This window comes from Cajanus cajan, chromosome 2 (genome assembly GCF_000230855.2).
Source record: "Cajanus cajan strain Asha chromosome 2, NIPB_CcT2T_4, whole genome shotgun sequence".
Classification (NCBI taxonomy): Eukaryota; Viridiplantae; Streptophyta; class Magnoliopsida; order Fabales; family Fabaceae; genus Cajanus; species Cajanus cajan.
In genome coordinates, this window is record NC_138518.1 from 74,211,848 (window position 1) to 74,283,480 (window position 71,633).

General features: G+C 29.7%; 9 protein-coding genes across 16 annotated transcripts in view; 6 read left to right on the forward strand and 3 right to left on the reverse strand.

The window, feature by feature from the left end:
• LOC109804313 (auxin-responsive protein IAA27) overlaps positions 1-2,811 on the forward strand; it is a 2,988-nt gene extending 177 nt beyond the window's left edge. The window contains exons 1-5 of the mRNA XM_020366130.3: positions 1-357; positions 1,159-1,385; positions 1,740-1,881; positions 2,067-2,128; positions 2,428-2,811. The exon at positions 1-357 is cut by the window's left edge and continues 177 nt beyond it. Coding sequence (XP_020221719.1) covers positions 29-357; positions 1,159-1,385; positions 1,740-1,881; positions 2,067-2,128; positions 2,428-2,465 — 798 coding nt within the window. The 5' untranslated portion in view covers positions 1-28 and the 3' untranslated portion in view covers positions 2,466-2,811. The remainder of the gene's footprint in view (positions 358-1,158; positions 1,386-1,739; positions 1,882-2,066; positions 2,129-2,427) is intronic.
• Positions 2,812-20,571: 17,760 nt separating this feature from the next.
• LOC109803204 (protein SPEAR3) lies at positions 20,572-22,968 on the forward strand. Its single transcript, XM_020364670.3, has 5 exons — positions 20,572-20,930; positions 21,140-21,238; positions 21,943-22,010; positions 22,160-22,238; positions 22,353-22,968. The coding sequence occupies exons 1-5, from the start codon at positions 20,730-20,732 to the stop codon at positions 22,467-22,469; spliced, it is 564 nt and encodes a 187-aa protein (XP_020220259.1). The 5' UTR covers positions 20,572-20,729; the 3' UTR covers positions 22,470-22,968.
• A 3,910-nt stretch (positions 22,969-26,878) lies between these two features.
• LOC109804491 (aldehyde oxidase GLOX1) lies at positions 26,879-29,525 on the forward strand. Its single transcript, XM_020366327.3, has 4 exons — positions 26,879-27,635; positions 27,839-28,005; positions 28,085-28,528; positions 28,729-29,525. The coding sequence occupies exons 1-4, from the start codon at positions 27,069-27,071 to the stop codon at positions 29,447-29,449; spliced, it is 1,899 nt and encodes a 632-aa protein (XP_020221916.1). The 5' UTR covers positions 26,879-27,068; the 3' UTR covers positions 29,450-29,525.
• A 2,524-nt stretch (positions 29,526-32,049) lies between these two features.
• Positions 32,050-33,879, forward strand: LOC109804207 (putative xyloglucan endotransglucosylase/hydrolase protein 26). Its single transcript, XM_020365999.3, has 4 exons — positions 32,050-32,268; positions 32,624-32,724; positions 32,833-33,026; positions 33,116-33,879. The coding sequence occupies exons 1-4, from the start codon at positions 32,103-32,105 to the stop codon at positions 33,522-33,524; spliced, it is 870 nt and encodes a 289-aa protein (XP_020221588.1). The 5' UTR covers positions 32,050-32,102; the 3' UTR covers positions 33,525-33,879.
• Positions 32,774-34,398, reverse strand: LOC109804206 (uncharacterized). Its single transcript, XM_029272406.2, has one exon. The coding sequence runs from the start codon at positions 34,339-34,341 to the stop codon at positions 33,943-33,945; it is 399 nt and encodes a 132-aa protein (XP_029128239.1). The 5' UTR covers positions 34,342-34,398; the 3' UTR covers positions 32,774-33,942.
• Positions 34,399-36,282: 1,884 nt separating this feature from the next.
• Positions 36,283-41,303, forward strand: LOC109803405 (casein kinase 1-like protein 3). 4 transcript variants are annotated; one of them, XM_083069032.1, is made up of 15 exons: positions 36,283-36,531; positions 36,627-36,667; positions 36,897-36,966; positions 37,069-37,217; positions 37,561-37,656; positions 37,763-37,833; positions 38,901-38,962; positions 39,050-39,113; positions 39,229-39,313; positions 39,420-39,546; positions 39,948-40,030; positions 40,160-40,217; positions 40,344-40,474; positions 40,579-40,797; positions 40,885-41,303. In XM_083069032.1, exons 1-14 carry the CDS (start codon positions 36,456-36,458, stop codon positions 40,783-40,785), a joined length of 1,320 nt encoding a protein of 439 aa, XP_082925158.1. In that variant the 5' UTR covers positions 36,283-36,455; the 3' UTR covers positions 40,786-40,797; positions 40,885-41,303. The 4 variants fall into 4 exon arrangements, with proteins under 4 accessions (XP_082925158.1, XP_020220551.1, XP_082925159.1 ...); XM_020364962.3 differs by having other exon boundaries at positions 36,286-36,531; positions 40,362-40,474; XM_083069033.1 differs by having other exon boundaries at positions 36,287-36,531; positions 40,606-40,797.
• Positions 41,304-50,099: 8,796 nt separating this feature from the next.
• LOC109804059 (S-adenosyl-L-methionine-dependent methyltransferases superfamily protein) lies at positions 50,100-54,437 on the reverse strand. Of its 4 annotated transcripts, none has more exons than XM_020365812.3 (9): positions 54,252-54,437; positions 54,036-54,150; positions 53,604-53,651; positions 52,662-52,917; positions 51,876-51,963; positions 51,355-51,420; positions 50,650-50,718; positions 50,437-50,543; positions 50,100-50,238 (listed from the first exon to the last, which is right to left on the reverse strand). In XM_020365812.3, exons 1-8 carry the CDS (start codon positions 54,366-54,368, stop codon positions 50,454-50,456), a joined length of 849 nt encoding a protein of 282 aa, XP_020221401.1. In that variant the 5' UTR covers positions 54,369-54,437; the 3' UTR covers positions 50,100-50,238; positions 50,437-50,453. The 4 variants fall into 4 exon arrangements, with proteins under 4 accessions (XP_020221401.1, XP_020221400.1, XP_020221399.1 ...); XM_020365811.3 differs by having other exon boundaries at positions 50,100-50,366; XM_020365810.3 differs by having other exon boundaries at positions 50,100-50,543.
• Positions 54,438-57,946: 3,509 nt separating this feature from the next.
• LOC109803944 (putative lactoylglutathione lyase, chloroplastic) lies at positions 57,947-63,135 on the reverse strand. Its single transcript, XM_020365645.3, has 9 exons — positions 62,941-63,135; positions 62,649-62,850; positions 61,962-62,086; positions 61,726-61,790; positions 61,255-61,467; positions 61,112-61,159; positions 59,931-60,038; positions 59,350-59,493; positions 57,947-58,209 (listed from the first exon to the last, which is right to left on the reverse strand). The coding sequence occupies exons 1-9, from the start codon at positions 63,053-63,055 to the stop codon at positions 58,168-58,170; spliced, it is 1,062 nt and encodes a 353-aa protein (XP_020221234.2). The 5' UTR covers positions 63,056-63,135; the 3' UTR covers positions 57,947-58,167.
• A 6,497-nt stretch (positions 63,136-69,632) lies between these two features.
• Positions 69,633-71,633, forward strand: part of LOC109804151 (ninja-family protein mc410) — a 3,939-nt gene continuing 1,938 nt past the window's right edge. The window contains exons 1-2 of one of the 2 annotated variants that reach the window (XM_020365937.3): positions 69,633-70,106; positions 71,277-71,633. The exon at positions 71,277-71,633 is cut by the window's right edge and continues 941 nt beyond it. In XM_020365937.3, the coding sequence (XP_020221526.1) occupies positions 71,602-71,633 (32 nt within the window). In that variant the 5' untranslated portion in view covers positions 69,633-70,106; positions 71,277-71,601. The remainder of the gene's footprint in view (positions 70,107-71,276) is intronic. The other variant, XM_020365936.3, reaches the window with a different exon arrangement.

The following is a 71,633-nucleotide window of genomic DNA, read 5'->3' on the forward strand; positions in this document are numbered from 1 at the left end:
CTTGGTTTGTGTTGTGAAACAGTTAAAGATGCCTGAGGCATTGGAAGAGGGTGCTTCAATGAAAGGAGGGTTGAACCTGAAGGCTACTGAGCTGAGGCTTGGGTTGCCAGGGTGTGAGTCACCAGAGAGGGAGAGGGAGGGTGTGTTCAAGAGTGGAGCCAAGAGGGGTTTCTCTGATGCCATTGATGGGAACTGGAATGCTGGATCTGAAGTTGCTTTGGGTAAAGATGCTGCCTTGTTCTCTCTCACTGCTACAGACTGCACAAACAAACCAACTGCTGTTCTCAAGGAAACTCTTCCACACTCTCCAAAACCATTGCATGACAAGAAGCCCCAGATTTCTGCTCCAGCTGCTAAGTAAATACTTTCTTCTTGCTTCTTGCTATTATATGTGTCATCTTAAGTTTTTAAGTTGTTTCTTCTTGACTAGTCCTATATATCTTCATGCATGTTGATTTCATGATGTTCTGCCTTCATCAAAGTTATTTATTTATTTATTTGTTTTTATGTCTTGTTCCTATTTGGTGTTATATATATATATATATATATATATATATATATATATATATATATATATATATATATTATTTTTTTTGTGTTTTCATGAAGTTGGAAGCAAGATGTTTCTTTTGGTGTTGAGTAAGTGGGTTGGTGGATGGTTCAGAGGAAGAGGAGAGGAATTGTATTTTCTCTCTTTCTATTTTAGTTGGTTGGAATTTAACCAGAAATCAACTATTAACTATATTCTCATGTTATTTATTTTAAAATCATTTTAAAACTTGTGTTCTATGTAATTCAGAGGATATTCCTTCTATGTTAATAATCATAGTATATATAGTTACTTTGGCTGTTTCTTAATTTTTCTTCTGTGTCTTGGTTGACTAAGATTGGGATGGATTTGAACTCCTCCAATTATTGTTTTCTATACTTTCTAAAGGCAGAAAGATTTTCACCTCAGACATGAGGATACAAATCTCTATTTGCTATAGTCACAATATCGAGAACGAGATACTTGTAGCACGAGATTAGTCTCTGGTTCGGTGGGACATCTATTAGCAGGATTCCCCAGTTTTGAATTTAATCACTGGCTTTGAAAATTGAAACTTTTGTGAATTTAGGGCCTTGCATAGTGTAATTTATTGTTGTTATGTGAAGCAGGGCACAAGTTGTGGGATGGCCACCAATCCGTTCTTTCAGGAAGAACTCAATGGCTTCTCAGCCAACTCAAAAGAATGATGCTGATGCAGAAGCCAAGTCTGGATGTCTTTATGTAAAAGTCAGCATGGAAGGTGCCCCATATTTGAGGAAAGTGGATCTCAATAGTTTTGGCACTTACAAGGATCTCTCTTTGGCACTTGAAAAAATGTTTAGTTGTTTTACAATCAGTAAGTTCCTTTCTACTGTGTCTTGGCACGTGCTCTCAATCTCATGCATAACCACAAATATTAGTCATAATTGTTGTAACCATGAAGAGTTCAATGAATAGTTCAATCAATATTCTTTACTAAAGAAAATGGTCTTGATGATCAATTTCGTCTGGAGAGGAAAATATGATGAAATCAAATGTAATAAGTAAAAATAAATAGTTGGCTTAACATATGCATACATGCGCACATATTCTGCCCATGTTTAGAAAGGACAGATGTTGGTGGCGTGGATTTAATAACATGGGTCTATTTCTATGTTGTGTAGTGTTTTTATGTTACATATTGTGATGATGTTTCTATTGAGAAGTTCAGGTCAATGTGGCTCTTATGGGGTTTCTAGTCGGGAAAATCTAAGTGAGAGCAGATTGATGGATCTCCTTCATGGTTCAGAATATGTTCTTACTTATGAAGACAAGGATGGAGATTGGATGCTAGTTGGTGATGTTCCGTGGGAGTAAGTTCATTTTCTGATTTAAATTTCTAGGACAATGTTTTGGATTTTCACTAATTTCACGGGTAGACATTATTGTCTTTAAAATACCATGATCAATATAGGACGTATTCACAAGTACTATTTCATTCCTTTTAATTTTTTTCCCGCTCAAGGAAATATCTGAAATGGTTTTATTATTCTTTTAGGATGTTCATCGAGTCTTGCAAGCGGCTGAGGATAATGAAGAGTTCTGAAGCAATTGGGCTAGGTAGGTCTAACGTTAGTTGTAATTAATCTGTTATACTCTGCTTTACTATATACTAATAGTAATTTGATTCAAAGTTAATATTGATAGTTTAGGTTTTAGAAATTAGATCTTAGGATGGATTCTCGTCATATTTTCTCTATACATGGTCTTGTCTTATGTATTATTTGTTATATCCAAATAAATATTTCTATAAAAATTTTAAGATAGGTAGAGGGTATAAATAAAGCAGACCCATGTTCAGAATGGCTTTGTGATCTCAGTTTATTGTTACACTGATCTAAATTGTGTGATGATTGCAGCACCTAGAGCCATGGAGAAGTGCAAAAGTCGCAACTAGTGCAAATGCTGTATGCTTTTATCTTCTGAGCCGGGAAGGTGGAAGATGACATTTAAGCATATAATACGTTGTTTCTTATGTATAATTCTATATACGAGATTGGGGTGTCCTAAACCTTTTAGTGGGCAAGATATATTGATAACAAGATATTAGGTTTGTTGTAGCCGTCTATATCATTTTGATGCAGACGTTTAAGGTTTTAGGTTGTTCTCCCACACTTCAATTACAGTCATTAAGGTTTACTGTAGTATGTAAATTTTGCATTTCTTTTAGTAACTTTCCGCTCTCTCTGAGCGACCATTTTGTTGTCATGCCAAGTTAAGAAAAGAACATCATACTTTCTTTATGTCTCTCCACTCTTATATGCTAAAATTATGTTTAAATGTTTTTTTTAGTCTCTCCTATGAGGTAAATTTAAAATTAATGCAATTTTTTTTAAAAAAATATTTTAGTCCCCTGTTCAAATGTTCTTAGGAAATTTGTCACTAGCGGAAATATACAATCGACTCAATTTGTACTTATTGGACATGTTACATGTGGTCCTGCTCCTGCGGGTTTCAAAAATGATTTTCATTACGCATTGTAAGAGTAAGGTGTTATCTTAATTGCGACTCTCAAAAAATTGAGTTTGTATTTTGATCGAAGAACATAAATGACAAACTACTCAAATTAATAAATTTTTAAGTTAAAGTTTTAAACATTTGATATTTCTTGTTAAAAAAACATTTGATAGTTCTACTTTCTAATGTTCATAAGAAAAAATAAAATTGAATAAAAAATAACTGTAAGAGTCTTCTTTCGTTATAATTTAAATATCAAATACTGTGTACGGTAAGTTTATTATTTTTTATAATAATTATCTTAAGAATTATAACATGTGACCTTTTAAATGCACTATCATAAAACGTTTTAATCTTAGTTTTATTTAAAATTAATTTTTCATCTTAGTAATTATTAAATATGATGCACATTTTTAGATAAAAAAAGCAAGGCAAATTATGACATGTTTAGAATTATCTACGCTATAGTCATATTCTTAATTCTTTTACAAAAAATACATGGGTGATGGGTGTATGATGTATGTAAATTCTAGTCACATATATCACACGATGTAGATGTATGTATGTATGAAAAATAATAAACGAAGTGCAGAACATCTTAAAAGATCATTTTCTACGAAGCATTTGGAGTTTGAACACTGAATTTATAAATAGATTTGTCATACTTCACAAGTGAAGCTAACATTATGAATAGATTTACCATATCAATGTATTACAATTAAATTCAAAAGAATATTCATTTAATGTTGCGTATAGGTAAAGCGATTGATATTTTCACACATCAGTATTTTTGCAAATGTTATTTTGCTAAAGTATTCTTATGAACTTTCTGAAGTGAATTATGTATTTTAATGTGGGGGAATTAGAATAACCAACATTAGTATTTTTCTTTCATACAATGATGACAATAAAGATGAATTTAAGTTTTCATATACATCTATTATCTATATTATTCACACTAGAATGATTAGTAGCTTTTTTTATTTTTTTTTAATCAGAGATTTTAGTAGTTCATCATCAACATTAGTACTTGTTATTACTTTTTGCGACATGACAAAATGAATTATTTACACATAAGTACATAACATTATCTGGTTATATTGTGACTCATTTAAAGGAGGACAATTGACTGTAAAAAACTAAAAATTAACAATATGCATTTCTATAATATACACAAGCATACTTTATTTTAAGTATTTTCACTTAATTATTAACTTGTATTTATATCGGGTATACACTGGGTTTAATAGGCACGTATTATTATTTATCAATGTAAGTTTTTATATTGTTAAAATAATAAGAAATTTATTAATATAGTTATTATGAAATTTAATTACCTTATTATACATGGAGATTTGTTGTTAAATACTTAATAACAGTATAACAAATTTTTGTACTATATTCTTATACTTTTGAATAAGATTTTATCGTCACCCTTATTATTTTCGTATTTACACCACTATAAATACAAAGTAGAATTTCGTAAAATGTAAAATAATATCAATATATATATATATATATATATATATATATATTATATTTATAAAAAGATATATTATTTTTTATTACAAAACAGTTTTAAACTTTTTTAACACTATACTGCATATTTCAATAGCATGAATTGGGCCATATAATGAAAGCGGAACACATTCCCTAGACGGCCAGACCCAGACCCATTTGTATTTGATCCACACGTAAAATTTAGGCTATACACCTTTTTTTTTTTTTTTTTTAATAAATAAGTACACCTCTTTTTATTTTTTAAATATTTATAATTTTTTTATTATTTTAAATTTTTGTTTTTAGATCTCTAACTTTTAATTTACTATTTTTTTTTTCACACACTTTCTTTCTCTTTTCCAGTTTTCACATGTACAATCTTTTCTTTTTCTAATTCATCAACTATTTTAGTGGATAGTTTTAGTTCTCTCGATTTTTATATTATTCTCTTATTTTTTCATCTCTTTCACTTTTTCACATGTACCCAAATCATAGAACTGGTAGGCAACAACATTGTAGGTATGTGTAGCTTCCTCGATAGTTTCTATCAAACTAGACACATATTTTTTCTTTTAACACTTCCTTTTCTTTCACCCCTCCAAAAATCTTAAAATTAAGTTTAGTGTTATGAAAAAAATATTTTCACTATTCTAGAGTACTATGCAAATAGTGAAATTAGTGAGAAAACTGAAAGAGAAAGGTAAAAAGAATAATGTAAAACTAAAATAATTAAAATTACCTACCAAAATAAGTGGAGATGAAGAAAAATTAAAGAGATGCATGTGAAAATAAGGGAGAGAAGTATGTAAAAAAATGTTAAATTAAATGTTAAGAGTATAAAATTAAAAATTAAAATAATAAAAATTAAAAATATTTAAGAATTTATTTTTTTTAAATAAGAGGTGTACTGTATATATCATGATGCTAAAATTTATAAAGCAAAATTACGCATTTTCACATACCAGCCAGTTCAATTTAATCATGGACTCATTTTTTTTTTTTTTTTTTTAACTCAGCTTAACCTTTTGGCTGACAATGACATAGGCCACTATTTTTTAAAACATAAAAATTTAAAGATTAACATGATAAATTAATTGTAACATTTTTTGAATCATTGTAAACTAAAATAAAAATAAAATATGTTAATTGTAACAGTAACCATAAAGGAAATTAACAACACATGTAATATAGTTTATGATTTACTAATTATAAAAAATAAATTAGGTCAACAGGCAAACCCAACCAACACAGACTAACCCCCTTTTGAGCTGAAATAAATTTGGACCCTAATTTTGACAACCCTAAATGGATATAACGTCCCACATAAATAAAGACAAGTAAAAGTATAAGCATCGAGTCCTATCCTATGGGTTTGAATCTTTTTAATACATATCTCATGTTTGATAATTTATATAGCCTAGTCTTCTCTCTGTGTATCAAAGTTCAATGACCTAGCAATTTGTATTGATTTCACTAAAAAAAACAGAAGAAAAAAAAGAAAAAATATATGTGGCCTTTTAGGTAACTTAAAAACAAGCCCAACGTGAAAAACATTAAACAAGTCCAAATCACATCTTAACAAACAAAAAAAAATAGACTAACACACATTGGACGTAAAGTCCTACATATTGAACAAATAAAAACAAGTGTACACAAGTATAGATGTCGAATCCAACCTAATCCGCATCACACTCACCTCATATTGGGATTGTGCAAAATCTCAACAATCTTAAAGTAGACACTTTTATGAATTTGTAGAGATTTTTATTTTATTTTAAAATAAGTAACTGTTTGAGAAATAATTTGAACTAAATATGTGATTAGTTGTGCTTGGCAATAATAATACATTAGAACTATTTGAGATGATTTTATCTTTTTAACATTTTTTTTTGAAGAGGTCTTTTTCACCTTTTTTTTAATTTTTTTTATTTATAATAAAGGTGAACTATTTACGATTTGAGTATAATGGAAGGAATCGTCTTTCACAATTTTTAGGTATTCTTTAGAAGCATTCTCTTGGAACAGAAGAAATTAAGTCTACTAAAGTTTAGAAGATTAAAAGTGAAAGCAAAAGTTGTTCATAAGGCTTTAAGGAATTTGTTTGGTCTTGAAAAAGAATGTGAGACGTTTTTATTTTATTTTATTTTATCTTATCTTTATCAATCTTCTACAGAGACTTCATAATAAATATAATTAAAAATAATCTAAAAAGTTTGTCAATTATTTAATGGAGAAGTCGGTAAAACACTCAAATCGAAGATTTAGTTGATTTTTTTTAAATACATTGTATTTTATGTCTAATTCGAATGAGATAGCAAATCTGTTTGTTTGATTTTTTTTTATAGAAGTATTTTTAAATGAAATAAACACTTTTTTAATTTTTGATGTGTTTGTCTAAATTTTTTTTAATAAGTAATTTTATGTTATTTTTTATAAGCAACTCCTATATATTTCTTGAAAAATTATTTTTTTAAAATTAGAAATACTTATTTTTAAGTTTAAAACAAATAGATCCCGTCTGAATAAGTTTCGTGTAAGTTGTAAAATTTTTTCCCTACTAATTAACGTAATTAAAAGCTTATTTTTTCAAATTTTCTTTTATAGAAATAAGTAGCTTTATTTTCAGAACTGTTTATTGAAAGTTTTTGACCAGGCTTCTCTTTTTAATAAAGAAAATATAAGCTCAGAAAAGGGGAAAAAAAAATGGCCAAAGACGGTCGTAATTTCAATAGCAATTAAATTTAATTTGATTTAATTTATAGTTGGAGGGTCTTTTCCCTTTTATATAACATATGTTTGGTCTAATCTTGGCCTCTTAATTTCTAGTCCTTCACGTTACATTGCTGGCTATACTAGAACATAAAAATAAAAATAAAAGTTGTTAATTTCTTAAGTTATAAATACCATGTCAGAATTTACAATAAATAGATACAATATTATTTTAAAATTATCTATATGAAAGATAGATAGTAAGATTCAATTCAAACCAAAGTTTTGTATCATGGCTGATGTTCTGGATCTGGATGCTATCGATCGAGCCAACCATTGGTGTCATCTTCTTACACTATTGGTTCGGTTTTAATAGATTTACCTAATCCACTTAACTGGATTTAAGAAGCAATTAACAGTTTTCAATTATATATTTACATTCTCTTTCTATTTTACAAGTCTTTTTTTGACTCCCCCGAACACATTCTTAATAATCAGCCAGATAAAAAAGTATGCACTAAAAGAGATACGACATATTAAAGAATTGTAAGACAATTGAGAAGCTATAAATTTTAATTAATAGTGTGATCACATGCATGCATGGAACCAAATCTTTATGGGAAGTATGCATTGGCCTTGTTGGGTAAGGTAAATCTAAGGATTAACTCAACTAACTCATAATCAATAAAATAATGGATGAGCATGTGTGTGGAACTCTGATAGTAATTTAAAGATGGAGGGGAATGACATCATCGGTGTGCAAGAGATTGGCTTAAATTAATACTATAGACTAAGCATCAACTCTGTTCTTTAAACACTACTTTAAGGGCAGATACTCTCTTTTTATTCAAAAACAGCCAAGTTAATCTGAGAACAAATCTCAATGACACGTGAAAAGTAGAGGAATTATATGTCATCGACGATTCAATATTATGGCTGACTCTTGATGAGTCAAGTTACACATTCATTAACTAATTGCATGCAGCTACTTTAAAGTTCCTGCTTTTATTTGATTTAATGAAAAAGAAAGCGACCATATTAATATAATTTATTATTCAGATACATGTGTATAGCGAAGACGAATTGAAGAGTTAACAAATTTAAAATATTTATCAACAAAATCATTTTTTTTTCTACAAGAATTACAAAGACACAACAAATGAATTGAACTCTATTTGACTTGATAATATTTTTTTCAATTTGAAACTCAACTCAAGTTTGATATATAGACTTTTTTTCTAGTTCGAGACTATGTTCAAGTTCGTTAATATGTTGGTTCATCTTATTAGTTTGTATTTAATGAACTAAGTGTTAAATTTTTTTTTGAATCATATGCACTTCAAAATTTAAATTTATTAATAGGTTTTAAATAAAATATTTTTTAGTTTTTTTAAAAGTTAAAACATAACTTATTCTATTAGTTTATGTAAATTTATTAGTTGTGATCGTTAAAAGAAACATATTAATAACCAAAGTATATATAAATAAAAATCACTTCACCTTGCATAAAATAATATAAAACCTAATTTACAAAATCTTAAGGTGTTCATTTTTTTTATTAACTTATAATTAACTTTTGAATATTTTTTCAAACTTTAATATACTGAAAGTTAATTATATAAATTATATATTTATATGATGAGTTTATCTAAATGCAACTTAAATTCAACTCATGTATTTATTGAACTCATTTTTTAGTTTAAGTTTAACTTATTTAACTTATGAACAAAGTTCAACTCATTTAACTTTTAACAAATTAATTATTAATTTGTGTTTCAAAGTATTTTCAAGTTAGTTTGATTCATTATCACTTTTGTGCATTTGGGTTTAGGATTCTACGCACTAAACTTAATTAATTTAAGTAAAATTTAAGTAAAATTTTAGGTTCAAATTTTGTATATAAGAAAATTTGATTTAAAAGAAAAGTCTTACTAAAAATAATTAGTCAATTCTCCAACTAAGATTAAACATTCACAAATTCGAGAGATTAATCAGTTCCATAAATACCATACCAATATGTTATATAAAAAAATTAAAAAGATCTCGTTTATATAATAAATCTTCCTTTATATATCTTTCTAAACCAGTTAATTAGTATCTCTATTTGTAATTCAAAATTAACTGCAAGCTATCCAGTTTTGGAATAATCAATATGTTGAAAGCAGCACCACGTACATGTCTTAATTCACGTGTGTTTGATACAATGTTGGAACTAAAGATTTCTTTGAAAGACAAAAATTCAGTATGACATAGAAAAATTGATCGTATATATGATACCATAAACTTTCAAACTGTCATTGATAAGTGATAACAACAAAAGGAATACTATAATTCCACTGAAAGATTATGGCAATAACCAAAATACCTGTGCCATTGAATCTTTCCAGTATATATGAAACCAAAATTATATTAAAGTAAAAAAAAGGAATCTTATTCTGATGCCCTCCACTGGAAGGAAGGAAATATATATACCTCAAAGGCCCCTTTATCATATGATTGATCCATAAGAAGATACAAAGCAGACATAAGAAATGAAATTAAAGATGAGATACAATCATGTCTGATATGATCACAATCAATTGTATCAAAGCGTATCTAAGATAGATCATGAGAGCACTTGGGATGTTGGTTTCCTGAATATATTTATATACGGTTAGGAGACAAGGAGGACCAATCGCATTAATATTGCCATATTTCCAAGAAATGACTGGGACCTTATGAACTGAAAATCTTATAATAATTAGGGTTGCATATCCAAAGGCAAGCCCAAGTGTTGAATTTTGCAGTGTTCTCTCCATTTCCAAAGTCGCGTTACAGTTGTTTATTCATATGGTTCGTAGAGATCGACTTGTAGTTTTATATTGTAAGAAAATCTTCCATCTAAGCAACACATGTATTCCGTGGGAATCAAAATATTTCTTAAGAAATGGAGATCTAGGTCATGAGGTAGCCGCAAGTTTTTAACTGGACATAGATTAATAACGCCATTTTAGAAAAGTTCACGCTCAGGCTACTTCTTTATTAGAAGCTATAAAACTATAAACGCTTGTGACAGCAAACTCATCAGTTTTAGGTTTATAAAATATTTGTTCAGACTAGGCATGCATAAGATGAAATATATATTTTATACAAAGAAAGATATACGTCAATTAAGCAACTTTCTTGTCGACAAGAAATAATGAAGCATATTTGATGTAAGAAAAACAATTGTAAAACATATGCTTTAGTTCAAAGTTCATACATCTAACTAAAAGCAACTGATACTGACTTCTAATCAGGCAATTATTTTAATTAATTTCATTTAAGCCATTATTATGTTAACATTTTTTTTCTCTTTCTTATTATTTTACCTTCGCACATATATGATATATCTCTTGTATAATCAACTCGAGTTTTCATAATTCTTTTCATTGCGAGATACAAGCTTGATAAATTTTCATTAGTAGTGTCATGATTTCATTTTGCGATATTTTTCTTAACTTTCATGTCAATTTAAATCTTTTTTTTATTTAGTCATTTAATAAAAATTTTTTTACTATTTTTCTTAATTCCTATAACTAATTAATTGTTAAATCCCTTCAATCAGTTTAATAATTAATGAGATATATTTTAAAAAATATAGCATTAAAATAACATTCTATAAACTAAATTCATTTTTTGAGATGGTTCATCAAAGGCTCAATTTTTAATTAAAGAACATAAATTTTGAACTATTTATTATCGTGATGTTTTTTTTTAAAGCCCTTCGTCCCTTTTATTATCTCATAGAGATACAATTAATAAAAAATTGTTAGATTAATGCAAAAGATCTTTAGTAAAATGAATAATATTGTAATTTTGTTGTTGAATATCCAAAATTAAGTTTGTGACATAAGGGACATGTATTGTGTAAGCAATTAATAAACCTAACCTGGTGAAGGTGTACTCAAGTCCCCTTGTGTTGTAAATTGTAATGTATGAGAAAGAAATGATTAAAAAAAGAGAAAGCAATAATATGATTTGGGATTGTGTGTAGATCTGGGAGGGGCTTTTGTTTGGCTTCTCTTAAGTTTAGCGTTTAGTGTGGGATCGTTTTGCCTTGCGAATCGCGTCGAATAATGTATCCCTAACCTCTGCATGTGTCCACAAATCACTACTAGATACCCTAACGTCCTTTTCCACTTTCTTCTCTCCTCCATACATCAATTTACATATTCATTTTTTTTAAAATAAAAATTCTGAGATTTACAAATATATAATGTCTAACCTTAATTCAATATTAAAAGTTACTACTCGTCACAAAACCAAAAAGGTTGTGTTTATTCATCTTTTGTTTAAATATATTTTTGTTGTCTTAAAATATGTCAAAATTCGGTTTTTTAGTTTCTCAAATTAAAATGTCTCATATATATTGGTTCTTAATTTTGAAATTTTGTTATACATATGTAATTCATTTTGCTAACTCCATTAAATTCAAATGACATTATGCAGACGTTAATAACGTGGTTTAGTAGTTAAATGTCATATTTTTAGAGGAGTTAAAATCTTACTTTTACATATTTAAAAGGACCCAAAAATATATTTTATCTTATTAATTTGTACATGATATTTAACAATATTATTATCTTAATATATTTAATATCTCATTTTACATAATAATTTTACAATGTGAAGTAGATATATATCACCAGATCTGGTAAGTATATGTTTACAATCACCATATCGGTTAAAAAAATATTAATTAGTACAATCAAATTAGTTATCATATTAACTTTTACCAAGGAGTTAAATTACAATAAACCTTATTGATATTACGAAAATTTTCACAGAAATTTTAAAAATATTGATGAACATTTTAATTACTATCGTTAAAGACTAAGGTATGTTAAAAAAAATCTCACTTTATATGTTTGATGAAAATCGGTCACTATAACAATATCATGTTAAATAAAAGATTAATGACATTTAACATATAATTTTCTAATTTTCTGTATCTTATTACTAACATATTTAGCTAGTCAACTTCTATTAATTATTGAACTTGCATAGAGAATGATTGTTTCACAATTAATGAAATATATATATATATATATATATATATATATATATATATAAATAAAAGAAGAGATCTATCTATTAATTTATATTTTATATCAAATTTATATTATCTAATCGTTAAATTTAAAATCCTTAATGCATAGATTAAAATAAATTAAATTTGTAAATTTTTAAAAATTTTGAAAACTTTATGATATTTCGTTTCATCAATTCAAATCATCGTATAAAATAATTTTATGATTGTTAATTTGAATTAATAAAATAAAGTGTTCTTATCATAAGTCATTGTAATCGTTATGGCCACTGCATTCGAGGTATTGAATATTTATTTATAAACCATCCTTAACCTTGACTCCTAAGCGGTATGGGACTTTTAGACATACCAGAACACAAAGTATTAAATATTTTTTAATTTTTCTAAAATTTATAAACTTTATCTATGTATTAATAATTTTAAATTTAACAATTAAATTATTAAAAATTTATGTAAAATATGAATTATTAAAATATACTTATTTTTAAAATAAACAAATCCTTCTTATTTATTTATCTATATCTCTATATATATATATATATCAAATATTGGCAGCCACTAACTTTTTTTCATCAACATATGACCAATGTCGATCAAAAAAATTACTATATATACTGAAATTATTATGGATACTACCTCATGTGAATCTCGCACTTTTGTTTTCTCTTCAACTCTAGCATTATAAACAAGAGAAAAACTGTTGAAAAATGTGTTTCCCTCTTTTCTTCCTTCACATTTCCCCAAACAATACAAAAGATAATATATATATATATATATATATATATATATATATATATATATATATATATATATATATATATATATTAATTAATTAATTAAAAGAAAGACAATACTATCGTTACATTTTTTCTATAAGGAGGGCCAACTACCCTATCACCACGGATATTTTTATATTTCTACATGTTTATCATTTAATTACAGTTTTTGACACACATGAAACTCTATCTCTCACTTTTATAAATACATGTGCTTAATATATACGGTATATTCTAATATAACTATTCTTAAAAAAATTTAGGCTTCACGTAAATTTGTATTTTTTATTTTATTTTTCTTAAACTAATAAATTTGTATCTAACTCAATTTTATAAAATGGGTACATGTATCAATGGACGTAGAGACTTTGTTTTTCAATTGTTTTAATACACGTTATATGAAATATCGAGGCAGTTCATTAATTATGTTCAATGTCATATCGAGGCAGCTCATTAATTATGATAGCTAAGTGGTTTCTTTTTCTTATAATATAATACAATATATAATTCTTCAATGCCTTGCAATATAAGCAACGAGGAGAAGGACAACCAAGGCCCGAGGCCGCCAAACTAATTGATACGATGAATTACTTTATACATGGGTACCATACTTTTTCTTCATCTTAATAAAAATCTTTTTCTTTGTAAATGTAACATTGATGTTATAATTTAATTATATATACATATATATTAATTATAATTAAATATTGTTGTTTGGTTTTTTAGAGTTCTAGAAATCAAGCGACTATAAATAATCAAGGTATCTTTGATATAATTGAGTTAGAATTAAGTTAATTTGACTTTAGGAAGATATATAAAATTTCTCTTAAAATATAAACCTCATAAATTCAAGTTTTAAGAAAAATTAGAGAGAAATTTTTTTAGAGTATAATTTTTTTGTACTTTTACTAATGAAAATATTTTTTTTACCCTTTCTCATAGCTAATCTAAAGTGACAAAGTCAAAGATTCAAGACCCAAAGTTGAGAATTTGAATTGGTGAGAGTTATATGACGATCCAAAGTTCTTCCTTTTCACCCTCATTCTCTTGTGCTTGGAGTTGAGGTAATGAAAGCTTTGTGACTTGATTGAGGGTTTTGATCAAATGCTTACTACTATTATTTAAATTCATCTTTTGCATGACTAAATTAGTGAAGGTTGTAATTCAAAGGTGTTGTTAGAAGTGCTTTTAAAATGATGTTCTTAAGTAACTTGAATGATTTTGATTTATGAGTTAGGTAGGTAGAAACTCTCTATCTGATTGAGGTTGAATGTGGATTTTGCCACGCCATGCACAGGAAACTTGGATGTTCTCTACCTCATCCATGCTTGGTGTAAGAGTCTAGTGTTGTAAGTTAATGTGTCATGATAGACTCATATCCAAACTATTCTACCTTGACAGTTGCTCTAGACTTCCTAATTTAAGTGGTGCGGAACCTAGGAAATCAAATTTAACTTTTTGAATAAGCACTCGGAAAGGTCTAAAGTTGTATATACTTGACCTAGTTGCTATAAGTCAAACACTATGGTTCGATAAAGTCTAGCCATTTAAATTGTTCACCTCAGTTGTATGAAATTTCCATGGTTGATATATACGTGTGACAATGCATTAGTTGCTTATTATTGTCTATGTTGATTATGTTGTTATGTTAAATCTGCAAATTTTTAAAAATTTTAAAATTATTTGATACTTTGTTTTATTAATTTAAATCAATGTATAAAATAATTTTATGATTATCCGTCAATTTAAATTAATGAAATGAAGTATCAATTATTTTTTAAAATTTTAAAAAATTTACAAACTTAATCTATGCATTAAGAACTTTAAATTTAACGGTTGGATGATTGAAACTTGATATAGATTATGAGTTATTAAACGAAATAAATCTAATAGACTTACTCTTAAAATAAATGAATCCCTCATACATATATATATATATATATATATATATATATATATATATATATATATATATATATATATATATATATATATATGACAACTCATAGTAAAGAAAAACTTAATTTAACGCTTTCTATAATACCCTTCGTTTTAATATTCTAAATTTCATTCATTTGAATATAAAATAAATTAGTATTTAAAATAAGTTACTCAAATTTTTTTTTTAGGAATAGATAATCCAATTAATTACACCGACCCTAATGTCTAAAAGATTAAAAAAAGTTAAGTGAGAAAAATTCGAAAAAGTAGTGGAAAGATAATTATTAGAGTTGATTTAATAACGAAGAATCAGAATAATATTGTTATTATTATTTTTATAATAATTCTTATGAATAAAAAAAGTTAGAAATAGACAATAAAAAAAGAAAATAAAAATAAAATCTTAAAAAAAATAAAAGTAAATACCAAATTATATAAAGTAATAAATTGGAGATATTTAATTGCTACGTATAAAGAAATTTGTACGTGTAAATTATAATAGGTTTGATTTTAAAGGTAGTTATTATAAAAAGTTAAAAATTAAACACACATGACAAGGATACATTTGGTATATGAAAAAAATTAAATTCTTGAAGGCGAGAGTATTAGTTTTTCATATTAAAAATATTATTTAAAATAAAATTATTAAAAAAATAATATTTATGAACTTTTTAACTTACATGTTTTCATGAAATTGTTTTTATGAGAAGGTAAAATTCTAAAAAAAAAATAGTTAAAGAAAAGTTTTACTATGGTAAAAATATTATATTTTATTATCTTATATAATGTGATAAATAATTAAAGTTTATAGGAAAGTTTTATTCAAATTAAACATAAAAATATTTGATAAGAAAGTACATGTCTAAATATTTTTAATAATATTTATGATCGATTAAACAAATTTTAACCATTTTATAAATACTAAAAGAAAACGCAATGATTAGTGATAATGTAAAATCTCAGTATATATTTTGTGTAAATTATAGTATATTCTTTTTAACTGAAATACTTTATACGTTACGGTCTGTTTTCTGCTTAAGGAAGTAATGACATATTGGTGGAGATTAGTGGGGTTTCTTGTAATTTGAATGGGTTCACATGTCTGGCTAACAAATTGGAGTATTCTCACTTTCCACCACACAAACAACTCATAAAATATATATGACCCACAAATCATGCGTGAAACAGCTCATTTAGATTTGGTCTCTCACCACTTAACTATAACCACATTTATTATTATCATTATTATTATTATTATTAGTATTATTATTATTATAGTTTGAATTATCACAATCTCTAGGCCAATCCCTTTTTATATATTAAGCAAAATCATATTTACTACTTCTAGATCTACGAAGAACATAAACTTGTGAATCGAAGCTCCATAAAAAAATACTATAGTATTTAGTTTTTTTTTCCTGTAAATTAAAAGGAATTATGTATAGTTTTTTAAAAAAGCTTGTAAGAGGGTATAACAAAACAGATTTGAAACTACAATAAAGAAATGAATATGTGATTCAACTTAAACACCATATTTGGTCTGTAAATTAATATTATGAGCTATTAGTGTTTTAAATTATGTGTCACTACATTTATTTAACTTTTTTCTTTGTTATAATTGGCTGCTTATGGAATTTACAGCTGTGACTTCTCAGTTTAGTGTATTGTCAGCCGAGACAAATTGACCGTAATTAAACTTGGAAACCACTTGCCAAGTGGAACCCACTTGAAGCTTTGTCTACTTCGATTCAATTAGTGTAATTAAAATAATCATATATAAAGTACCTCAAGAAATTATCATATAGCCAATAATCAGATAAAATTAATCAATTTTTTATATCCTTAAAAAGGGTGTGAAATGGGACTAGAGTATAAAGATAAAGGGCAAAATAAAAAATAAGATTAAAAGAAGAAAGAAAGTATAAGAAAATACGAGTTGTTAATTAAATTACTTTGAATCAAGAGTGATAGGTGCAGATAGATAGATTCGGAAGCTATCATTCACTGCTAGATTTTAATCTTTTAGCAACATTTTTTTGTTTACATTTATTAAAATGTTACTATATATTAAATAAATATTATTTTGTAACACTTTTTTGAAAAATGTCATTATAGATAGAGTAACATTTTTTATTTCAATATTATTCTTTCTAATTGTTTTTAAAATCAAAGTCCCATATCGAGTAAAAAAAATTTACATAAGTTATTTTGCAACATTTTTTTGAAAAATGTTACTATAATTGCTTCTAAAATCAAAGTCCCACATCGAGTCAAAAAAAATATATTTCTCTTATATCTAATTGTAACTCATAATTAAAGTCTCATATCGAATAAATTAATGACTTATAAAGAGTATATATACTCATATAGTTATATTTAAGATAAATAAAATTTGATATTCTATATATAATTAGTGATGACTAACTAAAAATGTATTTCCATAAAAACTTAAAGAACTCTTAGAAGTTTAGGAAACATAAAAAATATAATAATTGATAGTAATATTTAAATTAAAATTAATTTTTATTTTATAAGATTAACAAAATATTGGTAACATCATTAAAATGTTACAAAAAATTATTAAAATGTTACAAAAATACTACTTTAGTAACATTTAAAAAATGTTACCTAATTATGCAAAAATGTTATTAAAAGTCTTTAGCAACATGGACTATATACAACATTTGATAATATGTTGCTAAAACAAATTAGCATAAGTAACATTTTTCAAATGTTGCTAAATACCATTTGTGTTGTAGTGATTCTTTTTTAAATAAAATAAAATCTCAAAAACAATTTTGATTGGTGATAATTAAAATCCTATACTTAACCATCATTACAATAAATGTTACATACAGTTACTTATAAAAAATGTCATTATAAATATAATATATGTAGGTATAACATTATTTGACATATTTTGTGTGTCACTATAGCTTATACTTACACTCTTTAATAATACACCAACATATATTGTATTTATTGTATAGATAAAAATAATTTTTAGTGATAATTTTTGTATCACTATAAAGTACATGTTACTATATAACAATTTTCTAGTAGTAATGAATTAGATTAATGAAGATTACATTATTTTATATATTACTAATTATTTAAGAATAAATGTAAGATGCAAGTGTACGTAAAGGAACATATCAAGTGAGAAATTCTAGGCATTGTAAAATAAATAAGAACATTTAACATTTAGATTAAAATTAAGTATTTAGATTATATATTTAGTTATAAATCCAACATGATATTTTAAAAATCTTACATCTTTAATTACAAATATTCTCATTTATTATAATAACTAATATTTCTCGCTTAGAGTTTGATAAACATTTTCAGTTAATTTCTATGACCTTTTCTGTTTGTTGAGAAAAGTTTAGTAAATCATATTATATTAGTAGTATTTGATAATTTTTTCTTCTTCTATATCTTATAGCATTTTATGAGACTTCAAGTAACAACTTAGTTCTCAAGTCTTTTATTCTATCATTTTAGGTTTACGAGTTACTTCAACAAATAATTTTATTAAACATTTATAACACAGTACACAATTGAATAACTATTTTTATATATTAAATTTTATTAATGCAATGACTAGATAATTTGATATTAACTTACCAATCACACTCAAAGTCACCCCGTTTAGTATACGACAAAAAAAAATGTTGTGTTGTATATAATCTTATATAACACAACATTATAGTTAGAGCATGTCTCGAAAATATTTCAGTTGTTTTGAAAGAAAGAAAAACTGTTTGCAAAAAAAAAAAAAAGAAGAAGAAGAAGTTGGATGTTTGAAACATCTAAAAAAAAATGTTTTTTTAATCTGAAAATTTAAAATTTTTTAAATTATTTTTGAGTTTTTTTCTTCGATAATTGAGTTATTACATAAAAATTATTTTTTTAGTTTTAAAACAAAATTAAATATTTTAAAATCATTTTTCAATAAATTTACCTAAATATAAATTTATTCCAATTGTAATTAATTACAGCAATAATCACTATTGAAATAATATAATTTTCACAACTTTTTCAAACATATTTTATGTATAACAAAAAATCATATTATTTTTTTTAAGATTATATCACTGTGTACACTAGTACATAATGTGTATTCTACGTCAATTATTTTAGGGTTTTTAGCAAAAAACTCCAACATTAAAGCGGGAGACGTAAATTTACGTCAGGCGTGATGATCGACATAAATTTACGTCGGAGATTCCCAAGAACCGACGTAAAATTGTGATGACACACATCTGGAACGGCCCGTTCTACAACCAGAACGACCCGTTTCTCTTGCAGTCGTTTGTGTATTTATTGTCTATTTGGAACGACCCATTCTAAACCAGAACGGCCCGTTCCAGATGGACAATTTACACACAAAGATTGCAAGAGGAACGAGCCGTTCTGGTTGCAGAACAGGTCGTTCCAGATGCAATAAAGCATGCCCAGTTTGACCTGCACAACGGTTCTAGATGCAATAAACCCAAACAAGAAAGAAGAAAGGCACATAGAGCTTGCATTAATTCAGAAACAAGAAAGAAAAAAGGCACATAGATTTTCAGGAAAAACCCTAAAGGTGAGATCCAAGCGGGTGGTTGGGGGTGAAGTCTGCGAGCGATACAGCCACCACATTTTCAAGTGAGTGAGTCCATCGCCACCGCCACTCCACCACTCCTTTGGTGCTTTCATTTTCGAGTGAGTGACTCCGCGAGCGAGATGAAGTGTTTGTGTGCAGAAGTGGTACTCTAAATAGACTTTCGTGCTTCTTTTATTACGTCGGACTTGGTAGGGTCTGACGTAAAATGTAAAATCTATGTTGGACACAACATTCATCCGACGTAAATTTTACATTTTATATCGGACTTTACCAGGTCTGACGTAAAAAAGTTCACGAAAATTATAAAAATACTACCGCGTCTTTTTTACGTCGTATTTTAGTGTGTCCGACGTTAAAGAAGTAACGTAATATACTAATTTTTCACTAGTGATAGTTATATATTCTTATAGGTAATATTTAGTGACATTTACAAACATTAATAACTTCTCTCCTTTATATATGTCTATATCCTATACATTAATTCTTATAGTTAATATTCTTGGTAATAAAGAAGATATAGTCATCTAGTCTCGAATTTTTAGACATTTTTTCCTTTTAACTCTTATAATCACTTTATAATTCTATTTGAACTTTCAATACCAGTTACATGGATTGTTAAACAAAGATCATACGCAACTGCATATACAATCAATAATTGAAAAGTATGGACAGATCTACATATCGAAGATTAACTTCTCTCGGTTGTCATTCTCCCACAGTACGTGTTGCTAAATATGAATATATATTTATATCTACAGCGTGCGAGTGCAGCCTCTACCTTATGGCGCGTGGCAACACATTATTTAACATATTGAATGGGAGACAATCGCTTCCAGAAATAGTCTCCAAGTCTATATAGAAGAATTAATAATTAAATGATGTAATGATTATTAATATACTAATGAAATTAGAGTTGTCAGAAAAAGAAGAATATCTTGAGCCAAGAGGATAGGAGAAGATTTAGGCGTATATAATCTCATCCAGCGATGCAATACTCATACTTCCTCCAGTTTAAAAGCACCATTTCAGATCTCTCTTTTCCCATCATCAACCACAAACTTATCTTCATTCCAACCCTCCCTCTCTGATCTCTCTCTCATGGGTAGCACTTACTTTGGAGAACCAATCTTTGGAAATGAAAAAGCAACTTCTTCTTCGTCAAGAAAAGGGAAGAAGAACAACAACTCAGACAAGCCAAAGCAACCACAGAGAGGACTTGGAGTTGCTCAATTGGAGAAAATCAGATTACATGGTCAAATGACCTACCACCCTTCTCTGCACCCATCTAATTTCAACAACGTAAAACCTCTCTATTCTCTTTTTTCATTCATTTTACTAATATATATTTTGTTAGAGATTTCATGTTATGCATAATTAAAATAAAATTACTTTATATTATTAGTTTTGTAAGATTGAATTACACGAAAATCTTATATTCTTACTATATATAAGATCGAATTCTTTTTCTTGAATTTGTTAAATTCAATGGTGTTTTGCTCCTCATTCAGGAAGATCCAAGAGTGCAAATAGCTTATTCATCAGTGCCATCATCTTCTTCTACATCATCATATGCAGCAGCTTCCTATGGCTTCCAACCCAACATCATGGTAGGTGTAATTTTGGCTCTTCTTAAATACCAATTGATTTTATACTTTCACTTAAATGATATATATAATTTTACTAATTAACTTTCATTCTTTATGATGAGTGCATGACATGCTCCGCACATATTTTTCACCCCTTACTAGTAAATAACTATTACTGAAAACTGAAAAGTCAATCTATGAAAGTGCGTAGTATATAACTGCACCGCACGCGAAGCAATAATCAAGATATGTGGTTATTTTTCTGTACCTTGTAGATTTTTCATGTGATACATATAATATATAACCCATGTGATAGATAAACTTGGCAAAATAATATTTTAATTCTGAACTACTCCTCTCTATATATGGTTCAGTTTGAATCGAAGTACATTGTACTACTTTATCAAGGGCAATACAACTTACCAGTACTAACCCTAGCAGATGAGGGATAAATCTTTGAGTTCTGGTAGCTAAATAAAGACTAAAATCATTATATAATGTGTTTGAAATGATCTTCGATATTATTCGTCTTCTTAATTCTTCACATCTATTTGTTGCAACTTATTGCAAGATAGCACAACAGTTTCTTTTTTCATTTTTCTTTTATTTTTTCAAATCTTTTTTCAAAAGATGCATGTTCAAGGATCAATATACTAATACATGGAATTAAAGAGAGTCAGATAGTAGAGTCCTGCAATTTTGACAATAATTGTTTGCTAGTGCAGATGAGCCTATCCGAATATCAAAAAACAAACATCAAATATGGAGATTCTCAGCAAACTAATATAGCAAGGTACTTTATTTTTCCAGACATCGATCCTTGCCATTGATGAAAGCAAAAGAAGCGTGTCTATAGAATAAAAAGATGAATATTTTTTCATTCTCATGTTTATTGTTATCATGAATTATCGCTGATATGTGAAATGCTTTTTCTTAAACAAGATGGGAAACTGCCAAAGTCATCTTGGAGAGCCAGTATTCTTCTCCATCCAACATAACTCGACCTTTTCTAAACCTAAATGTAAGGAATTTTTTAAAAATTTCATGAAGCTCGTTTGATATTCCATGCAGAAAATATGTATTTGGACCCAAATGATCTTATTATGTTTTTCATTTCCCCTCCATGCATGATTAGGACTCGCAAGACATAGATACCAAGAAGCATAGGAATGGTTCTGTGAGCTCAAGCAGTCAGAACTCCGAATCAAGTGACACTCAAGAACTAGATTTAGAGCTCAGATTATCTCTTTGATCTGCCATTAATAAATGCAATCATATATTCTCATATGATTAATTGTAACGCTTTTTGTTTACAATTTAGAATTGCAATAGAACAAAAGAGTGAACGAGCCAATATAATTGTTTGTTTTAAAGTTTCAACTGGAGATTATAACCTTGTGTAATAGAAGATAGATCGACTCTTTGCATATATGAATCAATGCAAAAACTTTGTCCCTTTACATAAATTTTCAGAAACGAGAAGTTATTATATCTACAATCATTACTTTTTAGTTATTCCTTTTCCATTAGTTGAGCAAAGCTATTTCAATTCATTCATGAACTCAGCATATATTTGTTAATGTATTTAATATACGACAATGAATTGTACATGTGTACTAAGAACAGAAAATAATGGATGCTAATTTCATGACAGAAACGACCTGACATAAGATAAAATGTATTGACACATCTGCTTTTATGATTTGTTTGATTTCAAAGGAAAATGAGATAGAGAATGAAGCATATTTTTTCTGCAAAAGATAAAAATATCCTTAATTATATCAAACTTTTTTTTAAGGATATTTGTGTTCTTTTATATGCATATTTTTAATTTCTTTTCTTTTCTTTCCACACAATCAAACAAGAGAAAAGAATTCTTTTTTCTACCAAACAACCTAAAATATCATGTCACCTTTTATTTATTTTCTTCCTTCCACTTTCTTTTTTTCCAAACCAAACATTTCATCGAAGTATAGCTAGATTCTTTTTTGATAATTCACCGTACAGATACTTTAACTTTGCTAATACCTTCCGCTACCATTGCCAATGACATAAGATAGATGATGATTTTTCCCCAATGGATTTTCTTATAGGTCAAGAAAAAAGTTGTATTAAGAATACAAGAGATATTCCAATATAATTCATATAATATGGCTGGATTTTATGCACAAATTTTGGAGCGAGTTTCCCCTGATTTCAATTATTTCATCTATCCGCAACGAGAAGTGAGTGTAAGTTACAGAGAAAAACCGGGGTGTCCAGCTTCGTTCCAAATATTGAACTCGTACAAATTAAGGTTATTAGTCAATATATTTATATTAATTGATCAATCCTCGACGACTCGAGCAACTTGATCTGGCTATAACTATATACTTCCGGTATTGAATAGACAAATTCTGAATCAGATTAGGCAGTGAAAACAGAAGAATGAAGGGAGAAAAATCTTTATATACCACTTTGAAACTGATGAATCGTGATTCAATGTTGAAGGTTTCTGACAAATATGGAAATTTGGTCGGTTACTTTTAATAGAAAGGAACTGTCAGGTATTTTTGTTAACGTGGTTTGCAAACTGTTTATGATAAACTTTAATTAGTGCAGTTTTAGGTATGGAAAAGATAGCTACTATTATTATATTAGGTAAAAATGAAGACATGATAATATATGTGTCTTAATGGTTACAAGATCTAGCTATCAGTACCACAATAAGAGCTGGATTATACAACAGTTCTTAATGCCTGTTTATGGTGATCGATCACTGATGATAGAGATAAGAATCAATGCTACCATAAAGTTTTGCTATACTTTTGCAAATTTCCGTACTCTCTATATTTATGTACGATGGAAATGTCAATGAAATGCAACTTCCAGAGGTAAATGATGGAAAAACAGCTGTATTAGTGTGAACCAGTGAAAAGAACTAATAATCCGGACAAAATAGTAATTAATAGAAATCACTCCTACTGGATGACGCTATTATATAGACAAAACAAACACAATCATAATGGCTTGGTATCTTCTTATATATTCATCACAAATGTTGACTCCGTAATTTCATTCCATATAAAAACTCTTGCCCTCGGGGCATGGTTTCATTTCAATCCAAACTTTGGTTTGGTGGACGTACATTTTATTTTAAGAAAGATTCTCAACTGTTTAGGGACTATATATATATATATATATATATATATATATATATATATATATATATATATATATATATATATATATATATATATATTTTTTTTTTTTTTTTAATACTTTGTTTGAATTAATCAAAATAAGGGGAAAATATATTTTTTTACTGTTTAAATTAACTTAACATATATATTTTTAAACAGCATTATTCTTTTTATATAATTTTATTTATTTAGTTTTTTTACTCACTGATATATTCATTTTTTTTATGAATTTATGTGAAATCTTTTAGTTAGAAAAACAACAAATAAAGAAAAAAAAACCATTAAAACCTTAGAAAAAATGATTAAAAAAATATATATTTTAGTTTTCAATCTAAATCCTTGTAAATATTAATTTTTAATTACTACTTTTTACAAAGAAATAGCAAAAGTGGGAAATTTTGGTCCCAATTTGAAGAATTTATTATATGGTTTGACAAAACTTATCGTTAACGTTAGATCATTGCATAATTTTCTTTGAAAGTATCACATACAATTGATCCTTACATCCAAATAGGGGATTAATATTAATATTATATGGTATTTTGTTTGCGTCTTTTATTTGTCAATATAGATTACCTAAACATATGTCTCATTAATTATGTTTGACATCTAGGTTTCCGGTGTTTCTAGTTTTTTGTTCAGTTTCAATCGTTATTGTAGCTAATGTCATAGTTCAAATTAATGAAAGATACTTTAAATATCGAAAAACACTCCATCAATGATAATTAGTATATTATATAAATAAATTTAATATCATATTTTAATTTAAAATTTAAAAAAATTGAATTCATTAGTCTTTTTCATTTATATTATCTAATTATAATTGATATAAAAATCTTTTTACACCAAAACTTCAACATAGATTATATGAAATTAAGTATGACGGTTATGTTGAATCAACCTATTCCTTCCTGTCATAATTAATTATGGGGAGAATAAAATTGAGAAGCGGATTGATATCTAACTGAATGTGCTTGATTTAAAATTGTTGATTTTGTTTTTGGGAAAGATTCAGTAATTAAAATCATTTATAACAATTGACACTTTGAAAAATTCTAATTATGCAAAACCATTGCTCGAAATTGCCAGGTACAACAATACTACATTTTTTTTAATATTTTTTAAAATTAAAATTAAAGTAAATCAAAATAAAATTATAATTTTAGCCTTAATATGGGAAGGAAAAATTAAGTCTTCGGAACAAATTAGACACTTCTACTTTTATTTATATAAAAATAAAAATTACATTAATTTTTTTTTTCCAGATTTATTGTCTCTTTTGGCTTCTTTCTCTCATCCTTTTCTCTTCTTCCCCTTCTCAATTCCTTTCTTTTCTTCTCTCTCCTTTCTCTTTTGTCTTCCTCTCTCACCTCTACTTCATTTTTCTCCTATTTTCTTTTCAATGAGTATTAACACAAAAATTATTAATATTTATATTTTAAATTATTAAACATTTAAAATATTTTTAAATTATTAAATATGTAAAATATTTTGCTTCTAAATTAAGTATTTGAAGTTTAATAAAACGTAATTAATTTATCCAGGTAAAAAATAATAATAATTAAGAAAATTTAAATAAAAGGAATACGAATTATGAAATTTTAACATTCCTCGTCAAGATATAAAATAAGAATATTTTTTTTTAGTTATTTACTAAATTAGTATGCGAAATATCCTCGAATAAAAAAAACGTAGAACATTAAGAATGCCTAATTAAGAAAGTAATGAAAGTAAAAGTTTTATTTTATATGTTATTGCACACAACATTTTGTATAAATATAAATTTGTGAGAATGTTTTTGAAATAAGTCATATACAAGTACTTTAAATTTAACAATTAATATTTTGTTGTGCAAACAAAAAGTCTGCTACAAATTCAACATGTTCCTTCCCTAGTGGTTGTTTATCTTCCATCAGAAGTGGGGTATATTCATTTGGCGAAGAAAAAAATTAGCTATTAAAAATCATATTATTTTTTTTATCCTAACTTTATCTATTTTTTTTATTTTTTTTTTATCTTTTTCATTGATTCTTATAACTTTAATTAATTTTTTTAAAAAAAATACATACTTATGATATAAATTCATTAAAAATTTTAACTACAAAATATTTGATTGTATTTTTTTTATAAAAAAATCTTATATTTTTTTCTTGATTACGTAATAGTTGTTATAAAATATTACTCTACAATAAGTTGCTCTCTTATATGTCTAACGGTGGAAAAAAAATTAATATTTGTTTAACACATTATTTAATTTATACATATTAATAGAAATAGAAATTCTATAAATATATCATCCCTTATTCTAGAAAGCAATAGTTGTCCATGAAACTGAATGGTTAGACATTTATCACATTTAAGTTGGATAGTTTTGTCTGAAGTAAAACTAAAAAAAAAAAAAAAACAATTGTTTTTTTTAGCGTAGATACGTCCTCCTGTAAACATGGGTGAAATCATTTGCCTCTGCTTTATTATGGCAAATGTCTTGACTTAACCCAAAGCTAATAAAATCCAATGCACGATTAAGCTAAACCAAAACATATAACAATAGGAGAACCAGAAAGCCACACGCACAGGCTTTAACAAAGCCTTGTGTTTTGTGTGGTGGTGTATTTGGTCTCTAATCGTTTTTCACTAAATTTTCATCAATTAATCTCTACCAATACAATATGACATACTCCATCAAGTTTCTTTTCATTTGCACTCTCTTGCTCCTTGTCGTAGCTGAAGCCAAACACAAAAAGAAGAACAAACACAAAAAATATAGAGATCAAAATGAAGATCCCAACCCATTATTATTTCCTGGGCTCCCATCCTTTCCCCAGTTTGAAGAACCCTTAGATCAATCACCACCTTTTCCTGAGCCACTACCCCTTCCTCAACTCCCACCTCTTCCTCAACTTCCACCCGTTCCCCTACTTCCACCCTTTGACTTTCCCTTAACACCTCTTGGAGGAGATGGGGTTGAAGCCAAAGGTGATTTTCAAGTAGGTTCCCTAGGGCATTGGGATCTCATTTCTCAAAATGCGGGGGTTTCAGCCATGCACATTAACTTGTTACCCACCAACAAGATCATCATGTTTGATGCCAAAATATACCGTGTCTCCAGAATCATGCTACCCAAGGGGGCACCCTGTGCTCCTTATAGAGATATGGTGACTCAACAAGACAAATTCGATTGTTATGCTCATGCAGTGGAATACGACATTGAGACAAACCAAGTTAGACCACTCCAGGTAAATTTTTGCCTTTGTGAAGATAGAGAATGTAACGCTAGCTACAACATTATATTTTACTGTTTATCTCTTCATTTTGCATAAATGATGTGACAAAGGGAGATGAAAAAATGATATCATACAAATTATTATACAAGCATTATTTTCCAAAATATAATAATAAAAGCATTAATTAATTAATTGATATACGTGGGAGCTAACAGGTAAATGGTGGAGATCCATGGTGCTCTAGTGGAGGGGTTGCACCTGATGGTACCTTTGTGGGTACAGGTGGTTTTGATACAGGAGCGAGAACAATTAGATTCCTAGACCCTAATTGCCAAGATTGTCAATGGAGGGAACACAATGATGTATTGGCAGCGGAGAGATGGTACCTACATCACACACTACCCTTATTAATAGCACCATAAATTTCATAAAATTTATGTAAGTTTTGAACTTATGAATAGGTATGCGACTCAACAAATCCTTCCGAACGGGGAGTTCTTTTTGATAGGAGGGCGAAAATCGTTTAGCTACGAATTTGTTCCAAAGGAAGGGCAACAGAGCCAAAAACCCTACTTCTTCCCATTCTTGTACGAAACATCGGACCTGGATGAGAACAATTTGTACCCTTTCGTGCATCTTTCCACAGATGGAAACCTCTTCATCTTTGCCAACAATCGCTCGTTGCTCCTAAACCCTACTAGCCACAAAATCGTGCGCACCTTCCCAGTCTTGCCCGGTGGCTCCCGAAACTACCCTGCCTCCGGTATGTCAGCCCTCCTCCCCATCGACCTAAACGACCTCAATATGAAGGCCGAGGTCATTGTTTGCGGCGGCAACACCCCTGAGGCATTCCATCTCGCTGATACGGTCAAAATCTTCCTCCCAGCTCTTCAAGATTGCAATAGGTATGTATGCTATTCCCCTCTCAAACACCAACAACTTGTTCCTATTTTTTATCATCACTCAACTTCTTGATTTAAATATCATATAATTATTTTTTGATTCTTTTACTCTATAGTTTTATAAATTTTTTTGACATTAATTACATGCATGTGATTTTAATTACATATAGTTCTAACTTTTGAACATGTGATTTATTTTGCAGGTTGGTGATCACAGAGACTTTTCCTAAGTGGGAGTATGAGTTAATGCCTTCAATGAGAACAATGGGAGACCTTTTGACCCTTCCCAATGGACAACTCCTATTCATCAATGGTGCAACCATGGGTACCTCTGCATGGTGGGATGCCGACAAGCCTAACTACACACCCGTCTTGTACAAACCCAACAACCCTAAAGGGACTAGGTTCACGGTCCTTAAAGCAAGCCAAATCGCGAGAATGTACCACTCCACTTCCACCGTGCTTCCTAGTGGCAAGGTTTGGGTTTCTGGTAGCAACACTCACAACACGTACAAGGACAAAGTTAAGTTCCCAACCGAGACTAGAGTCGAGGCTTTCTCTCCTCCTTATTTGGATGCCAATTTTGACCAGTACAGGCCACAGATCAACGAGGAGGCTTCGGAGAAAGAGTTGGTGTACGGTGGTTTCTTTGAGACGAGGTTTTTGGTCCAAGATGGAGCTCAGTTGGCCAAGAGTGACATTAAGGTCTCCATGTTTTCTCCTCCATTTACCACTCATGGATTCTCTATGGGACAAAGGCTTTTGTTTCTTAAGGTTGATGAGTTAATCGTGGAAACTGAAGGGTCTTATAAGGTTAGGTCGGAAGCACCTCCATCCGGTGAGATTGCTCCTCCTGGCTACTACTTGCTCTTTGTTGTTCATCGTGGCTTGCCTGGCAAGGGAATGTGGGTGCACATCCAATAGAGGGAATTTCATATTAATCTTCAAATTTGTCATTTAATTTGTTAATTCGATCAAGTGAAGGAGAAATATATAAAAGGTATTTGTGCTTCTTTTATGAATTTCGAATTGATATAACTGCTTCTTATTTTGTGTGTTTTAATGGGTGAAAATAAGAGGAGAAATTAGGGGAAAATAGGAAGATCATTTTTTTTAATTATTTTAAATTATATAGTTAAAATATAGATGATGAAAAATAAGAATGAAATTTGTAAGAAAAGAAAAACCTCCAAAGTTACACACTTACACTCTATAAATATGACTTGTCTCATTTAAAATAAATAAATAAATAACAAAAACTATATTTTATATCTACTACGTGGGCATCCTTGGTTCTTATGCTTGCATTCAACCTGCTTTTCAGTATTAATAAGTCATATATAAAAAATATGATTTCTGTGTGGAAGTTATGACTTACCTCACTTAAGTAATTACCTTTCAATCTATACTAGTTAAATTTCAAATCAAAATAGGAATATAAAAAAGGTACGAAAGGAATTTCTATCAAAATATACTGGTAGGGGGTATAAAAGGCCTATTATTCCTTCTCCCACTCTTGCTTTAGTTTTCAAATGATCATAAAATCTTGATGTGAGGAAATTAGTCTATTTACTATAAAAGAAAAATAATTGTTCTTTTCTATTTATGTTTTTCTCTCTTTTTTATATTTTATCACTTGTCACATTTACATTTCTCCTTTTCTTTTCCTTTCATCTCTCACAAACTGTCCGTATATTTATCATTGTTCATAAAACATAGACACGTCTTTCTTTTCTTCCAACAAAAAAGTAATTCATTTTGAACAATAAAAGGGGATGATAAAAATTTGACTTGTTTCTTTTTGGTGTGTTTTTATTTTAAGATGCATCCATACGAAAAATAAATAAACAAATAATAAGAAATAAAATAATTATTAAGATATCAAGTTTTAATGCTTAAATAATGAAATTAAACTAAATAAATAAAATATTCATCTTTTCACATATTTCTCTTCTCTTCTACCTCTTTGTATATTGTAAAAATCACTAATTTACTGTGAAAGTTACATTGTTAGAATATAATTTCAATTTTTTGTTCATTATCAAGGAGTATTTCTCATCAAATACATGAGTAATTCCCTTCAAAAGTTTAAGAGACATCAAATAAGTGAACATTTTCTTCTCACTTGAATCTTTTACATTCACAAAAGTCAAGATTTGATGTGTCTACTTGGTTAATCTCATTTCATCAAGGAAGTGTTAACAAATTTTACTTAGTATGTGGAAGACTTTTAACAGATATATTATTTGTATAATGTAAACAGTGATTAGTTATCCATTTTAAAGATATTTTCGCTTTTATTGTCAATTAATCGATGTTCAAAATATAACTTAATGAATACATCATATACATGTACGTCGCACCGTCAATTCTTTTGTTGTTAGGTAAGTAAGCAGTTCTCTAATTAGGCATCAGAAATTGCAAAACTATATGATCGACATAACAACCCAAATCAACCTGATAATGATTCATCGATCCGACTAAATCCAATATCTACAATCCAAATGTGTTACTATTCCTTATCAAGATGTCCAATAATAATATCCCATAAAATATAAATCACATATATGAGTCCTCATGTCTTCCAACTAGCAAATGCCCCATCAACCAACCTCACATGCTTTTACAAAAACGCATGTTATTATGATATTCCCTATCCTTGCTGCTAGCTGCCTTCTAGCCAAAGCCTATGCCTGGTTGCTGAACCAGCAATGAAACGGATGTTGGAAATCTTAAGCTTTAGTTTTAATTTTTAGCCATGACCAAGCTCTTAATTTCACTAAATCTGCTTACTCCCTTCCCAATTTTGAAAGAAAATATAACCTCTCCCCATATTGTCTAGATTAAGCGCCAAATTACTTTGCCAATCACGCATCCTTTGTTCTCTCGACCAAACTTATGTACCTTTAAACTGAGAAAGTTCTAGCAGCAGTTGTATAAATTGAGAAAGTTCTAGACACCTTGAGGTAACGTATAAAAAAAATCATGGATTAGATCACCTTTAGTCACAATGTACAGTAGTAGTCTTGAGCACGAAATTATATTTCCCCTGCGCTCCTGCTAGCTCAGGCTGTCAGACATTCAGGCTTAGCCCGCAGCAGCGCCTCCCCAACTTGAACTTCCCATGAATCCTACGCGGACGCAACAAAATTCCATCTCTATTTCTAATTATGTTGATTTTTGATTTTTGATTTTGGCCTGGTCTAACATTTTATTCTGAAACAATAAAAATTATAGACAAAACTGTGGTAGCAGGGAATATTTAAAAAAATTAAAAAGAAAATACCACATTTCAAACACTGGTACGCCATCAGGAGCCAACTTATTTATGAAACCTGACATAAATTTTGTTGGCTCCCCGTCCTAAAAATAATAATATCGAAATGACAAAGCATATGAACAGGTCCATTTATATTCAGCGCAATTAAATGTACAACAATCACGCAGAGTTCATCTTTGGATGTCATGTTGATCGTTGGAACTTATATAAAGACATCACCAACCAATGATATATCGCTCAAGCTCCCAACTTCATAGAACGGCAATCACAGACACTAGGTTATACACAGGATTTACTATGTCCAAATTTGAAAAAATGTTTTTGGCTTTGTTAATCTTTGCACTCGTACCCAACATCATCCAAGTGGATGCCAACTTTTCCAAGAGCATGTACCTCACTTGGGGTGTTCAACATGCGTCAATTTTTGGTGAAGACCTTCATCTTGTGTTGGATAAAACCTCAGGTGAAACATTTATGCTTAGTTTATCATGCCTCAATTTATATTTTAATAAACTCGTCTTTTGGAGAGAGAAATTTTATATAAGAGATAGGAAATAGTTAAAAAAGTAACAAGTTCATTGTATTTTCAATATGCTGCTATTGGACATTGGTAGAAAATAATGACATTGACAACGTGATCTAATCCAATGATATTTAAGCCTAAATATCGGAGCGTCACATTAATATGTTCATGTAGCACTTCAGTCATTTGTAATCAAGCTAAACATTATGCAAACTGCAGTAAACTAAATATTTTAAAATGCATTCATATGTTACTAGCTAAAGTGGAACACTGTGGTGTTGGCTTTGGATTTCAGGATCAGCTGCTCAATCAAAGCGGTCATTCTTATTTGGAAGCATTGAAATGCTAATCAAGCTGGTACCTGGTAATTCCGCCGGAACAGTTACAGCCTACTATGTAAGTTCACCGGATCTAAACACAAAATATGTACTTATGAACAACCAAATTTATCAAACACCCATTACTAAATGAAGAGCTAACGTTTCTCACTCAAAATCCATACAGTTATCCTCTACAGGAAACCAGCATGATGAGATAGATTTTGAATTTCTGGGCAACAGTACAGGACAACCATATACTGTCCATACTAACATATACACACAAGGAAAAGGAAGCAAGGAGCAACAATTTTACCTCTGGTTTGACCCCACTGCTGATTTTCATAACTACACCATTCACTGGAATCCCACACAAATTGTGTAAGTTGACAAACTCTACCAGAACACAGTCAATCATTCTTCTCAAATTGTTTATGATTCATTAACTACGCCTATGACTGGTACCTCAGGTGGTATGTTGATAGTGTGCCAATTCGGGTTTTCCGAAACTACGAAAAAGATGGCATTGCATACCCAAACAAGCAAGGAATGAGGGTTTACACGAGCCTATGGAACGCAGACGAGTGGGCAACGAGAGGCGGGCTTGTTAAGACAGACTGGCATGGCGCACCATTCATGGCCAGATTCCACCATTTCAGAGCAAGGGCTTGCAAGTGGGGTGGAGCAAAGAGCATCAATCAATGTGCCTCCAATGTCCCTGCAAATTGGTGGACTTCCCGGCGATACAAGCAGCTGAGTCACTCCGAGATGAGGCAGCTGAATTGGATCAGAAAGAATTACATGATCTATAACTACTGCACAGATACCAAAAGATTCAACGGACAGATTCCCCCAGAATGCTTCAAACCACAATTCTAAACATCTGATGCAGTTCGTTTTTCGCGCATTCCCCGGCAATTTGAAACAATTGGATGAAGATTGGACAACTAACATTTAATTTCATTAAATCAAACTTAAAACATGTATGCCAGATCCAAACTGTCCAATCTTCAACTAATGGTTACGAATGCATTGACAGTATGAATGCGTGAAAATGCAACTGCACCTAATAGTAAGGGTTTGAAGACAAGGCATGACGTCAGCTGAAGTGTTTTTCTTCTTCTTTTCCATGTAACATTTGTCACGGTCTTGGTGATTCCATTCATATTGACGATGTACTGAATAATGGTGAATTATCTTATGATGTATGGAAGAATAATAAATTTATGCGACAGAGGAATTTGCAAAGTAGAGAATAGAGTTAAAAAAAAAAAAAAAAAAGGTGGAAGAAGTAGGGCTAAGAGTTGATACAGAAGCAGAGACCGAGGACGATGAGGGCGGTACCGAAGAGAGCGCGGGGGAGGTGAGTGCGTTCGCCGAGGAGGATGCCGAAGACGGCGGTGGCGGCGAAGGTGGTGGCGTTGGTGACGGGGACGGCGAGGGAGAGCGGGGCGTCGGAGAGGATGGCGAAGAAAGTGGCGGAGGCGGAGAGATTGACAAGGAAGGGGATGGAGTATTGCCAGATGGAGAGGAGTTTGAGCCAGTTCCCGAGGGAGATGCGCAGTTTCTGACCCAGAGATGCGTGCGGATGTGGCTTTGCGGAGGATTTCAGAGCCTCGTCCCAGAGAAGCGCACCCCGGCGCATGATAGCGTTTGTGGCGCCCCATACCATACCCACCGCGATCATCTTCTCCATCTCTCCCACCCACACTCAAAGTCAAGTCTCTATGATACCAGTTGTTATTTATCATGTAGACTACTTTATGAGTCTACAATCCTTATATTTAAATAATTTTTTCTATCAACTAAAATTAATTTGTATATCTTATCTTTTGAAAATAAATATATATACGGGAGAACTTACCTAAAAATTAGATGTATAAATTAATTTTTAATTTTAAAAATTAATTATTTTTTCTTCCCTACATTTATTATAACATAAAATATTTAATTTTTTAATCCATTAAAATTATAATAATTACATCATAATTCGAATCTAAAGCGTTATATATTCCATCATCAACTTTTGCTATTAAGTCAACTATATGATTCGTATATATTCAAACTAACATTAAAAAGAAACAACAACAACAAAGTGAAGTTGAGTGGTGCTTTACATCACATATGACGCAAATAACACTGATTTAGTGGTTTAGGAATTCACTCATCTCTTAAAAAGATGGGTGTTTAATTTTTTGTTAAACTAGTATTTTATTTTAGTATATGTAACTGTAATAATGTTCATGATAAATATTTATTATATATAATAAAAATTTATAATAATATATATATAAATAAATATTATATTTAAATATATATATATATTATATTTAAATTTTATATAAACAAATATTTTAAATATGTGATAAATAATTATATTGTATATAATATTATTTTTATTGATATTTTACTTTTAAAATATTAAATTTTGATTCATAAATAATTATAATAAATAAAAATTAAATTAATCAAAGAGTTAAAAAATTCTTAAAAACTTTTTAGTTAAAGAAAACGTTCATATTGAGAAAAATAAATAAGACAAACGAAAAGAACTACAACAGAAAAATAATATTTTCTCTCATCAATTGAGAACTAAAAATTGGAAGACTCCTCCATATATTATAAATAGTTGAATTTCTAGTTCCAACTTGCAAGAATATGAGTTATTTTATTTATATCCCAAGAGATACTTACAAAAACAATCCTCTCGTCCCAAACCACCATCTTCTTAATGTTGTTGATAATATCTCAATGCTTGTGAAAATATCTCCCATGATCTGACCCTTAAATCACTGACACCGTCCCAACACAATCTAATTTACAAATTATGTGTTGCCAACATAAGTGTCAACACAATTCCAAACTTTTCATTATTGCCAACATGTATAAAGTCGATCACCATTACTCATTTTATTTGAGTTTGCAAAACTACTATTCCAACCTTCCACTACATCCATCACAACACCGCCAAATTCCATTACTCTTTTGTCACTCAACCAACTATTATTTACATTTAACTTTAGTTATAGGTATTTTTAGGAAAAGAGCAACACACATTCTACCCCTAACTCCTCCTCTATTTCAAATGAGATTATTCATAGTAGTTGTCTTAATTTGATGCAATACATACAAAATACTTCATCCCTTTTCTTGGAAAATCATATTGTTACGCAATCTCCATATCTACCAAAGCACCATACTCAATCTCATGTCATTATGATATTGAATGATAACTAAAAATAAAGTGTCAATATCTTTCATGACAAATACCTAAGCAAACCTTTGACCCATTTGTAGTCATACTTACTTCGAATGAGGAGAGTCCCTTAAGGTATGTAACAAAGTCTTCACTGAGCATAAACATTTAAGACATATGTCATTAGATACAAGATGTCGATAAGAATTGATTTGTAGGTAAAATCTTATGTAATTCTTGAAAAAAAATTGCTTTAACACAAAATAGAAATTTGTATTTAATATATTAATTTTATAAATACTTATAAAATCTTGAGAATGGTCTTAACATGCAACTCAATTATTATTTTTAAATAATAAAAAAAAAATCAAGTCGAATTAAAAGAAAGGCAACACCCTAAGCAGTTGCTCGTGAACACACTAACATGTAACAACTCTATGGAAAAAGACACAAAGACCCCCGCCTCCTCCATTGTGTTTGTCTATAATACCCTTCACCCTCCTTTTCTCTCTCTCCTGTGTGGCCTTCATTTCTCTTCCGAACCAGCTACTACTCTCGCTCTGCTTTGATGCTGCGCTAATCCTACTCTGACTCGCTTCTAGAACCTTCTAAACATGGAACGCATCGTTGGTGGCAAGTACAAGCTCGGCCGCAAGATCGGAAGTGGATCCTTCGGCGAAATCTACCTCGGTGACTCATCTCTCTCTTTCTTTGATTTCACTGTAACCTTTAATTATAGCTTTCTCTCTTCTGATCGTTCGTTTTCATTTCTCTTTTTGCTGCAGCGACGCATATCGACACCTTCGAGATCGTCGCCGTCAAAATCGTAAGGCTCTGCCTACTGCTTTTGCTAGGGATTTTCTTATTACTATTTCGCAAACGCTCTGTGGTTGTATCTGATTGAAGTTGCATATAAGAATTTACGTATCTGATTACTGTGCATGAATTGGCATGAGTTGTTTTCATTGACGCAAGTTACCAATTAGGTTTATGAATCACTGAAATTGAACTTTACCGTTTTACGATACTTACAAACTGTCTCTCTTGTGTTGCAGGAGAATAGTAAAACAAAGCATCCGCAACTGCTTTATGAGGCAAAGCTCTATAATATTCTTCAAGGAGGAAGTACGCATTTTGCTATCTTGATTTTTTTTTCCTTTTTGTTGTTATAGGGATGCTGGTGAATTTTGATTAATATTTTGGATATTGTCAATCTTTTGCATGTAGGTGGTATTCCAAACATAAAATGGTCTGGCGTAGATGGAGAGGATAATGTGCTTGTTCTTGACTTGCTTGGGCCGAGTCTTGAGGATCTTTTTGTGTATTGTGGAAGGAAGTTTTCATTGAAGACAGTGTTAATGTTGGCTGATCAAATGGTAAGCTGGCGTGAAATATTTTGACTGTAAATTGGAGCATACACATGTTCACCAAAGTGAATGTCTAACGCATGATCACCAAAGTGGATGTTTATATCATACGTTGCCTGCAAATTGATTTGCTACATGGATTTTCTATCTGTTGAGCTGAACTGAACTCCCTGCCTCCTGTGACCCTTTCTGTCAAACTTTCTTCATTTTTCTGTTAGTCTTGCTGTATACTTCTATGTAGAATAGAAATTCTTTCATGAATGTTACTTCCTGAATTCTTCTCATATCTTTGACTTCAACTGTAAATTTGATATCAAGTATTAACCCTGTTTTTTTTTCTTTCTATTGGCAGATCACTAGAATAGAATATGCGCACTCTAAAGGATTTTTACATAGGGATATTAAACCTGATAACTTTCTCATGGGACTTGGGCGGAAGGCCAACCAGGTAATCTTGTTATTGTCCTTTCCCTTTATAGTTCGTCAAACTTGCCCTTGAACTATTTGTTGGTATTTATTATGTTTCATCTATGTAATTGTGCTGTTCCTGACAGGTTTACATAATTGATTTTGGGCTTGCGAAGCGTTATCGGGACTCCACTACCAATCGCCACATTCCTTACAGGTACTTCTTTAGGATTCCCTATTAGTTCACTATGATGCATGGGTAATTCGAGATTCATGTCGTAAATGTAATGGGTATGTACCAATACTAGGTACTTGTGGGTACGTATTCAAAATATTTTCCCAAAATATTTTTCGATAAAAGGTCGATACTTAATTTAGGTACAAATAGTTGTATTTTGGGTAAGTATTGGGCCCATATCTAATTTTGATAAATGAAAACTATATCTTTCAACAAAAAAAAAAATTAAAAATTAGGTTTTCCATTAATCTTATTTGCTCTCAAATCTCAATTCTCATTCACGAGTCACACAACATGACACACCGATGACGACAACTCATAGAACCTATATAGTATGAGGATTGACGACTGACCAACATGTACATCATACGAGACTCAATTTCCTAACTCGTTCAGGGAAGTACTACCAATTAAAGTGAGATGTTGGTGGAGATGAATGGGATCCATTTGAAGGTGCTGACATTCTTGAAGTTGTTATTATTTCTCTTGATGAACTGGAGCTAGAAGCAATTTTTTTCACTAATGATGGACAAGGAAATGATGAGATTAAAATCGTTAAAGTGTGATATCTCACAAGTAAAATGTGATATCATAGTCATGCCGAGGGGTTATAATTTTTATTGTTGAACATTTACATATTTTTGTATTATATTGAAAATTTTAATCTTTTACATTACAAATTATTCTCATTTATGTATTTTTTTAAATACACTTTACTTGTTTATATAATTATATACTCATTTTTCTAAATTATATTAATGTACCGGTAGCCTTACCCTAAATTTTTTAAAAATTGCGTATCCCATACCTGTACCTAAGTTCATTCTATTTTTTATTTATTATTTTAACATTTATATAATTATATCTTTTAACTTCCCCTCATCTATTTTTGAATTATTTTCATATTCCAACCTACTTCTTAATCAGTTTTCATAAATATATTCTATAATTCTTTTGTTCAGAAAATTCCTTTACTTTCTCTGTATCGTTGTCCTTCTGATCCACTGGAAATACCCTGGAATAATACTAACAATAGTGACACACAGGGAGAACAAAAACCTAACGGGTACTGCCCGATATGCAAGTTGCAATACTCATCTTGGGATTGGTAAGTAATAACTTAGAAAAAGTTATTAACCCATTCGGCCTAAATGAATTACATATGTTTTTAATTTGCAATATTTTTTATTTTCAGAGCAAAGTCGGCGGGATGATTTGGAATCACTAGGATATGTACTTCTGTACTTCCTCAGGGGAAGGTAAGGATATTCTGCCCAGCCTCCTTTTCTTATAGTATATTTTCTGTAACCTTTAATTTGTTCTTACATGATATAATGAAACAATCTCACCTTTAATGTCTATATTTGTGTCCAGCCTTCCTTGGCAAGGTCTGAAGGCTGCTACTAAGAAACAAAAGTATGATAAAATATGTCAGAAGAAATTATCAACTCCTATTGAGGTAAGTGTTTGGACTTATATTTGTCTTGTGAACATGATGCGTCCCCCATCCCAAAAGTATGGAAAAGAAAATAATGTTATACTAATTTGTTTGTTATTTTGTGAAGGTATTATGCAAATCTCATCCTGTGGAGTTTGCTTCGTACTTCCATTACTGCCACTCTTTGACATTTGATCAGCGACCTGATTATGGATTCTTAAAGCGCCTATTTCGGGACTTATTTGCTCGAGAAGGTGAATTTTCTTTTAATATTTTGAATAATATAAAGTCAAATCCATTGCACAATTGTGTTAATATTGCTTTTGGAAAATTATCATTGGTCTTGGACATTGTTACAATTATAAGTTAGGATTCAACAATGTACTTTACTAGGAGAAGGAGGGGAAGGGAATATTTTCTTTATATAAAAATGCAAGGAATTTGTTGAAATTATAGGGCTTTACGTATAGAGGGAGAAAAAGGAGATAAAAAAGCCTAAACACACTGATATTGACATTGCCTTGATTTGACATGGTTACTTTATGATACTAAACATAAAACACTAACCCTTATTTATAATAACACTAGGTCATAATCATAACTAAATGACGTTAGTAGGTTACTTTATGGTTTTTCCTTTCTTGATGTATGTCAGGTTATGAATTCGATTATGTCTTTGATTGGACCATTTTAAAGTACCAGCAATCTCAAAAGAATGTAGTGCTCCCTCCATTATCTGTAAGTATATTTGATTCTTGGGCCATTTTTTTCATATATTTTGAGGCAGAGGAAGAGGGTTACTGATTGTTATGCATCTTGAATCTTTCTGTGCTCCTGACAACAATATCAAATTATGTTATATCACAGCCAGTTCCAGGAGCAAGTAACAGTCGAGCAATTCCAATGGATATTGATAATCATCAAGGTTGGTTGAATCCTTTATATGTCTTTGTTAACTTTAATTTAGCTAGTCTAGGATTACGGATGAATGAGCATTTAGGTTTCTACTTCAATGAATGTTTTATTATTGTTATTATTACCTGATTGGTAGGTCTTAATGTATATTCAGGGCATGTTAAAGAGCGTATTAGAGTGGGCGATGCTGCTAGTTCTGGTGTTAAAATTCAGTTTAAGTCACCAGCAGTGAAAAATTTTAGTCATGAGAACCCACTTGACAAAAATGTAAGTCATTTTAAAAAATTTCACTTTTCTTGCTGTGGCTGTGATGAAGCACTGAAGTCACAATTCTGTGATTGCACGCTATTTTGTCTAAAACGGAGGGTTAGGCAAGCATTATTCAATTATTTTTGCAGATTTTTGGAGAAGCAAATATTCCCTCTACTTCATATTCTCCTACTAGTACTTCAAAAAGGAACTCCTTGAAGCCATCGTTGTCTCCTGAAGCTTCCAACCCTGGACATGGGCAAGGCAATAAAATTGGACCTTCAAGTAGCTGGATGTCATCTCTTCAGCGCATGTCTTCTGCTAAATGAATGCCAAATACTGTAATTCTCTATCTTATTTCTTGAAATGCTTTGAGATTTATCATGTAATACTGATCCTTATCCATTTATATTTTGTTGTATTTTCAGCTGTGAAGCTTTAAAGAAGATTCCGTGCATCTTTTCCTGAAGCGTTTGGTCAAGAATATTTAAATTATCTATTCATGGAGACTGCAAATGTGCTAGAAAGTTGACAGATTGCGTAGCTCCTTTATTGTGGCCATTTAGTGTTGCTTCTTTCCAGAGGTGACTGCAAATGATTGTGCGGTATAAAACAGACTTCCCAGGCCTCGCTCCTGTGCTGTACATAGATGTCAATTTGGCACACAGCAATATTGTGTATTCATGTTTTCATGTAACATTAATGTGTGAAGTAGCCCTGTTACTCCGATATGTTACTTGATGATATTTATCCTTGTGCCATACAAAAAGTGGCAAACAGAATTTGTTTGAAAACTTTTAAATTGTTTGTCGATATTATAAATTGCAAATTTATTTTGACCTGGTTATATTTGTCTATAAAAGAAATGGTACATTTACACTTTTAATGCCCACATCATGTTAGTAAGCATCAATAGATGGAATTTCTTAGAATAAAGATATAAAATCTGAAAGCTTCAAATTTATCAATTGTTTTCATGTAAAGTATTTCAGCATATCCTTCCTCGTGACCTCATGATTTGCCTTTATGATGGTTAGTTGCGCTTTCTTGTTATTCACCAGGTTATCGAAAGTATAAGTTATTCTGATACTGAAGCAAACATTATGACTGAAAGATCACTGAAATAATAGTCTCTTATGTGTTATCAAAGGTAGTTCTTGGTGCCATGGCATCTATTTTAAACTTACATGTTTACATGCTGATATGTTATATGGATTATGTCGAGGATGTTGTCACTTAATTATCAAGATTTGTGCCTCATCATTTGGAACTTCTCGTTTTCTTTTAACTCTTGAGATCTTTTTGAAAGAAGGGAGAAAAACTACAATATCCTGCCACCAACAAAATTTTTAATTTTATATAATTAACATGTGTGCCATTGTTGGAATAATCAGATATAATGTAAAATAGTTGGAATAATCATATATTTCCTGCTTCAAATTGTCTTTGATTTTTGTCAACATTTTTATGGCTTCATTTTCGTTTTTTTAATACATCTATGATATGATGATCAAGAAGCACTGCTATACTTGTAGGTAGCACAAATTTGACTCTTTCCCAGGTTAACTTGTACTGTTATTCTTGAGATGAAGAGTATTATCTAGTTTTACATCAGTGTAGTTGGTTGGGATAAACTGATGTATATTTCATGCTCCACTGGTAAATGGTAAATCTAACTCTGCAAGTGTGCTGCTCAATTATCAGTTCATACTTTTTACTTTTGCAGGACTTCTTTTTCCAATCAATATTGTCTGGAAATTTGACGCTCCATGATGCTGCTACTTCTGATAAATAATTCAGCATAAACCACACAGGGTCCGGGTGAGAATGCATCAAGTAAACATTGTTACTGCCATATCAGGTTTGATTATCGTTAATGTTAAAATGATGTTTGGCCAGCAGAAATCTCATCCCACGAGTATAGATTAGTCCTTGGTTATCATATTGTCATACCAGTCTTTTTGAGCTGATGAGTCAATGTAAAATCATTAGTTATTGAAAGTAGTCATTGTCTTAGACTGGGGATCCAAGGGAGCTACCTAGTAATGGTGTTCGTGCTTCAATTTAAGAATCTTGAATCATCTTGCTGGCCCAAATATGTAATAATTAGATTTGAAGTATTGCTACAGTTGACAAGATGAGGATGATTTGATTTGTTTCTACTTGGTGTTTAGACCATGCAAAATGTCACCTGCCAGTAAAGTTTGCTTAGCTTTTAGGTCTGATACAGGTTTTCTGTCTAGCACCTTCGTTTGTTGGGCCAAGACAGTGATTCGTCTTGGTCAACTTCAATTTGAAGTCCCAAGATACCATATCCTTGTATATGTGACGCAGGTTATTCTATGATCCTCTGTTCTGAATCTTTGGAAAAAAAGTAAGTTTAAGTTTGATGACCTTAGGCTTATTAAAAAAAAAAAAAAAAAAAAGTTTGATGACCTTAGATTTTGTGATCAATTTTGTGGAGAAGAGGTAAGATTTACACATTGAATTTCCATTGCGTTAGGACTACTAGGGCTTGGCTTGAAACTAGAGCTGTTTTTAATATGAATGATTATTGGTAAAGGTCTATTGAGGTATACGTATCTCCGTTTTTTTTATTCCATCCACAATTTTTGTAAGGTTCTGAATTAATTTTTAATATTATTATTATGTAAAAAATTCTACAAAGAGGCCATGTATCTAAAGGAAGCTAATTTTCATGGCCTGAACAAGATTTGGTTCTAAACTTTGAATGGAACTATTTGATCCCCATTCTTAAGTAGCCAATATATTTGGGTTCCATTGATAAGCCAAACCACCTGTAACTTTAATGGCCCCTCTACCCTCCCGCTGTTTGTTCTAGTTCAGTCTAATTGCTTATTTTGTTCTTAACATATTTTATTTCATGTTTTCCACTATTCTTTAGCCACACGACCAACCGTGTCATCTCGAGTGCATTGATTTGGTGAATGGAAACTCCGAACTTGCAGACTCTCTGGAGGTATTTCATATGCAACCTTTTTTCTCTCTACTAGATTAGATACCCCAGCATTAGATGTTCCTGATTCAAGATCTCCATGTTATGTTAGAAACAAACAAATTTATGTTGAACTGTAATGAAGATTATAGGGGATGTGAAGACAGTTCCAACTTTTCCAAAGCATCCTGCATTTACATGAGGTTGATGTTTCAAACATATATAGCCAAAATAATACTGTGTTTTATATTCATATAAAAGTGCTGATGTATCAAATACTTCCCAGGTGAGTGAATAGAAATTGTGCTTGAAACACGGGAAAGCAGCATTCATGAGGTGCATTTTCAGAATTTGATTAGAAGAGTTTATTGCTGGAATGCTATAAGCATACCAGTTGCATTTATGCTGAATAAGGTTGCCAATGTATGCGGAGCTAAATGTTATTCAAATGATTCCGATGTAATTTATAATTTGAAATGCATGTTGCTGTCTATGCTGAAGCGTCACTCAACACCTTTTAAATTTTCATTTATACCAATCAGTGAATTAAAGAATGATAATATGGAAGTGAGATGTACCGCAATTATAGTTAATTGAATTTTATGTATTACGCACTGTCATTGACGTCAAAAGGTTGAGTATGGAGAATTCTATAACAAGTCCATATTTTTTCAAGACATTTTTTGGTCTTTCAAGTTTCAACCTAATATATGAAACAATCCATTATTGTTGAGTTAATTGCACACTTTCTCATTTCATCTCTTATGTTTTTAATTTATTTTTTAAAACGAGTTAAAAAAGTGTTTCATTTTTCCTGTTCAATGTAATTTCTTTATTCAGATTAGTCATTTCCCCCAGTCACGTAATTTCTATATTCAGATTGGTTTTGTCTCATTTGTTAGATGTCTTTGATATGTTTTTGGCAGGTTTTTGTGAAAACTCGATTTTGTCGTAGTCATTAAAATAAGTGATGATATGTTGTCTATAAATATAATAATAATAATAACAATATTGATATCAGGTTGTCAATAATATTATAATACTAATAATATATATGAATTTTATTTATTTAGTAATAATATGTATATATATATATATAATATTTTAAAATTATACAATTATTAACTTATTTAGTTATATATATTATAATTTTTATTTATATACAAATGATATATAGGTATATATATATATATATATATATATAATTCTAAAAATATTAAATTTTTAGTAGAAAGAATTAAAATCATTCAATTATACGAAATAAAATTAGTCAATTAAATTTAGAGGAACTAAAATTATATTGTGATGACACTTGAAGAATTAAAATTATTTTATTAAAATTTTGAAAATCAAAATCACAAATTATAATATTTGAGAGGTTAAAAATATAATTTAGTCATTATTTTTTTAATAAATAAAGTTTGATAATTGGATTTTGTATAGGACAGACACGACTAAAGGTGGCATACAAACACTGCATGGCTTTGACATGCATCGAGTAGCCCTCCCAAGCTTATGCATATTTTAAAACAATTTTTTATTTGGATATAAATTCAAATAAAAAATTACTAAAATCTGGAGAGCAGATTGACATTCACCAAAAACTCGAGTTGAGACGGTTGATGAATGTTTTATTTCCTTTGTGATTGTTGATTTTCTTTTGTTGATTTAGCATGCTCAGCTTTTATTTCTGTCCATATTCAAGCCTTGTTTCTCCCATGCTATTTTTCTTTCTGTTTTCTTTTTATCCACCAAATTGATGATACCACTTACTCATGTCAATATTTGATCCTATTTTTTCCGCTAATATTGTTCTTCAAACCGTGTACTGTCATCATTGTTGTTTCTGCATCATTCGGTAACATATTTCTCGATATCAATACTGGATTTTGGTCCCCTTATTCCCTCATTCATAGTTTCTTAAAATGGTATCAAGGTTTGAACCAATAAATTACCCAAATTTTACATTAGCAATGATAGTTTCTTTTTAGTATATGTTAAACATAATTTTATGTTTTTAAGGTTTTTTTTTCAACGAAAGAATTTTTAAATTTTTTTAATATCTTATATAATTCTCTTTTATTTATTATAATGATTTATTAATTAAATTTTAATATTTTAAAATAAATTATCAATAAATAAAAATAATATTGTGTTACAATATACACTATTTATTATAAATTTAAAATATATTTTATATATTCAAATATAATATTTATTTGTATATAATATAATTTATTATAAAATTTAGTTCCATATAATAAGTATTTAAGCTATATATTGCGTATGTTAAAATACTAATTATATAGATAATTATTAATATAATCTATAACCTTCTTTTAGTTTAAGGAAAAAAGAAAACTCAATCAATTTTTTTTGTTTTAGTAAATTTTTATATGGATATTACAGTAACTAAGTTTTTTTTTTTAAAAAAAAAAAAACTCATTTATATCTCTCCTCCATCCATTCAAAGCCCTTTACACTATGAGCATACATCCTACAAAGCATTTCTGTGATAAAATTTAAACTCGACTTTCTCAGAAAAACACGATTTCAATGAAACGGTCATTTCAATCCGTGAGAAACAACCCTTCTGTTCGATTTATCATCACTGACACATGCAATGGTGACTGCAAAGGAGAATAGTCAAGTTTATAAGATTATTATCACATGCAATGAAAAAATTATGTGATAAAATTTAAACTTGCTCAGAAAAATTTTATCACATAAATTTATATTTAAATTTTCCTCTCTTCTGAAACTCCCAATCATATCCCAGCTGTTTGACATAATCAAATCAGATTTTCCATGGGGGAAAGTCATATAGCAATGATGTAGGGTCTTATGTTAGCTAACTGGGGAGAAATTAAACTAATTAAAGAAATGAAAATAAATAATCCGAAGATAAATTCTTAAACTAATATGTTGTAGATGGAAACGCAGCGCATATCATATCAACAACAACAAATTAAAAACATGAGAGAAGAACTAAAATTGTTCTTTTCATTAAGAAGTAGTAGAAGTATAATAGTAGTTGAAGTGCTTGAGAAGTCTCACTACTTCAGTCAGCACAATCACTGGCTCGGTAGTGTCAACTCCAACCATTGCAGCCAATTGCTCAATCTTCTTCTTTGTTCCTCCATCATTCAGAAACTCATCCAAACTCACTTCTTCATCACTGCAAGAGTCTGAGTCTGAGTCTGAGTCTGACACCTCAAAAGAATATTCCTTAGGATCAGGAGCAACTTGAAAGGAATTAGGGTTGCCTATTGCATTATTCTTTAGCACATTATTGCACTCCAAGTTGTTGGAATGGTATTGCCCTTGTTCATAAGAAAAGGCAGTGTGCATCATAACCTTAGAGTTTTTTCTTTCTTCCATGAGTGAGTGAGTGAAGAGGAACATGTTGAAAGAGAAAAGAGAAAGGTGTTGATATAAGAGGAGAGGAATTAGTTCACTCGCCCTGAAATGCCATAATGACGAGCGTTATCAACTCAGGTCAATGAAGAAAACGTAGAAAGTAAAAGTAATAACACAATTATGACCATAATTTCACTTGGACCCTGCTTATTGAAATTTGAGTAAAGTCTCATCTTTTTCTTCTTTTTCTTCTTTTTTGACACTGTTGTACTACCATATTTGACTTCTGTGGTTTTGCAAAGTACTCTTCTCCTTTGTTATTAAGTAGGTTTAATTGTATTTGGTTCTCTCTATCTTTTCAATTTCATGAATTGTTTTTATTTCATATCAGTATGTTTTCAAATATTAGATGTTAAATTGTAAAATGATTAAAACTTATACAATTAAAATAGTAAAAAAGACAATAAAATTCACATAATAAAAGAATTAAAAATACAATTAAGCATCGATACGAGGAACTGAAAATCATCAGCCTCCGAGACTCACGTGCAGGTTGAGGTGTGGTCTTCCAAGCATGCAAATGAGTGCATGCAACGTATACACTAAAATAGGTCATTGGAAAAATAATATTAGGAACACTATCATCTGGCCTAGAAAATTTTAACCCACTAATTTCTCAAAATTATAAACATAAAATACTTTAATCATTCTGACTATAACATATAAAAATATAAAATAAATAAATAAAATTATCTCGCATTTTTAATTTTTTTTACACCTCTCACATTTTTAATCTTAAAAACCAAATTAAGCGGGGTGATATTTTTCTCTTTAAAAACTGTTGGTTGGGGTGTTTACTCTCACTTTTTAAAGCTCCATAAAAACCATCAAGATTTACTTTCACAAGGCCCAATTAAAACCGTAGGTTCCAGGCAAGGGAAATTTCATTTACTAATTATTATTACTATTAATGGAACGTTTCTCTGAAGTTTAGGATATAAGATTTAGCATTTAAAAATATTTTACTCATTAAAAAATATTCTTGAATTTTTTTTAAAAATTTAAATTAATTTAAATAAAATATAAGTAAAAATAGAAGATACAAGTCTGATAGAAAATAATTTTTTATAATCCTTGAAAATATCACTTTTTCATCCGTCATTTTTAGGATAAGAATTGTCTAAATACAAGGGATGTTTTTCCACATCATCTTCTATTTTTGGAAATATAAATATGAGTATTTATTCTCATTTATTAAAGAGTTATGGATATAAATTTTCAAATATTTTTTATTTCACAAAAAAGTTAAATTTTCATGCTTTATGTAACTTTTATTCTTACAATGAAGAAGGAGAAAGTGATGGGGAAAGATGTGGGGTATCATGAGATATATAAGTGATATTAGTTTATGAGTTAATCACCTATACATTGTCAGTGTAAGATTTTTTACATTGGTAACCAATTATGTCTCTTAATTGTGTCATGTCACTATAAACACATATTTTTAACAGTGACATGACACAATTAAGAGATATAATTAGTTGTCAGTGTAAAAAAACTTTACACCGACAGTGTATAGGTGATTAACTCTTAGTTTATATCTTTTAATCAAATTGTTTGAAGTTTGAATTCTGACTTTAATAATGTAATAGACTACATTGAAAGGAAATATACATTTTGTGTGAGTTCAAAGCCTCCAATAGAAATTAGTCATTGTTTTTTACGGTGAATATTTTATAACAATAATATGGTTACCAATTATTTTTTTATAATATTTAAAAATATTTCCAGAAATATTAAAATGCAATCCTAAACACCTTAAATAAACCCTCAAGTATTAATATGATTTCAAAAAATGTAATATAATACTTTAAATATACTTCAAAAGTTGTTTTAACTTAACTTGAAGCATAAGTCTAAGCGTTAGATATACAATTATATTAAATACTCAAAATATTTTATGGTCAAAGTAATCTTATCCTATCTATTAGACATTTCACATTGATCAATGATACGACTAACAAAATGTATATAACTGAAGTATAATATTTATCTTACAAACCTATTTTATAGAGTTAAGTTAGGTCTAAACTCACATTTTAAGACTATTCTACTCGAATAAAATTATCTTCGATATAAGATGTTTATAATTTATAACAAAAAATATACTCCATAGAGAGAAGGGGTGTGTTCGAAATTATATGTTTGATTAAAAGGAAGAGATGAATTTTAATAGAAGAGAAAGGAAAGAAATATTTTCTTATTTGGTTCGAGGAGAGAGATTTTAAAAATGTAATTTACCTTTATATCCTTATAACTTTTAAACATTATTGGAGAAGAACACTTCCCCTCTAAATCTCTCAATATTAAAAAAAGAACTAAAATTATATAAAATGTTTTACTTCTCATCATTTTCCTCCCCTCTTAAAAATTAAATCATACAAGAAAAGTTTATAAAACTCTCTTCTCTGAATTCACCTCCAACCAAACATTATTAGGCTAAAATATAATTTTAATCATTTGTTTTATTTTATTAAGACATACTTTGGTTTTCTGGTAAAAAAAATTATTTACTAATTTAAGTTATGAAATTTATCCCGACTATAAAACATAGGTGATATTTGAACTAATAAAAAGTTAAATAATAAAAAAAAACACAAAAGTAACGACAATATTAGATTTTTTAATTATTTTATTTTACATTTAATTCATATTCACATAAATTTTTATATTTATGACTCTTTTGCTAAAGTATTAGTTCATATTCGTGAATATAATAAAATAAATGTGAAATTTTGAATCAATAAAAAATTTATATCTCAAAATAAAAAATGATTAACATTTATTAAAAAAAAAAAAAGAGACTAAATTGACTCAGATATAAATATTAAAAAAACTAAAATAAATGCTTTGAAAATAAAAAAATTAAAATATATATATATATATATATATATATATATAATTTAGACTAATATTAATGTTTTCCAAAAATATATTGATATCTAAAACAAACACTCGAATCTCAGAAATGATAATATGGCTTTTTCGAGAATAAAGATAATTAGAAATCTGTTTTCAGAATTTTCTAATAAACATGGAATAAATATTTCTATATTCATAATTTCAATAACCAAAGGAAAAATCATTTGTCCTATGCACGGTAACGGCTGGAAATCAAATGTATCTTCTAGTTTCTATCATGTCCATCCCAAATGATGCTATCATGGCGGTTGGCAAAATATAACATCAAATATCCGCTGATTCTCAAACAAATATCACCTAAATTGGCGCAATCCATTCCTCACCAGAAAACGTGCATCTCAATAATGGGATATTAACATTTTTTCTTCATAAATAAAGTTCATAGAGAGTATCAAGTTGTGGTATCTGCGAGCTGTAAACAAGCAAGACATGTTTGTTGCTACATCCATCTACTCCCCTACTTGCGAATCTAACTGAGATACTCCTAGCAAAATACACAAAAGACAATATGTATTTTCATTTTCATTCTATACATTCAACCGCCCTCAACTCAAAATTTGCTAATTAACTGCTGCTATTCACCAAGGATGACCCATGCATCGTGAACAGTAGCTGCATTGCATGCAACACTATAAGAACCAATATTGATCTCAAAATATATAAAATGACATTGACTCTGCACCTGACTATTTGCATGGATTATTTGCCAAAGACCAAAATTGGTCTATTGAAACCAGTCTTGCTCTCTGCCAAACCTGAAGTGATATCTTTTACTGTTCGAAATCCGATCTGCGATAATTTAAATACCAGACATTGGAACCTGAATAAAATCATAATAAATAGAAAAACTTTGAAAAATGAAAGTAGTATTCCAAAAGAAATATTCAATACAAACCTTATCTAGTAATATTTCCTGAAACTGTTCTGGACGAATCGTGATATTACGATAGTTAGCAGCAGTGGTCTGAAAAATGGGAAAAAATAAATAAATGATTCAATAGCCCCTTTCTTATTTTTGGTAATAATATCTAGCTAGGAATACAGGAATTTAAAAGCATAATTAAAAAATCAGCAAATTGATAATGCATTAGTTGTTCCATTAACATAAAAATAGAATTACAGAAGAAAAACAACAATGATATCCATCCATTGAAGCTAAGGGCTTGTTTATTTTGAGAAAATATTTTCTATTTTCATTTTTTGTTTTCTTTTTTAATTACAAAAATTACACCTTGTTTCCATTTTTTTTTTCTTCCGAAGGATTACATAGGAAATGATAAGAATAATAGAAAACAAAGTAAAAAACAAGGTGTGCATTTTTGTAATCAAAAGTTAAAACAAAATATTTTCTCAAACCAATCAAGCCCCATGATTTGCAGTTTTTTCATAAGCAAATCAATAAGCCATATTGATCAAGATTTCCGGAAATGATTCCAGACCGTGTAGAAATTTTACATGATGAATAGGTCCAATAAAACACTAACTATAGAGTAAACTTGGTAAGTTTTCCATAGCATGTATGTAAAGGTTTAAACTTCACAGTACCCCCTTGAAATGTAAAAACTGATAACCACAGAAATGAAGGCAAGCTAATTATCACCTCCGAGACATTACGATTGCTTTCATATGACTTCCATGGTTGAGGTTCCAGCACAAAAATGCCACCCTATTCAGAAGAAATAATATGTTTTATATATACAACAGAATATATTTACAGAGAGGTAAGGATGTGTGTGGGTAATGCGTGGTTAACCAGAGGTCATGGGCATTATTAAATCAGTCGATTTCAGAAGATGAATCCAAGCTGGAATAGAAAGAAAAGAAAAAAGTTGTTGGAATGGAGTGAGAAAATGGAATCTTGAGAGTGTGAAGAAGAAAACATCCATGACTACCAGAGATAAAAAGAAAGGAAGGGATGGGTGTAGGTTTTCAGAAGAGATCATGTGCAGCTGTATATTTTAATCTGATGCTTATCTCACCATAAACAACTTGTCTCACAAGATAGGTCATTAGGTCCCAATATATCATGCCTTTTTCCTTTTTGCAACACTTCTATAATTGGTGGTCCAAACTTTAAGTACAAAGAATAACAACCAGATGATGAAAGGAGATAATACTTACTGGTCGGAGCAGTTTCCAGGCCTCTGCAAATAAAGTAATTAAGCCATCATCCCCCCAATTTAGATGTATCCACTTTGATACGCTTAAACTGCAAGAAAGAAGATAACTTTTATTTTAACATTAGCAGCACATTGAAGAAAATTTAAAATAAATATTCAAATAATATTGTTAAAGAAGGGATAAGTCAAACCAAACTGGAGAATTTATTCCTGCAGCTTAAGAATTGAAAATGCAAATGCAATCATGCTCAAAAATAGAATTTCAATGAAAGCCATACATTAAAAATAAAAAGTACAATATGGAGATAATCCATTGGGATAGTGTTAAGATGTCACACAAAGACTATGGCCAAAGTAATTGTTCCAAGACTTGGAAAACCCTCCCCCTTGAGCTAGTTTTTGAGGCCTTTATGCCCAATCCATTTTTTAATTTAGTACCAGAGCATATCTACTATCTAGTCTTGATGTTGGGCAATCCACAAATGTCCAATCATGCAAAATTCACATTCTAAATGTCTAGTCTTGAATGTGAGGGGTGGATGCTAAGATGTCCCACATTAATTAATTAGGAATATAGCCAAAGCACTTCCCCTAACCCAGACCATTTTAATAGATAGCAACTATCCTGTGAAAGTCAAATAGCACTAGAAAGGACACAAAAATCAAAACCAAACAATTTTGAATAGGACTTTTCCAATAGGGCATAAGGGATGGAAAATTTCAAAACCAAAGAACATGTTTTATTAAGTGGAACTGGAAAAAAAAAATGACAAAAACAGCAACTTACCAAAGAATTGTATCGTAGTGCTTTCCTGGTGGGTGTCGACCCTGAACAAAATTTTCTCGTTTAAATGAAACTACATTTGACAGATCAATTTGGTCTGAAAAAGAATGCTCCTTTGAAATCTCCTTTGTATCAATATTGATCCCGGAATCATCAGCATGGTCCTTGTCCTGAAGTTTGGAGGCTTTTACAGGTTTATTCCCAGTAGATGTCAATCTAACAGTTTTTCTGAGATTCCAATATGCATCCTGAACTCGATCTAGTAATATGACGGAAAAAAAATCAAATAAAAGATACTACTGAATTGGGGAGTTCAAAAATTGAGGACCTAATACTACCTATTACTAAATTATCAATGATATTGACATAGTTGTAAATAACTTTACTGAGTTCCTGATAAGTATTTGATAGGACTACAGAAGCAAAACTCAGTGCATTTTCACACTTCTTTTCCTTAAGATAGTATAAGATCAAATTTTAAATTTTTTATTTTATAAACTGAGTGTTCATTCTATGCTTATTTTTTTAATCTTATAAGTTACTTGCTAAAGAAGTATAATGCATACTAGCCACCTGTCCATGCTGCATATATAATACAACAAGGAGTTTTTTATTAATATAATGGCTTGAATTGGCTTTAGTAATATGACTGTTAAGTCCTCTAAGGATTCAATTCTTAAATTTAGGCCCTAAAGAAATGCTTTCTGTTTTCACTAATAATTACAGAAGTGACACACTATTTTCACTGCGTTCTTGTTTTCAAAGATTCATAGAAGAAAAGGCAGAAGCAACATCAATGTTTATTTTCAAGCATAAAATATTAAACATATCTATGTTACATATGCACACATTTAGGCTACATCAAATAGAAACACATACAGAACAAAGCTCAATTTTAAATTAAAATAATTAAGCAGTAGAAATCATAATAGGTAAGAATCTCACCAGAATCTATGTCAACTCCAAGAATGCTCTGGCAGCAAAACTTCTGTGCTGTGGGGGTTAGAAAAGAGACAACACCTAGGTCAGCGTGATCCAAACTTTACATTTAGAATTGAAATTGTAATTGTTCGCATAAAATGAACTTTATTCTGTGGCCAAAGGGGGGTCAAAGTTATACCCATTTGAAAGTAAGTAATATCAGTCGGATATGAGAAAATCAACCGTCAATATTATATATACAACAAATCATGTGTTGGAATATCAACAGTTTTTTTTTTTTTTAATCAATGTCAGAGATTACTCACTTTACTCAAGGTCACTTTGGAAGAGTCAAATCCCATTTAAAAGCCAAGTTAAAGCATCAATCACTAAAACAGAAAAATGAATAACATTATTTGCTCAAAGACATTGTTAAAGAAATAGGGAGAAAAATACCAATCTGTATGGTGATTATCCCATTGTTGCAGCCAATATCAAGACACTCCTTGCCTTCAAACCATTCCTTCCTCAGCACTTTCAATCGAGGATCTTCATCCACGTCTTGACCAATCTGAAACAGCATGAAACAGAGATAACGGTAAACCTAAGAAAACGGCAACAAAAGTTCGATCCATGTAACGCAACGAATGAGGGAAAATAAGAATAGCCTACCCGATAGCCATAGTAACTCTTGTAGTTGCCGTATGGGAAAACTTGCTTCCGCTTTTTACTGTTCTGTTTCTGCTTCTCGTTCTGGTTCTGGTTCTGGTTCTGGTTCTGGGTTTCCATTCAATTTGAATCCCTCCTTCTCTCTACTTTTTCTCCGCAAAGCCCTTCAATTTGATTTGGGGTTTAAGGGTTTAGCCTTATATAACCACCGTTTTAAAAATCAGCGTGTCTAAAAGATTACATGACTCCACTTTTGTTAATTTTTTTAAATAAAATATTAATATCACATATATTTTATACTTATAAATTTTAATCAAATTCATATTATACTTTTAAAAAAGTCTCAACAAAGATTATATTCAATGTAATACTACTTTAACAACCAAATTATTAATAAGTTTAATTACATAAATTAATATATAATTAAATTATTATTTTAAATTAAAAATATAGTATATAAATTGTTTAAATAAATGTATAACAATAGAGTATCTATAATATATCTATACTAATATATAAAATGTATATAAAGATAATAATTCTTTTCTTTTAAAACTTCTTTCAATAATTTTCTCTAATAACTCCTTTCAATAAATGTTTTACATATTTATTCTCTTTAATAACCCTCCCCTAAATATTTTTATATATAAATACATATTATTATAAAATAAACTGTTACTAAAAATAAATAAAATAAATAAATATATTTATAATGACTTTTCATAATCTTTACATTTAACAGAATTGACATCTAACGATAAAAATCATCAAACACTACCTAAAGTTAACACAAAAATATTTTTCAAACATATAAGGGACATTATATATCTAAAAACTATGAGTGTAACCCTAAATTGTTGGTCAAACAACATTTATACAAATGGTTACACAAGAGTAACCAAACCAAAAATTGCAGCAAAACTAATCACCAGCATGGCCTCACAACACATCTTGCCTCCAACTAACCCTACCATGTTCTATGAAAAAATGATCATTGTAGTCCAACCATTGGAAAAACATGAAATACAAACATATTATCAATAACAATATGTAAATCACCCAACATGCATTTCATAGCTTACAACACTCAAATAGCATCAACAAGTTTAAAAAGCAAACAATTTAAGCAAAATAAACTTACACCACCATCATGTCATTCAATAATATAATCATCAGAACATATGGACAATAAGCACATTGCACCACATCATATTCATAGACCTCAACTAATGCATCATCAAACATTCATCTATAAAGATCTTCTACAATAGGGTGAGCAATCTAAGTGGCTTAACCTTATTGAACCAACACAACCTTTTTACACTTGATAGGTCAATAACCAAATTGTGATACCAATTTCTTGTAATATGATTTCTCAAATGTCGCTACTTAAACTAGGAAGTTTGGTATTTTTGGTAGGGTAGAATAATTTAGGTACAAGCCTGCTACGACATTAGTTTGCAACACTAACCCCTTATAGCATTAGCCTACCAACTACCCTTCAAATATTATGTCCTCCAATACTCGATTAGAGACTAAGCATCCAACCTTGTACTTAACTCAATTGATCACTTTATACACATACGTTTCAACTTTACTCACATACAGATCAACATTGGTCATTTATAACCGATATGTCTCGACCTAATCCATATACCACATTAACTAAGATCCTAAATGAGGCTCAACCATCCACTCCCAATAGATAACACGTACTCGAGAAGGGTGTTTCAACAACTCGGCTCAAAGAGCACTACACTAATATCCACACAATAGAATATTTAACTTTCAAAAATCACATCTAAGACTATTCAACTCATGCTTGGTGTGACTATAGTAGGAAATTCGTTGATTGTCACTCCTGATATGACAAAATCTCATGCTTGGTCTCGTATCAGGTAGGAACAATTTTCTCCCTTTATAAGAAGAAAATTTAGATAAGTGTTCTAATGTTTATAAATTTTTTTTCAATAATTTAAAACAAGAAATTAGTATATATTTATTTTTTAATATTATTATTTTTACTTATTTTTAATATTGTTATACTTTATATTTACTATTATCGTTAATTTTTAATTATATAATTAGTTAAATATCAAATCACTCAGTTTATCAAAATAAGTCATGCAACGCACACAAGTATTGAATCTAATATTAATTTGATGATAATTAAGGAAGCATGAATAAAATATACTTTAATATATATATATATATATATTATGTAGAGAATAATAACATTAAAATACATGATTCATTGGTAAGACATTTATTATCAAATGACTAAGCTTTGTGCTTGATAAGACCAAATCAAACACTACAGCAACTTTAGAGAATGATCGCGTGTGGCGGTTCACTCATAAAATCATTTGAGTCACACTAGTTCTTACCAAGTTAATGGCAGGCATGCTTGATCAGACGTAAGACTGAAAGACTTTGTCGGTCCAAATTAGTTTTATAATTATAATTAAAAGATATTTTAAGTTAAAAAATAATAATAAATATTTTTTAGTTAATTAACTTATATAATTGGGTTTCCAGCAACGTTTAATAAATAGAAGGAATTTTATGTAATGAGTCTAAATTTGTAAGAATGTGATGTTGTCAATTTCATTATTAAAAAAAAAAAAAAAAAAAAAACTTCGGATGCAAGTGTGTTATATTTATAAAATGGTAGTTTTGTATAGTTTTAGAAATGGAAGAAATTCTTGGTGGAAAATAAAAGAGATTTAAAGTATTGTACTCTAATTTAAAATTTGAATATCTAAAATGTATTTTATTGATGATAAAGTTTATAAAAGGGGAAATGTAGAATTTTTATTTCTAAAAATTACACATCTCTATTTCAATGCTCGAGGATTAAAGATAATTTTTAAGATGACATTTGTCTTAATTTTATTTTTGTATTTTTCTTTATTAGTAGAAGCTTATAATTAATTTGTATAGAAACTTTTTATTTTACTCTTGCTTATTACAAAGTTACTTTATTGTTTTAGAAATTTTTTAAATTGCATTTGATTTGGAAAAAAGAAAAAAAAAGTTAAATTAACGCTATTTTATTTTAATTTTCAATGGAAGGTTTAATTTTATAAAAAGAAAAGGTTAAAATCTTCAAATTTGCTGGATCGTACAAAGGCTTTTTTTTTTTTTTTTTTACCGAAATGCAGCTAATTTTTGTTCCATTTTCTCTGTTCTTTAATTTAATGATCGTAGAGGCAATCACCACTTAAATTCCTAAAATTTCCGCATTACTCTAAAACTTTTATTTATAAAAAATATTAATTATTGTCTGATATAATACGAGATAAGACTTTTATTGTAATATTGTATTATGTATGAGTTAAATTTTGAATAATTTATAATTAAAATAAACTTCCTTATCTTCCAATGATCCAGATTAATCTAAAATAAAACTTTAAACCTCTAGTACGAAATTAAAAAAAAAAAAAAAAACTTTAACAATATCAGTTGCTGTCCAAAAACAAAAAGATTAACAGTATCAGCCACGGTAAAATATAAAAATTCACGATATTAAATTTAATAATTTTATGAATCTGGTTGGGTTCAATCGACCCGTGTCCAGAAATTACTCTGAAAAGAATTAGAAGAGTAATGTTCCATGAACGCCTCTGAAATATCCCGAGTGAGCAACGACAAAGTTTGCCCTGCAGCCAAAATCACGAAGGCCAAAGAAATGGAGATAAAGGACATAAGTTTCCCAAGCTTGCTTCATTGTATTTAGTAAAAGACATTTGCTACAGCTTACAGAGTTGGTGCTATTGTCTTTATTACATTATCTACAAAATCGGATTTGAATATGATACACTCTGATGCCAACATTTTTCTTCAAAGAATACCAATTCTTTGCCATAGATTTTGATACCGATCTCACAAGATTGCTACGATGATCTACCTCAATATTCTATTCCAACTCCTTTAGAAAATCAACATTATCTACAAAAACCTGCACATTAGAGGTGGGAAAATGTTAGTCACAAAATGCTGATTTACTAAGAATGAATAAACACGAAGACGCTAGATCTTCGAACAAACGAAATGGAAGTACGAACTGAGAAATAAACATACGACGAAAAATGCATGCTTACACTTCATACACTTGAGTGAAAGCCTTAATTTTGTCTTAAAAACATCAATATTTTCTTATGTGTCATGCCAAAGCAAACAGAAGACAGACCATCCACCTCTTGTTACGTCTTGAATGCATAAGTATAACACAAGAAAATGATGATGATCACTGGTAAAAATTAGGTGGCATTGATCATACATTCATACCGGGTGAATTCTGATTAACCTACCAATATTGATATCGTGATATTTTCTACCATCTATATGTATTAGATTACTACTACTTTGATATTGTAAATACCATTGCACGGTATCATAATGAGAAAACTAGGATCTCCTTTGGGCATTAGATATAAAATCATTAATGAGCTTTTGTGAATTACATGATATTTGACAAGAACCAACTTAAAGCTTAAACTGTTGGATAAAGGCATGTGATTGATTTTATATCTAACCCACCCTTTCACAAAAGAGTCCTAAGTTGTATTGAAAATTAATTTTATAGAAGAAGTGGGCCAACAAGGATTGAATTTTAAACCATACGATCATAAAAACTTTGATATCATGTCATGAATTGCTAGGTAAAGACATGAATGATTTTATATTTAACAGTATCAAGGCCTTTATGACCAAGTAGTTCAAACTTTCACTCTGTTACCCTTATTCTTCTAAATAAAGTTAAATTTCAATCTACTGTAAAAACGGGCTTCCTGTTCTTGTTAAAAGGCTGAGGAGGCATGTTAGAAATATAAATAATCTTTTTAAGAGAGTTTGTCTTTGATATGGTATTAGAGCCTTCATTAAAAAAACAGTGAAGAGTTCAATCTTTGTAATCCTCATTCTTTTATACATAAGTTCAATATCCACATGAGGGAAAACTGAGTTGTGCATTATCCAAGCTTCAAGCCCAACAAGCACTTGCATGAAAGGATGTATTACACATAAAACCATTTATGAGTTTTCCCTATCAGCTTAATCCTTGGGGAGACATTAAATAATAAAGATCAACGAGTCATACCGACTTCCAACCATCAGGATCCAAGCATGCAGTAATTTTTGTGTTGATACCAGGTAATGGTCCAGGTTCCCGAGTAATCTTTCCTCCTCCAGCTAGTTTAATTACTTCTGCAGTTTTGTACACATCATCTGTGCCTATTGCAATCTGTAAATAGGGTATTACAGTTATAGATTTTAGAGAAAAATGTAGAGATAAAACATAGAGAGAGTGAGAATTAAGAGAAAAATAATATTGCTATTTCTCAAAACTTGAATAGAAGTGGTGGAGCCCATATTTTAGACTCCGAATACTACAGCACAAGTTGTTCAACTGATTCCTAAGTCCTAAATACCTGACAGACTCTACCAAAATCTGACAGCTGTACAAGACAAAAACAGTTGTACCAACTAACTGCAATCAATATTCCAGAATCTAGAGACTTGAGAATGCTCAACATGAGTCACTTGAACCTAGAGATAGACACTGACAGGGAGGGAACAGGATTAACAAAAGAAACAATTGCATTTTTCATTAACCACTTGGTCCACTTCAGCAGAATCCATTAAAAAGAAGAATCAGGAAAGAGAGGAACTTCTGCTTACCTGAGCATAAGCATTTCCTTTATCATATTCAGTGACTCCATAATTGTAAGTCAACTCCAAAACAGTACTTTTATCTTCTGGCCCATAACCCAGCATTGCTATGGTATACTGCCCAAAACAAGGCCATCAAAGAATCACAGGTGAGATGAAGGCAAGCAAATACCCAGTGTTGGGAAACGATTTAGGGTCCATTAAAGCAAGCAAGATGGAAACCTAAAACTTGTAAAGGTATCCATCACACAAATATTTCAAAACAAGCATAAATCAGAAAAAATATGAGCAGAAGGCAGTTTCATTTGCAGAAAATTTCCACAGAATTATCCATGAGTGAACAAACTGAAAGGACTTTGACAGATTCTCCATGTAAAGACACTTTTTCTTTTAGTTATTTGGGTACTTATGCTTGGGGCATCGTAGACTCTCCTGGACTAAGACAAATTTTGCAGATCAAGCCATCCTATTTTCAGGTAATCTAAAAAATGATAGGGTACATGGTCATGCTGCAGGTGTATTAGTCTCGGATGGAACAAGACCTTGATGGTAAAACATAAATATAATATATTTATCTCGTGTTGATAGCTGCATGCTCAGAAGATTTCACACAGTTAAATAAAAGGATCAAATTGGCATTTGGTAAAACAGAAACTTGGAATTATCTTCCATTCAAAACAAGATAATGCTGATATGAATATATTTTAATAGTAGTACACTACCAATCAAATAGCAAGAAGCTAAAACAACATATTTTTGCGAGAATCAAGCCTAAAATAGTAGCTATTGTATTATAACAAGAAATCCAAAATTCATAGCAAGCACACTGAACAATGCCACATTTGCAGTACAGCCCTGCATAAAGGATCATCATATTGATTAGGAAGGGACTCTCTTATCCTCTAGCTTAATTTTTCCAGAATAGGTTTCATGAAGTATAATAGAAAATTTTCACAATCTATTAAGTGTGATCTTGCTTTCTCATCAAGGATCTACATTGAGAGCAAAATCATGTCAAAAATAACGCAAAAGCAACCATTAGTTGCTTATTGGATCCACATCAATTTGCACCTCGATGTGCAAGTAAACATGCTGAAAACCTTAATTTAACCATTTTGAATGTTAAATACAAGGCATATTAATTATATATATGTCACAAAAAAAATTACATAAAAGGGAAGCCATCATACCTTGTACTCTGGATTATCTCGTGTACGAAGCAGCTCCATACCAAATGCCTATATGACAAACAACCACATAAATGCCTTAGCGTTAAGTAAAGAAAATAAGAAAACAAGTCTGAACCACAACATAAAGCAGAATTGACCCTCACCTTCTCATAAAATTCTATGGATCGGTTTAGATCACCCACTCGAAGCATTACTTGGCACAAAGGTTCAGGAGTGGGACCTCTTTCTATAAGTTCAAATTTGTAACCATCAGGATCTTCAATAAATGCTATTACTGAACGCCCTCCCTTTACAGGACCAGGCTCTCTGGTTATTTTGCCACCCTTAGCTCTTATTAGCTCCACTGCTTTTGCAACCTAACAAAGAATCATCCAGACAAAGAAATTCCAATATATATGTTTGTCAAAAGGCCAACAGAGAGGAAATCCTAAATGACAACCAAAACTGCACCTCCATTTGACACTCCATCCACAAGAGAATAAATATGACGTAAATTGACTAATGACTAATCCCTTGAAATTGAGAATAAAGTCCACCAACTCACCAAGAATGAAAGGTTAAAGTCAAAGATGTTAAAAAGGATAGTAGTGGGCAGTAAAGTTTGGAAAACTTACATCATCAACAGCAATACCAAAATGGCCAAATCCAGTTCCAATATCATACTTGTCAACTCCATAATCTGAAACATTGTTAAACGAAAAACTATAATTGAAAACTTTCTTTGCATAAGCAGGTCTAGCTTAGTTCATAAAGAGCCAAAGTCCTATAATTTTTTTGGAAAGGTCATCGAGTAGATTTGGTTTTGCACATTACAAGAGGAATGTCATTGTCAACATAGTCAGATCCTTACTGTATGTCAGTTCAATAACAAAGTGCGAGTCTTCGGGCCCATATCCAAGAAAGGCATTAGTATATCTCTCCTCTGGTATGTCCCGCTTCCTGAGGAGCTTCATTCCTAGGCACTCTGTATAAAACCTGAAACCATCGAGTGTAAGCATGCACTCCACAAGAATATGGCCTATTTGAATAAACTCTTCATAAGTGTTTTTAGAAGAAAAAATAAGAAAAATGAGTTAAAACTATCTTATGCATAAGTTAAAAAATAAGATTCCGAATAAGTTAATAAGAAATAACTGCTACAAATTAACTTGTCTTACATTTTATTCTTATTTTTCTCTCTTAGAAGTACTTAGAAGTTTATTCAAACAAACTCATCTGTGTTTGTCAGTCAATATAATAGAAGCCCTCTCACTTTGCTTCTCCAAAAGTTAACTTTGGCGAAACCTAATTTAATTTAAACTTGTGGGAAAAGAAACTTAATTCATTTTAGAACATGTTTAGATATAAGACACAAGTTAGAGGTGATTTTGAGAATTTCTCTATGAATTTTATTTTTAAGCAAAGAAGTTATCAAAAGCTATTCTAATCTCATATCCAAATAGACTTTTATCTTTCTTATTTGTTTTCTCCTATAAGTAGTTATCTAAAAAAAATTATCGAAACAGAAGTTAATTGGGAAATGACAAGATATACATACTTGATGGTCCTGTCCAAGTCCCCAACACGATACACAACATGAAGCATTCTCCGGTTGTCCTGTTTGACCCACTCGAGCACATTTTCTGGTGAAGCAGCTGCAACTGACTGAGGCACGTTCCCCGATGCCATGACTCTGGCGGAGTTACCATCCTGTCTCATCACTCTGGAAGCTTTCAGGCCAAAACTATGGGATTGAGACACTGCACCCAAACGCAAAGTCAATTTTAGTCCGTCAAATTATTGAATGATCAAATAATTGAATCGTGAAATAAGCGTTAAAAGGAACTTACGAGAGGGGAGGTGGAAGAAAGAGAGACGAGAAGAAGAAGAAGAAAGCGGTGGTGAGAACCTAAGGGAGGAGAGAGTGGGTCGAATCGAAGAAGCCATGGGAACCACTCTCACCATTTGGCTTTCTTTTCTTTTCCTTGTGTTGTTTGTGGATAACAAAGGGAGTGAGTCGTAACTTCTCAATTTGCTTTGCACCATTTACATTACATATTCTTATTCCTTCATCCTTCATTCTACGATGCTTCCCTATCATTTTCGATTCAACGTCTCTGAATATTTTCTTTAATAACTAAATTAAATTCATTTTAAATGGCCTTTAGAAATTAAAATAATAATAATAATAATAATAATCAATATAGTATATCATCTTATCAACAAACTGTGGCATTGTCGATAAATAATATTGCTCTCAAGCATATAATTAAAAGTTCGATCTGAAAGATAAAAAAAAATAATGTAACTTATATCTTTTAATATTATGTTATATAATACTTTAATTGCTCTATTTTAAATATTTTTTCGTTTATAAAATTGTGTTTTTTTAATGATTTTTTTAATAATAATTTCTATGTTAAAACATGAATATTAGATAATGAAAGAAAATATATTGAAAAAAAAATATAGATGTATAATTATATTGAAAATGATATATACTGAAATTAAAAAGGTTATTCTAGAAAATTAGTTATGGAAACATATATAATTACATTTAGCAACAAAATTTAAGAAAATACAGAAGAAAAAAAATTATTATTTCAATAATAATATACTATTTTAGTAACTAAAATATATAAATAAATATAAGAGATGAAATATTTAATATAGTTATTGAGTGATTATTAAGATATATAATATTAAAAAGTATAATTTATTATTGATTTAATGTTATAATATTATATTGTTTATTTAGTAGTAATAAATATTTGTGTAACTTTTGTTTCCACACATTTAAGTTATATATAATATACTTTTATTTAAATATTAAATAAAGTAAGTGTTTTAGTAGTTCTTATATTTGTATGATAACATGTGACCGTAGATTCAAATCTTACCTAAAATTTATTAGTGTGTGTTTGGATGGGAAATTTAAATGGAGTAACTCATTTATTTGAAGAATTTCAAATTCTTTGAGGTTAAATACCTTGTTTGGATGGAGAATTTATAAAGAATTTGAAATTCAAGTATTTGTGAAATTCCTTTAAATAGTAAAATTTTAAATTCTCCCAAAAAAGTAAGAATTTGAAATTCCTCATATTTTTTTTCTTCATATTTCACTTATATATTTTATCTTATCTCATATTTCTTCATATTTTTAATTACTGAATATTTAAAAATATTTTTAAAATTATTAAATATTATCTCATATTAATTTTTAAAATTATTAAATATTTAAAAATTAGTTAATATTTAATTTTATAAAATTTAATTTAAGAATCTCAACATATAAATATATTTTTAAAATCAAATTTATCATGGTAGAATCAAATTATCATATTTAACCCATAAATTTAAAATTTGAGAAATTTGAATTGACTTATCCAAACAAAATATTTTAAGAATGATGAAAATTGAAATCAAAGTAATTCAAATACCAAGAATTTAAAATTACTTGAATTTGTAAAATTCTTCATCCAAACACACCAGTGAGTTGAGTAAGTCAAACATTTTAAATTTAATTTTGTCTTACGAATGATGTTAGCTAATAGTTTAGACTTGACTTGTTTAACTTAAATATTTTTATATTTATGAATAATTTTTCTTAAATTATTTTAAACTTTTATCAATTTAATTAATAATATAATAATCTATAAATAAAAATATTTTTTTACGAAATAGAAATATTTGTTTAATATGTGACATGTGGAATTTAACATTTTAGATCATTACATTTTCATATTCCAACATATAAAAATTCAAAACTACTTATAATTACTGCAAGAAACAAACTTCAAGATTTATTTTAGTACTTACTACAATACACTACTTATTTTCATAAAACATAATAAAGTAATCGTCAATAATTTAAATATATGAGTTATTTATGAGCTATTAATGTTGAGTTCATAAAATTTAAGCTTAACTCACTTAAATAATTGACAAATAAAGTCTAATTTAATTAGTTGAATAGAATGCATGATTGTTATAAGCTTTTTAGTATTAAATTTGATTTTAATAACGTCATAAAAAAATTTTTTGAGGGAACGTCATAAATTTTTTTGTAAAATCAATAATGGAGTTATTATTTTTTACATGATCATGAATTAATAATTTAAAAAATGACAAATTTTATTTAATTAAGTAAAGAAAATTTTAATAAGGCAAACTCAAATAACTTATAGATGATTTATTTTATTTATATCCATTAAATTTTAAACCCATTTTAATTTTTAACGTTAGCATGCATGTCAAGTCCACAAGATTCTTAATAAAAGGCTAAATAATACGATGAACTTTATACTTGGAGAATCAAGTTCAATTACATCTAACCAAATTTGATGTTTAAAAATGATGATCTATAAAGTAAGAATTTATGAAAAATAAATGTTATAAAAATCAAATAATTTAGTAACTTATTAACCTTATATTATAATAGGGAATGGGTTGATGACCAGATTTATGAGCTGAACTATTAAACTTACAAATAATGGACTTTTTTAAAAAAAATTGTATAATTATATTTAATTTTTTAGCTTAATCTCCAAAATCTAAAGACTTGATAGACTAATCCACAAACTTACAAGTTAGCCTGCAGAACTTGCAAATTATTTTTTAAAATATTAAGATTTTTATTATTTGATTGTGTATTTGAGCTTCAAAGTTATTAATTAAGATATTAATCATTTGTATTATTTTTAAGATATATTATTTTTATACTATATATATAGAGAGAGGAAGGTTATAATAATACTAGTGTAATTTTTACTAAGTATTATATTGCTAAATAATTTTATATTAAATATGAATTTTGTAAATCTGATTATTAGAAATTAAAAAAAAAATATGTTAATAGATAAAAATAAGTGAAATTGTATATATTAAAAATATTTTAACCTTTTATAAATTTAGAGTGAAATAACTAACGTCTATTATCTTGAAGCATCCTCCAGAATCATGAAGCGTAGAAAGATGACGCTGGCTTGGAACCTCTCCGTCCATATAATTGCCTACAAAACAAAAATCAACGCCAAAAAGCTGACAAAGATCCCTCACCCTACACACACCCTACAAAACAAACACCACCACATTCATATATCACTTCGATAATCATTTCATAATCAACTTCCAAAAATCCTTCAATCAAATTAATACTAATATTTGACGTGTGTGAATTGTTATAATAAAAAAATTAGTACCGATTTTAATCCTTATGAATAATTTTTATTTTAATTTAAATGTTGGATCAATATTTATAAAGTTGGATTATTTTTTCTTAGTCAAAGAGATGAATTTCATCGATTAATAATAATTAAAGAAATTAAGTTCACAAAATGGTAGTTAACATTTACTCTTTTTTTACCAAGGTTCAAAAGTTAATCTTTCAAAAAAAATTATATTCATTCAAAAGAAATATAAAATTTAATGAGATACTTAATTATTGGAATTCTCCTATATAATAAATTAATCTTTTGAGTTGAACCATTCTAATGTCTTTAAGTTCAAACAACAAAATTAATGATACAATATATTATTAAAAACAAATAGTCAAAATATAACTTTAGTTTCTTACTTTTATTTTAAAATGTTAGTTTGATCTCTTAATTTATTTATTTTTACTCCCTTAAATTGGTTATTTCATCAATTTATTCACTAATTTGGTTTATTTAATGATATGAAGCCAATTGTGTAACGACTCGCCTAGCTGTTGCACAATAAATAACACTACCCATAATAGAGTATGCATATAAATATAAAATATATATATATAGGTTTAGCCTGGGGCTCAACAAGTCAATGTACAAAAAAATATCAACCTAGCTACACTAAGTAGCCATAAATAACAAAACATCAGCTCCATCTGCCAGTTGTAGTCCTGCTACTACACTCCAACTTATCCCTGCTCTGCTCCTATACATAGTATGATCATTGCAGTTCAACCCACATGAAAACAGACAAGGGTAAACTAGTAAAAAAAATCAACATGTAAATGAATTTAAACAGCTTCAACTTAATAGCCCATCATCAATTTCATCAAGGTTAACAAACAACACATAACAACATACATCTACATTTCAACTTCACAACATATGGCACACATACAACTCATATCATTCAGCAGAATCAACATCTAACAGCTTATGCGTCGTCACGCATTTCAACTAGATTTGGTCGCTTATAAGCGGTATAGCTCGACCTGACCCCTATACCGTGGTCGCTTTGTACACGTGTACCTCGACCTTGCTCACACACAGGACCAACTAAGTACTTAGAAGAGAACAACATAGTGACCACTCCAAGGGACAGCTTCCCAATGAGGGTTTTCAACAAATTGGACTCTAAGAGCATCACAGCTTCCTCAATCCACACAAAGGGATGAGCAACTTCGAAAAACATATCCTCTAGTCTTAGTGATCAACAGCTCAGCCTTACAGCCTACACAGCTTAGCCTTAGGCCTACACAGCTCATATTCAACAACACAACTCAACTATTTTAAACAACATATTCAACACTCAGCACAGCTCAGCTTAACAACATTAATAGCTTAGACAGCATACAACACAGCTCGGCATAACAACATTAATCATCATAAACAACATACAGCACAGCTCAACTTAACATCATTAACAACATAAACAACATACAACACAGCTTAGCTTAACATCATTAACAACATGATTAACAACTTCACAACATACAACATATTCAACACATAATACAACCCACCCATCATGTTTACAACTCATCTATCATGTCAACCTACACAACATATACAACATGAATTAACCTACGCACCCAAGACAGCCTTCGACTTATCCAAATCACTCCTTGTGAAATGGCAACCTTTACATAAAACAGAATATCGGGAGTTACTCCTATCATGCTCATCCTTATCTCATATGAAAGATAAGAAGATTTCCTACAACTCTCATGAAGACACCAAGTCCTAATTCCTCCATCTACCTTGTTAAAAATTCTAAAAACCGCAATAGCTATAACCAATGCTGGCAGCTTGACCTCTCTTTACTAAAACAACCATATCTGGAGTTCTATACCTCCTTTTTGGGTGATTTCAGTGCCATTGGAAAGCTAACATCCAAGGCTACAACTTTCATGAAGACTCAAAGACCAACATACTCACGCCCGGCGCATTAAAATCACGCCCGATGCAAACTCAACCAGAGACCTACACAAGTCTCCGCGCTCGACGCAATTAACCTGCCCCCAGCGCAATCCCAGACAGAGACTCATAATGGGTCTCCACGCCCGGCGTGCTCCGATCACGCCCGGCGCCATATCAGTAACAAAACACAAGACTCACGTCTGATAGTGCGCCCGACGTGGTTCTCCCCAGGCATGATTCACCCAGGAATTTCCCATTTCAAATCACGCCCGGCGCGACTAGCTTTGCGCCTGGTGTGAAAAGACAATGGTGGCCTCTGATGAACGCACGTCTGGCGCCAAGAACTGTGCCCGGCGCAATTTCAAACAGTAACCCTCATCACTTCGAAAATTTTCCCCAAAACCTGCAAAATCATCCAGCTCAAACACATCCATCAAATGAACTACATTTACAGCATACAACTCAAAAATCAACTCCTTTTCAACATGCAACCATCAAACACCTAGAAATTCCCATTTTTTTCCAATTTTCCCGAAAACTCCGAAAACGAGCAACTCTTCAATCTGACCTTCAATCTCCTAAACTCAAGCATCAAAATGAGTCTCTAAACTCATTTATAACCCATCCGCAGAAAACTAACTTCCTTTACCTCGGAGAAGAAGAATCCAAGCTCTGGGGAAACGGAAAGGAAGAAGAAAAGGATTCAACTCTTAGCTAGCTTCACACGGCTTTGCGTTTGTAAGAGATGAAAAAGGGTTGATGGACCACCTTGGTGCTCACTACCTCAGCCTTAGAGAAAGGAAATCAAAAACAAGGTTAAGAGGCTTGGAGAGAAGAAGAAAGTAAAAGGAGAAAAGGGAAAAGAGAAAGAGAGAGTGTAGGACTGCAGGTCTTACAAATTGTGAATTGATTAAATTTGTTAGAAAAACTAATTTAATTAATAAAAATATTTTAAAATATTTAATTTAAACTTTTTAAACTCAAAAAATCAAATTGAAACTTAAAATAAAAAATAAGGAACCAAATTTCTATTTTAGACAAAATAAAATTATTTAATATAAATATAATTACTCATAATCAACCCATAAGAATATTTATAAATAAAAATATTTTTCATAAACATATTACTAAATATATGTTACTTAAATAATAATAAATTACTAGAAAACATCATAATTCGATTGATATTAAATTGAAATTAAGATTAAAATTACATATTTTTAAAAAATATAAAACTAAATATATTTATTTTAAAATAAAAGACCAAAATTATAAATTGATAAAAATAAAAATAAAAAATACAATTTAGTTTAATATTTTTTTAAGGATATTTATAATATTCTTAACAAACTTGTTTATAAAACTATAATTTTCAGTATAGATAATTCCAAGAAGGTTTTTCGCACAAATCTTTGAATGTTAACACGAGAAGCACATGCGCAATTTGTTTATTTATTTATTTTCCATTTTTGCAAATTTTTGTTTGTGTTCTCTTCTCAATCACTTCAAATAGGGACTTGATGAGCTAGGGTTTGATATCTTTGCTCCTCTTCCAATTAGGGTTTTGTTCTTCTCATGTTCTAACTCTGTTCTTCTTCACATATTTTTCCCTTCATTTTCAAATTTTCATTCTTTTATTATTTATTATCAGTTTCGCATTTGTTTCAATAATTTTTTTCCAAACATCCACCCACAGAGCGAGTTTGGAAATTCTAATAGGAGACCCATTCATTTTCCCTCAACTTTCAAGCCATGGATTAATATACCCAAATTTCTAAATCAATGAGAAAATAGAAGAGCTTTTTCAGCTCAATTACCTTAGCCTTGACCTTCCAATCATTCAAGCACCACTTCAGTGAGCGGAGTAAAAGAATTGCACCTCAATTAAGGTGAGTCGAGTCTCTCTACTCTTTCTAAATTTGACAGATTATTTAGGTTTTATGAATCATTTCAACCCAATTACTTTATTTTGGTTTTGCTTTATCCTAGTGTGTTTAGTACAATTTTTTAATTATTATAATGATAATACATATGGGATTTATTGTGTCTATCATAATGACTGATGTTAGCTTTTAAAATATCAATGTGGGGCTTTGGTTGTCTTTAAGATATGTACTATGAATGGCTACATATTAAGGGATGGCAAGTTGGCAACAGGGGTCGGAGGCGGTTTTGCATTTCCGTAAAAAACGTGGGCTGGGTTTGGATTCATATTTCAAAGATACAAGCTTATTATTTTAAAACCCATTCTCGTCTTCATTGGATTTTGTGGGAGATAAACTCACGGAGAACACATTTTTTTAGAATTTTAATTTATTTATATATTTTTAAACAAATTAAATTATAAGCTAATAATTATATTATAATATAAATAATGTATAAAAAAGAATGAATAAGAAAAAACTTATAAATAGAAAAATTAATAATTAAATTACTTTTTTCATTAAATGTATAATTTTAAATTTGTTACTTAATTATTGTTATAATTTAAATTATTTAATTATTAAAATAATTAATTTATATTTTTAATATTTACAAAAATAAAAAACTTAATTTTAATTTTTTATATTTATATATATTTTATATATTTTTTGTTACAATATATATTTTATATTTTAATAATTAATGCTTATATTTCAAACACGCAGGCACGTGTTAGGCTTTGTGCTTTGTGTTTATATCTTTAAGGTGTGTTTTTTTAAGGTTTTTTTTTGGTATATCATTGTGTCATTATTGTTGTGCCTTACATGTGCATCCTAAATTTGTGGTTGATTTCAAGTCGAATGAATTTTGTAGTTTTGGTTGATTCTGACTGTTAACTGTAAAGGAATTATAAATGCAGACCTTGTGACGCATGTGTTCTGCAATTTAAATCCATGAAATTTTTATGAATGAAAATGTTCTGCATGTTGAGAGATCTCACATTGTCCGTCTCAATTTCTTGGATGTGACTTACATATTTGTTGGACAATTTCATTTAATTTCAATTGGTTTTAAGATAAAATCTATCATGGTATCAAAGCCTATAGCTCATCTTGGTAAATTGCCTATTTTGGCAGACATTTGTGGAGCTGGGTGTTCGAAGTTCCTACATTGCATGTCTGAATTATTGGGATGCAACTTATGTATCTATTGGACAATTTCACTAAATGCCAATCTGGTCTTAATATAGAATCTAACACTGTCCTGCTGACATAGGAATGAATTTTGTTTTTACATCCACATGTTAGCATGTGATATGCAATTGATATTTGATATGTTTTGCCTTATTTTCTTTCAAGCTGGCTGTTTGATGAGTATCAATGGCGAAATTATGAGACATTAGATAATCGAGCTGGAAAGAAATTATGTCTGACCTGTTTTGATTGACTTAAATATTATAATATGGAGGATGAAAATGGACTTGAGCTCAGTTT

Bases quoted from the DNA above. Each gene is read 5' to 3' on its own strand.
- LOC109803204 (XM_020364670.3), top strand. From the start codon at position 20,730: ATGGGTAGCACTTACTTTGGAGAACCAATCTTTGGAAATGAAAAAGCA. The intron at 20,931-21,139 runs GTAAAACCTCTC...CTCCTCATTCAG, and splicing joins ACCCATCTAATTTCAACAAC to GAAGATCCAAGAGTGCAAAT. The intron at 22,011-22,159 runs GTACTTTATTTT...TTCTTAAACAAG, and splicing joins CAGCAAACTAATATAGCAAG to ATGGGAAACTGCCAAAGTCA.
- LOC109804491 (XM_020366327.3), top strand. From the start codon at position 27,069: ATGACATACTCCATCAAGTTTCTTTTCATTTGCACTCTCTTGCTCCTT. The intron at 28,006-28,084 runs GTACCTACATCA...ACTTATGAATAG, and splicing joins GTATTGGCAGCGGAGAGATG to GTATGCGACTCAACAAATCC. The intron at 28,529-28,728 runs GTATGTATGCTA...TTTATTTTGCAG, and splicing joins GCTCTTCAAGATTGCAATAG to GTTGGTGATCACAGAGACTT.
- LOC109804207 (XM_020365999.3), top strand. From the start codon at position 32,103: ATGTCCAAATTTGAAAAAATGTTTTTGGCTTTGTTAATCTTTGCACTC. The intron at 32,269-32,623 runs GTGAAACATTTA...TTTGGATTTCAG, and splicing joins TGTGTTGGATAAAACCTCAG to GATCAGCTGCTCAATCAAAG. The intron at 32,725-32,832 runs GTAAGTTCACCG...AAATCCATACAG, and splicing joins GAACAGTTACAGCCTACTAT to TTATCCTCTACAGGAAACCA.
- LOC109804206 (XM_029272406.2), bottom strand. From the start codon at position 34,341: ATGGAGAAGATGATCGCGGTGGGTATGGTATGGGGCGCCACAAACGCT.
- LOC109803405 (XM_083069032.1), top strand. From the start codon at position 36,456: ATGGAACGCATCGTTGGTGGCAAGTACAAGCTCGGCCGCAAGATCGGA. The intron at 36,532-36,626 runs GTGACTCATCTC...TTTTTGCTGCAG, and splicing joins CTTCGGCGAAATCTACCTCG to CGACGCATATCGACACCTTC. The intron at 40,218-40,343 runs GTTGGTTGAATC...CCTGATTGGTAG, and splicing joins GGATATTGATAATCATCAAG to GTCTTAATGTATATTCAGGG.
- LOC109804059 (XM_020365812.3), bottom strand. From the start codon at position 54,368: ATGGAAACCCAGAACCAGAACCAGAACCAGAACCAGAACGAGAAGCAG. The intron at 53,652-54,035 runs GTATTTTTCTCC...TAACCCCCACAG, and splicing joins GATAATCACCATACAGATTG to CACAGAAGTTTTGCTGCCAG. The intron at 52,918-53,603 runs GTGAGATTCTTA...TCATATTACTAG, and splicing joins TGGAGTTGACATAGATTCTG to ATCGAGTTCAGGATGCATAT.
- LOC109803944 (XM_020365645.3), bottom strand. From the start codon at position 63,055: ATGGTGAGAGTGGTTCCCATGGCTTCTTCGATTCGACCCACTCTCTCC. The intron at 61,160-61,254 runs GTGAGGGTCAAT...TTTGTCATATAG, and splicing joins CCATAGAATTTTATGAGAAG to GCATTTGGTATGGAGCTGCT. The intron at 59,494-59,930 runs GTAAGCAGAAGT...CCCTATTTACAG, and splicing joins AAGGAAATGCTTATGCTCAG to ATTGCAATAGGCACAGATGA.